The sequence below is a fragment of the Sorex araneus genome, chromosome 10, assembly GCF_027595985.1.
Source record: "Sorex araneus isolate mSorAra2 chromosome 10, mSorAra2.pri, whole genome shotgun sequence".
In the NCBI taxonomy this organism is placed as follows: Eukaryota; Metazoa; Chordata; class Mammalia; order Eulipotyphla; family Soricidae; genus Sorex; species Sorex araneus.
In genome coordinates this window covers 11,815,567-11,887,655 of record NC_073311.1, presented here as the reverse complement: position 1 = coordinate 11,887,655, position 72,089 = coordinate 11,815,567, and the positions used below count along the sequence as shown (strand labels likewise).

The 72,089-nt window shown below is 42.1% G+C and overlaps 1 protein-coding gene across 5 annotated transcripts; it reads right to left on the bottom strand.

Moving 5' to 3' along the window:
* Nucleotides 1-33,510: 33,510 nt before the first annotated feature.
* On the bottom strand, nt 33,511-66,909 carry CPSF6 (cleavage and polyadenylation specific factor 6). Of its 5 annotated transcripts, none has more exons than XR_008626941.1 (11): nt 66,663-66,907; nt 58,586-58,795; nt 55,964-56,067; nt 51,477-51,622; nt 50,028-50,201; nt 48,862-49,366; nt 45,022-45,137; nt 43,992-44,145; nt 40,605-40,797; nt 40,475-40,526; nt 33,511-33,969 (listed from the first exon to the last, which is right to left on the bottom strand). XR_008626941.1 is itself a non-coding variant. In XM_055118095.1 (11 exons), exons 1-10 carry the CDS (start codon nt 66,720-66,722, stop codon nt 40,608-40,610), a joined length of 1,767 nt encoding a protein of 588 aa, XP_054974070.1. In that variant the 5' UTR covers nt 66,723-66,909; the 3' UTR covers nt 33,511-33,935; nt 40,605-40,607. The 5 variants fall into 5 exon arrangements, 4 of the variants coding, with proteins under 4 accessions (XP_054974070.1, XP_054974066.1, XP_054974069.1 ...); XM_055118095.1 differs by lacking the exon at nt 40,475-40,526 and adding an exon at nt 49,790-49,900 and having other exon boundaries at nt 33,511-33,935; nt 40,605-40,794; nt 66,663-66,909; XM_055118091.1 differs by lacking the exon at nt 40,475-40,526 and having other exon boundaries at nt 33,511-33,935; nt 66,663-66,905.
* Between the last annotated feature and the right edge of the window lie 5,180 nt (nt 66,910-72,089).

The following is a 72,089-nucleotide window of genomic DNA, read 5'->3' as shown; positions in this document are numbered from 1 at the left end:
CAAAATAAAAACAAAACCCAAAACAAGGTGCAGCAAGTTCTAGATGATTTGAACCCACCGCCAAAACGTTTGTGATCAAGAGTATGAAAACAAAGCTGCAACAACAGGTGTGAAGGAAACATTCTTTGAAAACACAAATAAATACATAAGTTTTCTAATACTGTTGGGAGAACACATTGCTTCTTTACCACCAGGATTTACTGACTTGGATCTAGTGTTTGTCACTATTTATCTACATTCTTTTCTGGTTCACCCCATGGGCCCATGATTTTTAAAGATACACGCCAACTTAGATAATTTTGCTCGTGATAAAACTGTTCAAACTTTGCACACAATTTCAAAACAGTCAAAAGACAATAACATGTTTTCAAAGATAGAAATAGAAACCGGGGGGCTGGAGCGATAGCACAGCGAGTAGGACATTTGCCTTGCAAAAGGGAGAGCCGCCAGGGCCTTCCTGAGCCACCCCGGCGAATATATAGTCAAGTATCTGCCTTGCATGTTACTGACTCCAGTTCCAGCCCTGTTATGTGGTCCCCGAGCACAGTCAGAAATAGTCCCTGAGCACTTCTAGATTTGGCCCAAGAACCCCACACTGGCAAAAAAAAAACAAACAAACCTGTTTCCTCTAAGTGCATTAAGAATAAATTGTTGAATTTTTGTTCATCCCTTTCTATATATTCTTACAATTATGGTCACTTTTCACACATAACCTTAATCAAACTCATAAAATTACCAGTATCTTAATCTGACCCTGGACCCTAATTTTACTGGGTTTGTCCCCAGGTTCTTTTTTATTTTGCCTTTTGGGTCACACCCAGCGATGCACAGGGGTTACTCCTGGCTCTGCACTCAGGAATCACTCCTGGCAGTGCTCAGGAAACCTTATGGGATGCTGGGAATCGAACCCGGATCGGCCGCGTGAAAGGCAAACGCCCTACCCGCTGTGCTATTGCTCCAGCCCTGTCCCTAGGCTCTGAGCACAGAAGGAGTGAGCTCCACCTCTCCAGCCACGTCCCAGTACCACACCCTGGCTTACATCTGCTCTGTTTGTGGCATCTATCTTTTGGCCAAAATGGTTTCTTACTGTTTTCCTGATCTTTATGACAATTCTGCAATCAGACTTATTTGTAAAATTGCTCCTCAGAGCCAGCAGCAGCTCAGTGGGCTGCGCATCGGCTTGGAGCAGGAAGCCTGGGCTCCACCCAGCACTGCTAGGAACGACCCCTAAGCACCCAGCCAGGAGAAGCTGCTGGGCACCGCCAGGTAGGGCCCGAAACCAAAGGGAAAAGTCCCTTAACTGTGTTTTGTCTGTTTCTTACAGCTAGATTTGGGGTTTGCATGTGCAGGAATGACAGAAACACCAGGCTGAGCTCGTCCTGGCTCAGGAGTCAGGATGCTCAGGGATCCCAAGTTCCCTTCGCCGGGACACTCAGCCACGGCGAATAAGCGCTTGATGGCAGTGATATACACAGGTGTCACACACTAAATGGTGCTTCCTTTCACATAAATAGTATTTTGGAAGGAAATACGGGAACTAGGAGAATAACCTATTCCTTATTAATTCACCCACACTTTCAATGAGTTTAGATCCAGATAGGCGTGTGTGCATTTTAACTTCACAATTCAAATCTTTTACTGCTTTTTTAAAAAGTTTCTTAAAATTGGGAGGGGGCTGGAGTGATAGCACAGCAAGTAGGGCATTTGCCTTGCACGCAGTTGACCTGTGTTCGATTCCCAGCATCCCATATGGTACCCTGTGCCATATGAGTGCAGAGCCAGGAGTAATCCTTGTGCATTGCCGGGTGTGACCCAGAAAGAAAAAAAATTAACGGGAAGTGGCCAGAGATGTGGTTCGGTGGTGAGAATGACACTGCATGTATGAGGTCCTGGATTTGATCCTGGCCCTATAGAAAAGAAATACAATCAACAACTCCTAGTTCATTCCAGCACCACCTACAACAGCCAAGACCTGGAACAACCCAAGTGCACAAGAACTGATGATCTGGTAAAGAAACTATGGCACATATGCACAATGGGATGCTACTTGTCTATAAGAAAAGATGAAGGCATGCAATTTGCTATGTGGACAGGGGAGCCTATGGGATGCTGGGGAATCTATCCTGGGTTGGCCACGTGCCAGGCAAATGCCCAATCTGCTGTACCATCACTTCAGGCTCACAAATTAAAAATACTGAAACCCTATCTGTTGAAAAACAGCTCTTCTCTCCACATGACCCTGGCAGCTGTGACCCCATGACTCTCTCTGTAAATTTGACACTGTAACTTAGGGGAGAGCAATACTCTAAAAGACCCCTCTGAGCAGCATTACGCAGTACCTGTTCTTTCGCAAACTCTTGTTTTTCACTCAGCATGTCCTGACCACTCTGAAGTATGTCACAGGATTTCTTTTTTTTTGGCGCACGGGCGGTAGGGAGGGCTTTTTGGGTCACACCCGGTGATGCACAGGGGTAACTCCTGGCTTTGCACTCAGAAATTACTCCTGGTGGTGCTCAGGAGACCATATGGGATGCTGGGAATCAAACCTGGAACAACCTCGTGCAAGGCAAATGCCCTACCCGCTGTGCTATCACTCCAGCCCTGATTTCTTTTTCTAAGGTGGAGAAACGGTCTACGGTGTGACTCTATCATCTGCTGAGTGTGGCCTGTTCTGTCTTTGGGACACTGTGAGTCTGCATTCCAAGTATTTCTTCATGCTCCTACCTTACATTCTTTTGGCTTCATATGTACTCAGATATATTTGTAATTGCCACATGTGACTCTAATTCTATCTTCTTAGGAACTTCCTCGATTTTGACAGTAACCTATGGGGCCCCAATTTCTGTACATTCCAACATCCATTATTTTGAAAATGGGTATGAGGTGATAGTTCATTTCAATTTTGATTTGCATTTCTTTAGTGCTACGGAGCATTTTTTTTTAACACACTCATTTGTATACTTTCTTTGGGGAAATGCCTATGTCAGTTCCTTTGCAAATTTGAAAAAATCAAGTTAAAAGCAAGAAAATTCTGTCAATTTCAGCTTATTTTCTGAATGTGGGGAATTCCAAAGCAAGCAAAGGGAACTCCACAGAGAAAGGGGCTTTACAGTGCCAAACTGTGCTGGCAGAGGAATGATAAGCTTCTACTGAGCAAAGCACAGCAATTTCTCAAGGAACCCCAGCAAAGGGAACCAAGCAAAAAATAAGTGTGAATGATGACAAAGTTTCATGTTCCCGAAGAGCATCACAAGACAAGACAGAATTCAGAAGAGACAAATTCCCCAGTGCCATCTCCAATGCCAGCAATCTGCCTGGCTCACTGGGACACTGGGACCTAGAACTGAGCACCAGTGGCCGGGATCCGTCTCAGTGACTCTGCGTATCTGCATCTCCGAGTCACTCAGACACTCCTGACGGTGCAAGGGAGGCGAGGGTCGTGACAGGAGAGATGAACGATGGCTAGGGCAAAAGTGGGCCTGGAGAGTTCTGAAGGGACTTCAGGAGAGGCTGCTCCTGGAGAGGAGGGGGTGCCTGTCCTGGGGGGCCCTAAAACTGTGGCAGTGAGTGACCACTCCAGCCCAATGTTGGGTTTGCCTCCTGGACCAGAATCGAAGCCCAGGCTGGGAAGGCAGAAAAGGCGGCAATGCAGTCAACCCAAGAGTCCTCTGCTGCCAGGCGGCGGAGGGGCCATGGGCAACTCTCCCTGCAGACAGAGGACGGGCTCTCCTGCAGCTCCTCGCAGGACAAGCTTGGGTACCGAGAGACCAGGCCAGCGTATGCACTTGGAGTCCAGGGCACTTGCTCCCTGCCTGCAATTTCCACCCCCAAAAGTGGAGGGCAATATGCTGTGACCTAAATGTCCCTGGAAGAATTAGGTGAAACGCATACAGTGAGATGACAAGTACCAAGGGAAAGGTAGTGGCTACAGCAGGTAAGGAGAAGATGACAACTATCACAATCCCTTCGTCTTGCTGACAGTTAAACTCCAGTCTCCAAGCTTCCTGCATTCTGTATTTAATTATTTCTATGTTTAAATATCTGAAGTCAAGTGAGAGTTGTTTTTCACTATCCCCCAAAAAACATTCTATAACATATCAATATGAAAGATAGCACAGTGGGTATGGCGCTTTCCCTGAACACGGCCAACCCAGGTTAGATCCCCAGCACCCCATACGGTCCCAGGAACACTGTCAGGAGTAATTCCTGAGTGTAAAGCCAGGAATAAGCCTTGAGCATTGCTGCGTGTGGCCCCAAAGTTGCAAAAACAAACTCTGTGTGTGTGTGTGTGTGTGTGTGTGTGCACGCACGCATAGATATATATCACTGTAGCACTGTCATCCCATTGTTCATCGATTTGCTCGAGCGGGTACCACTAACGTCTCCATTGTGAGACTTGTTGTTACTGTTTTTGGCATATCGTATATGCCACAGGTAGCTTGCCAGAGGCAGGGAATCATACATTCAATCCACAAAGAGGTTTCAGGAGCAGAAAGGAGGTAAGGCACTTGCCTTGCATCTCACCGACCTCAGTTCAACTCACAGCATTGCCCTTGTGGACCCCAAAAGTCCCTGAACAGAGCCAGGACTAGCCCCTTAGCACTTCCAGGTGAGCCTCCCACCCACCTCCCCGCCCCAAAACAGGTTTCATCCTGGTTTCAACCTTTCTCTCTCCCTCCCTTCAGACAGCAAAACCCCATCTTCTTTCCTCTCTCTCCCATGCTCGCATCTCACATGTCCCTTGCTGTCCTCTCACCCAGGCTCTTCCTCCCCCATCCCCAGCCCCCCGGGCTCTGCCGTGCCACAGTGTGGTCACCCTCCCACAGGGGAACCCCTCCCACCAGCCCCAGACTGGGGGGGCCATAGCCAGCCACCTTCACCCGGCTCTGGTGAACTCCCCAGGCAAGGTCACAGAATGTCACAGGTGCCCCCTCCCTCTGCAAATGATCTCCCCCACACACACACCCTGAAGCCCTGAGTACACCCCAGGATCTCTCTTCCTCAGAGCCAAAGTGCTCCGTCCCTTCAGGCCCTGACAGTACGACTGCCCCACTGTGGGCCCTCATCACCAGGCCTGCGCTGAGCCCAGACACTGGGCCAGGCCCACGAAGGGAGTCCCCTTCCCCCTGCCCGGACGGCATCAAACCACCCTTCTCTGACCTCGAAAAACTGGTGCTGCTACTTTCTAATCTACTACTTTGACTCCCCTAACGTGTTTGAAAGAACTGGTGAGGGGTGTTTGATCAATTTCTTTGAAGAATTTCATGGGTATCCTCTAAGGGATTGCACTGAATCTGTATAGTGCTTTGGGGAGTATTGCCATTTTGACAATGTTAAGTCTTCCTATCCATGAGCAGGGAATGTGTTTCCATTTCCTCGTGTCCTCTTTTATTTCATTAGTAGTGTTTTGTAGTTTTCCTTGTAGAGATCCTTTACTTCCTTAGTTAGGCTGATTCCTAGGTACTTGATCTTCTGGGGCACAATTGTGAATGGGATTTTTTTTTTTAATGTCACTTTCCTCTGACTCGCTATTTGCGTATAGGAAGGCCATGGATTTTTGAGTATTGATTTTATAGCCTGCAACTTTACTGTACAAGTCTGTTGTTTCCAGGAGTTTCTTGATAGAGGTTTTAGGATTCTCTAGGTATAGAATCATGTCATCTGCAAATAGTGACAGCTTGATTTCTTCCTTTCCTATCTGTATACCCTAATGTCTTTTTCTTGCTTAATTGCTATTGCAAGTACTTCCAGTACTATGTTGAACAGAAGTGGTGAGAGTGGGCATCCTTGTCTTGTCCCTGATCTTAGAGGGAAGGCCTTTAGTGTTTCTCCATTAAGGATAATGCTTGCCATGGGTTTGTGATAGATGGCTTCTACTATCACTCCTGAAATTCATATGGAACAATAAACGCCCACGAATAGACAAAGCAATTCTTGGGAAAAAGACAATGGGAAGCATCACCCTCCCCAACTTCAAACTTTACTACAAAGCAGTAACAATTAAAACAGCATGGTACTGGAACAAAGGCAGAACCGCTGATCAATGGAACAGGGTGGAATATCCCCACATGCAACCCAAAATATATGATCATCTTATCCTTGATAAGGGGGCAAGAAATGTGAAATGGAACAAGGAAAGCCTCTTCAACAAATGGTGCTGGCATAACTGGACAGCCACATGCAAAAAAATGGGCTTAGACATTGACCTTACACCATGCACAAAAGTCAGATCAAAATGGATTAAAGACCTCAACATCAGACCGCAATCCATAAGGTACATCGAAGACAAGGTCGGCAAAACCCTTCACGATATTGAAGCTAAAGGTATCTTCAAAGATGACATGGAACTAAGTAAGCAAGTAGAAACAGAGATAAACAAATGGGACTATATTAAACTAAAAAGCTTCTGCACCGCAAAAGACACAGTGACCAGAATTCAAAGGGAATCTACAGAATGGGAAAGGATATTCACTGAGTACCCATCCGATAAAGGATTAATAACAAGGGTATACAAAGTACTGGTTGACCTCTACAAAAAGAAAACACCCAACCCCATCAAAAAATGGGGCGAAGAAATGAACAGAAACTTTCTCAAGGAAGAAATACGAATGGCTAAAAGGCACATGAAAAAATGCTCTTCATCACTAATCATCAGGGAAATGCAGATCAAAACAACTATGAGATACCATCTCAAACCACAGAGACTGGCTCACATCCCAAAGAACAAAAACAACCGCTGTTGGCGTGGATGTGGGGAGAAAGGAACCCTCCTACACTGCTGGTGGGAATGTCGACTGGTTCAGCCCTTCTGGAAAACAATATGGTCGATTCTCAAAAAATTAGAAATTGAGCTTCCATTTGACCCAGCAATACCACTCCTGGGAATATACCCTGGAGAAGCAAAAAAATATAGTCAAAATGACATCTGCACCTGTATATTTATCGCAGCACAGTTTACAATAGTCAGAATCTAGAAAAAAAACGAATGCCCGAGAACAGATGACTGGCTAAAAAAACTTTGGTACATCTACACAATGGAATACTATGCAGCGGTTAGAAAGCATGAAGTCATGAAATTTGCATGTAAGTGGATCAACATGGAAAGTATCATGTTGAGTGAAATGAGTCAGAAAGAAAGAGACAGATACAGAAAGATTGCACTCATATGTGGAATATAAAGTAGCAGAGAGGTACGATCTAGCAAAGATGCAACCTCTGGCAGAAATCCGTCTGGACTTAGTCACTAAAATACTAAAATACAGAAATCTAGAACCTCAGAGCCGCTACTGTGGCCACATGACCTCATATCTCCTCAATCACAGCAGTGGAAAACAAATTATCAAATGTTTCCTTTCCAGCAGGTCCGACTCTGGGGGGGAAACTCCAAACAATAACAGTGAGGTTTTTGTTGTTGTTGTTGTATGTAATCAAGGTAAAAAGAAAGTAAAGTGTAACTTACCAACTACACAGATGGGGTGGGGGACTGGGGGGCAGGGCGGGGTGGGGTGGGAGGTTTACTATGGTTCTTGGTGGTGGAATACAAGCACTGGTAGAGGGATGGGTGTTCGAGCATTATGTAACTGAGACTTAAGCCTTAAAGCTTTGTAACTTTCAACATGGTGATTCAATAAAAAAATAAATTAAAAAAAAAAAGAACTGGTGAGGGCGGGTGGAGGGGTGGGTTGGTTCTTCTTTATTGGGTGGGTGGGAACTCAAGTCGTCCTACTCCATCTCAGGTTAAGCTTCGTTTGGGTTTGGTCCCCTGCCTTTCCACTGCGATGTGCAAAGGTGGCACCCACTTGGCTGGGGGCATCCCAGGGGCTGCACACCTCAGCTGCAAAGCTCACTCGCGGGGGGGGGGGGGGGGTGCGGGGTGCTGGGATACTTCTTGCTGAGGAGCCAGGGATTGCACTCAGGCTCTCAAGGCAGCAAGGGGGAGCCCTTGAGCTCTGCCCTGTGAATTTGCCTATTGCACTTTTCCTATTGGAATTTTCAAGTTTCATAATTTTTAAATTTTTTTTTGTTGCTTTTTTGGGTCACACCCAGCGATGCTCAGGGGTCACTCCTGGCTCTGCACTCAGGAATTACCCCTGGCGGTGCTCAGGGGACCATATGGGATGCTGGGAATCGAACCCGGGTCAGCCGCGTGCAAGGCAAACGCCCTACCCGCTGTGCTATCACTCCAGCTCCCTAAACTTTTTTGAGGGGGAAGTCGGGAGCACATCCGGCAGGGCTCAGGAGTCTTCTCTCAGGGGCCCCTCCTATTGGGGGACCATAGGGTGCCAGGACAATCACCTGCAGACAAATGTCCTACCCCACTGAACTATTGCTCCATCCCCTTAAGTCCTCTTCTAAAATATGAAATCCCTTGTATTGTCTCATTTCTGATAAGGTTAGTTTTACCTTCTCCTCTCAAGACTGAGAGCCTCATCAGCCTCATGAGACATTTATCTACTTGCACTTTTGCAGGAGGAGGGGGATTCTAGGGGCCACACCCAGCCGCGCTCAGGGCTTACTCCTGGCTTGCACTTCTGGAGGTGTTCAGGGGACTGTATGTTGCACTGAAAATCAAACTCATGTTGGCTGTCTGCAAGGCTTTACCTCCTGTACTCTCAGGTTCCTACCTTACCTTTCTTGTTTATCTTCTACAAGGTCCTATTGTTGGCAACGTTGATCTTGTTTCCAATTTTGCTACTTTTTTTGCATTTATTTCATAATTTGCTTCCCTCTGTTTAAACTTGTTTTGGGAGAGACACACAAATCTCAGAACCAAGAAGGTCTTGGCAGAAATGACTCCAGACTTTGCATTAGGCCACCTTTGCCGGGCCACCCCAGAGGGGAAAAGGTGTCATCCCTCCACCTATTCCCCAGGAAGCCCGGCGGCCACCATCTTCCAGAGTTCATTGGAAAATCCAGGTATGGGCCAGCAGTGACGACACACGCCAGGTCTCATGGGATAGGGGAGGAGCCGGTCCTTCTCCTTTCCCGCCCCAACGCGACCCTGATATGCTGCCCACGAATGGCCCTCCAGCTACTTATCAAAGTCTGTAATGGTCATGATAGGGTAGGACGTTTGCCCTGCACATGGCCAACCTGGGTTCGATTCCTCCGTCCCTCTCAGAGATCCTGGCAAGCTACAGAGAGTACCCTGCTCACATGACAGAGCCTGGCAAGCTACTATGGCATATTTGAGATGCCAAAAACATTAACAAGTCTCACAATGGAGACATTATTTGTGCCCGCTCGAGCAAATCAATAAATAACTGGATGACAGTGACAGTGACAGTGATGGTCATGATCCCAGAAACACACAAACAAATCTTGGAAAAGAGCAACTCTTGACAGGAATCTCTTCAAACCTAATTATTAAAATTTTGGGGCCGGAGCGATAGCACAGTGGGTAGGGCGTTTGCCTTGCACGAGGCCGACCTGGGTTCGATCCCCGGCATCCCATATGGTCCCCCAAGCACTGCCAGGAGTAATTCCTGAGTGCAAAGCCAGGAGTAACCCCTGAGCATCGCTGGGTGTGACCCAAGAAGAAAAATAAATAAAATTTTAGAATTCCAAGACAACATGGCCACAAGAGCAGCCACACAACATCACATGTTATTCATAACCAGCAATGGAAAACAAATTGTCTAATATTGCCTTTTCAGCAGGTCTGAGTGTTAGGGGAAAATTCCAATAATAATGGTGGGACTGGTGTTGAAATACTGAATGTAATCAAAGTAGAGAGTAATGTGGAAATTATCTGCCATACAGGTAGGGGTAGGAGTGGGATGGGAGGGGGGGCATACTGGGGTTTTGGGTGGTGGAAAATGTGCACTGGTGAAGGGATGGGTGTTTGATTATTGTATGATCAAGACTCAAACATGAAATCTTTGTAACTGTTCTCACGGTGATTCAATAAATAAACTAAAAATAAATAAACTTGTTTTGGACTTTCAGTCACACCAAATGGTACTTGGGGTTTACTCCTGGCTCTATGCTCAGGGATTATGCCTGAAAAGCCTATGGGGTCAATATGAGATGCTAGGAACTGATGTGAAGACCAGAGATGCTGGTCTGCTGTGTACATGGCAAATGCTCTACCTGCTGGACTATCACTGTGACCCCTCCTAAACCTTCTGAACCAAAGCCCCCAGCTCTGTGAAGCAATCAAAGGACCAGAACAACCCACAGCTGTTCTGTTTTGAAGACCCTGGGCTAACGATTTAGAGAAGTATTTCTCTGGGGCCTGAATGGTGATATTCCTAGGAACAGAAGCTCCTCATTGCAGGGTGTGTGCACGGGGCCTCAGAACCAAGGCGGCAGAGCTGCAGGCATGATCCCTAACACCTGTGTGCGGGGCCTCTCGAAAGCGTAGGGCCTAGAATCAGATTCTTGGTGGTGGAATATGTGCACTAGTGAAGGAAAGGGTGTTTGAGTATTGTATAACTGAGACTTAAACCTGAAAGCTTTGTAACTTTCCACATGGTGATTCAATAAAAATAAAGAAAAAAAAAGGAAAAATTGTTTTAATTTAAAAATTAAAAAAATGAAAGCAAGCAAGCGTAGGGCCTGGGCAGTGTTCTCTTTTGTCTTGGACTAGCACCTGGCTAGCCCACGTTCTCTCTAGAATGCCCATCTGATAACAACCCCACCCTCCGCCCCGACTCCCAGAAGCACCTGGGAATACTGCCTGCCTCTCTTTTGAACCAAGTATCTTTCGTTTGTGACATAGAAATACATCCAGCGTGAAAGAGAACACAATACCCTTTGACTTCAGTAATAAAACAAACATCAGAGAGTTTATCTCCCAAAGCAACTGTGGGGAGAGAAGTGGAAGAGATCCATACACATAAACATACAGATCTGACACCAATGAAAATAATCTGAAAGAGGGTGCAACTGTGTATAAAAAAAAATCTTAAAACTGGGGCTGGAGCGATAGCACAGCGGGTAGAGCATTTGCCTTGCATGCGGCCGACCCGGGTTCGATTCCCAGCACCCCATATGGATCCCAAGCACCACCAGGAGTAATTCCTGAGCACAGAGCCAGGGAAAACCCCTGAGCATTGTTGGGTGTGACCCAAAAGAAAAAAAAAATCTTAAAATTAGTTTCCGTGCTCCCCAACAAGAAAGCCAGCTGCAGAAGGGGGCAGGGGGAGAGGAGGGTGGGACAAAGGGCAGGGACTCTCAGCGGCAGGAGCTGCCTTCGGGGAGCTGGGCGGCCAGAGCCTGACACCCCAGGGAACAGGTGGGTGCCAGCTGTCTGGAAGAAACCCACATGGAACTCATTGTGTGTGGAGCTTTCATTGCAGGGGGTGCTTTTCGGTCCCCTCAAGTGCAGGGATCAATCCTGGGTTTGCACTTGCCTGGCATCTTAGCTCTGCTGGCCCTGATCAGTATTATTTTGAAGGTGCTAGGCCACACCTGGCAGTGCTCAGGGATCACTCCAGGCTTCGCACTCAGGAATTAGTCCTGACAGTGTTTGGGGGACCAAATGGGAGGGTGGGGATCAAACCCAGCTTGGCTGTGTGCAAGGTTCTATCCACTGCTATCACTCTGAACCAATTATTACTTTTTTTTTTAATGTCACATTTCACTGCTCTAACATTCCCCCTTTTACTATCCTGTCACATTAAAAATTTCTCTGCTGGAAGCTCCTTGGAGGAGCAACCATCTCGTCCCCTGCGTCGCAGTCCTCAGACTACCTACATCTGTACTCAGTATTTAGTCACTTCTTTATTTTGAAAAGTCGTGCTGAACACACGGCTTACGGGGATGGAGTCGAGCTGTGCCCGTCTCCCCTCCCACTGTCCCCACCACCCCACTGTCCTAACTGCAAGTGTCTCGGGATATAGGAACAGGATAACAGCACGAGTCTAGTCAGGACTAAACCGTGGCAGTGGGCTCCAACGCCAAGAGGCTGCCCTTCGAAACCTGTGACGTGGCCATGATGTGAGACTCACACCAGTTTACTGTAGTCTGACAGACTCAGAGGATGGAGTCATGTGGCTGGACGCCAGACCACCAGCAAACCACCCGAAGCCGGAAGCCGAGGCCTGCTGCCTCCTGAAGGAGCACAGTCCTGCTGGCCCCCAGATTTCAAATCTCTAGTGCCCACAACTGTGTCAATAGATGTGTTTTGCGGTACAGTTACAGCTGCATTAAGAAGCCAATACATCGGGGGTTCCCCTCGCCCGCCTTGTCCCAACACACCCCACCACACTCACTCTGATTAGTTTCTAGAAGGTGGGCGTGGGATCTAAGTGACCCCCAGTTCACTGCTCACCGCTTCCCACTTCTGTCGTTAGGTGTCGCTAGAACTGCCTGCATGACTATCCCCACTGGAAGGATTCCTACCTTGGACACTGACCCACAAAGGGTCCTGAAAGTGTTTCACACACAAAGGCACTTTCAGTCTGTCACTGAAAGGTTTCTGTCTTAAATTTGTGTCCTTAAGTACTTGCATTGTTAAAAGACAGATTTTCTACAAGGACAGACACTAGGTTCTGGTAAAAGTCCATTTTGGCCCCCATACCTGGTAAGGACGTTTTTTTGTTGTTGGGAAAAACGGGAAGGCTCCCCCTTGTCTACGACTCTAGAGTGTCACATGCTCCCGCATTCCCTCACCAGCAGCTCCCTGGACCTGAGTAGTCTACAAACATCAAGCTTGTGCATTTGGGCAGGGGGAGGGGGGAGATGGGGTGGGGGAATGGGAACGAGCTTTAACTTTCTACTAGGGCAGCAAGCGGAAAGTGATTTTTCAAATGCTTTTGCTTCCCTGAACATGTGGTGATAATCTGTGTGCGCAACCAAGACATTAGCAATATCCTCTTTCAGGGCCTGGAGTGTGTCCAATGGCTAAGGAGCTGGCCTTGCATGCAGCTAACCCTGACTTTTTTCTTAATTTTTGGGCCACACCCAACGATGTTCAGAGGTTACTTCTAGCTCGGCTCTCAGGAACTACTCCTGGTGGTGCTTTAGGGACGGACCATATGGGATGTCGGAGACTGAACCAGGGTCAGCCGCGTGCAAAGCAAACACCCTACCTGCTGTACTGTCGCTCTGGCCCCCTCATGCAGCCAACCCTGATTGGATCCCTGGCACCCCAGTGTCTCAGCACTGTCCATGAGTGACCCCTGAACACTGCTGGGTGTGGCCTCAAGCAAACTGTTCTTTCACACATTCCCATTTGAGCTTTCTTTATTCCTATTTATTTGAGCTTTATTTGAGCAGAGTCTCTTGCCCACATGCCTGGCTGTCTTCCCCGGGGCCCCCTCGGAGGGGATGGGCTCCAGCTTCCCTCCCCACCCCGAGCAGAAAGACCACCGGAACCTAGCCACAGCCATGCTCGAGGCCCCTCCCCACACGTTTGAACAAAACTCACACATGAAGTAACTGGCAGAGGAACCCAGGTGTGTCTAATTTCATCAATGGCCACCATCCAGAGACTTAAAAGCAAGCTCCCAAAAGCAAGGCCCCGATACCTTGTAGCCTACTTCTCTCTCTGGGAGAAACTGACAAGCTTCTGAGAGTTTCCTGCCCACATGGGACAGCCTTGCAAGCTTCCCATGGTATATTCATATGCTAAAGCCAGTAACAAGCTGGATCTCATTCCCCTGACCCTGAAAGAGCCTACAGTGCGACATCTTTGGGAGGGCCAAGTCGAGAGAGACTTCTAAGATCTCAGGGAAAGGATGAATGGAGAGGTTACTGAGCCCGCTCAAGAAATTGTAATGGGATTTCGTGATTCTTCATTTGAAGGCTCCCTTCTGTTTCACTGTACTCCAGCCATCCTTTATATTAGTGAATCACTGTGAAGTACAGTTAGACTTACAAACTTTCATGCTTGCATTTCAGTCATACAATGGTCTCGTGCTCATCCCTCCACCAGTGTCCATTTTCCACCATAAATGGTCCCAGCATCCCTCCCACCACCCGCACCCCAACCCCTCCACCTCACCCCCGCCTCTGTGGCAGGTCATTCCCTTTTGCTCTCTCTCCTTTGGGTTATTGTGGTTTGAAGTGGCCATCATGTTCGGTCCATAGTCTACTTTCAGCCCGCATCTCCCATCCCGAACGGGCCCTCCTAGCACCCTTTACTTGGTGGTCCTTTCTCTATCTGAGCTGCCTTTTCCCCCAGCATGCGAGGTGGTCCAGCCATCCTTTTATCCTTACCATTTCACTGAAACAATACTCAGTCGTCAACCTGAGACAAAATAAATGGTCAATACTGCCTTCAATTTATCAAAGCCCTCAGTAGCTCTTTCTCACAGGAATCTTGGCTTCTGAGAAAGCCTTTTTTTTGGGGGGGGGGTGCTTTTACCTCTTAGACTGCCACCTCGATTTTTGTTGTATTAATCTTTTTTTCCTATTTTTAGGCAGAGGAATACCCTTTGGTTCAGTCTCCCCCTGCCCCTTCTTTATCCTCATTCTCTGATCTCATCTGGCCCCAGTGCTTTCAGTACTATAAATGACCTACAATCCATCTTTAGCTGTGAGCTTGTTTAGTTCCAGATAAATGACTATTTGGTATCTCCATTTGGTAATTTTGGTTCCTTGAATTCATCTTATCCAAAGAGAAAAAAGCGAGGCAGGGGAGAAGAGAGCGAGAGTGAGAGAGTTGTATCCCAGATGAAGCTCAGGGCCTCCCTCAGCAAAGGCAGGCACATTACCAAGTCACACTCTCAATCAACACACAATTTTTGTTTCCTGTTCCCACAAAAACTAGCCCACCACCCCACACTCCATCAGCTTTGTGTCAGAAGATAGCTTCATTGGTTTATTTCAGATCTCTCCAAAGCCCCTCAGAAGGGTGCTAAAACATCCTGCTTTACTTCACTGGACAAGTTTAATGCCAGCTGGCATAACTGACCAGTCCCTTCCACACTGACAGTAAGCTCCGAGAGAGGCATGTTGTTTATTGTGGTCGGGTCTGCATTTTTAGGACCCTGATGATAAATGCAGTAGGCAAGTTGATGAATCTGAAGAATTACATGCTGTGTGAAGTCGGCCAGGAGGAAGGACACGCAGAGAAATAATAGCTCATATGTGGGATATAAAGAAACAGAGGGAAAAAAAAAAGAAACAGGAAAAAAAAAAAAGAAACAGAGGGACTGGAACAATGCACAGCATGTCGGTCATTTGCCTGGCACACACACGGCACAGGCTCACCCCGACACCCCATACGGCCTCCAGAAGCTGTCAGGAGTGATCCTCAAGCACTGCGGGGTGTGACCCAAACACCCCACCACTCTCCCACCCCCTCAAAAGGAAAGTTACATTTCTTTTTCCAACTTACTTATCCACACAATTGTCGGTGTAGGAGTCCATCTGACTGATGAAAATGCAACCTCGTGGAAAATTTAATTTCTCATTCCTTCACTAAGTTTGAGGTAGACACATTTTGTTTAGCACTAGAACCTAGTAACCTGGTGCCTGGGGGCAACCCAGTCACTCCTGTCAGAATGAGGGCCCAAGAGAGCGCAAAGGCTGGCTGCATGCCCCTGGGCGCTGCAGGCTGGGAGTCCCAGCTGAGAACGAGGAATGAGCACAGCTCACTGATCATGAAAGCTATGGGCTCTACCCACTGCTACCCCAATGGTTCCCTGCAGTGTGGCCTGCCACCTAGTGGCAACTGCCCCCACCCCACGCTTGGGGCCCTTCCACCCCAGAAGACTGCCTCTGTCCTTTCTTTAGGAAGCAGATTCCAACTGAACTCATCACTCCAAGATTTGAGAGCTATCAGCAAGAATGCTTTAACACAAATTGCTTCTTTTGACAAGTTCTTGAAAAAGAAGGAACTGCACAATAACAAAAAAGTTTGGCCAGTCACAAACTAAATCTGGGAGGAATGAATTCCAGTACTGTCTGCTCCAGAGAAGGAAGGTATTCAGCACACAAGGCATGTAACCCGGGGGGCTGGAGTGAGAGTACAGCAGGCAGGGCATCTTGCACGATGCTGACTCACATCCCATATGGTCCACCAAGTACCACCAGAAGTAACCCCTGAGCACGGCTGGGTGTGCCCAAACACAAAATGAAACACTACTGGAACAACAAAGTAGGTACTTTGGATCTCACTGTGGTGCACAGCAACATTCATTCTAGCATAACTCTAGGCTTTGCATATCTCTCTTCTGTCATTTACTGTTCCCCCAAGTCATCATTTACCAGCACTACCCCAGGTCTGTATCATCTTACATAACTTAGCATCAGGAATCTTCCCTCCATCTCCTTTTTCTGATGTTGCCTGTGATTGCCACAAAAAATTTTAAACTTGTCAACTTTAATAAAATAAAATATCCTTTTGGAATTTGGTGTGTGTGTGTAGGAGGGGGGGGAGCATATGCAGTAGTGTCAGGGCTTCCTCCTGGCTCTGCGTTCAGGGATCACTCAATGTGGACTCAGGGGACCATACTGGGTACAGGAAATTGAATCGTATTGGCTACAAGGCAAACACCCTGTTTGATATACTATCAATCCAGCCCCTTCTCCTGGAATTTCAAATGTATTTGCATCAATAGTTGATTTCATGAACATGATATATTTTTAATTTTCATAATTCTATCAGTCTCTTGTGCCTGCAACTGGCTATCTTCACCGGGGATCCTTGGAGGAGGTGGGTTGAGCTTCCCTCCCCGCCCTGAACAGAGCCCAGGCAGCCAGACCTTTGGAACCCAGCCACAGCCATGCTCAAGGCCCCCTATACATGCTTGGACGAGCCTCATGCATGAAGGAACCAGCAGAAGAACCCAGGTGTGCGGGGCCCAGGGCTGAGATCTCCAAGTCTGCTTAGATTGGGACTGGGCCTCTTCCACCCAGATCCCCCATTTTCAAGTAGCTAGGCAGTCACACCCAGAACTGCCCCTGGCGCCATGTAATCCCATCAACAGTCAACATCCAGAGTATCAAACCAAGCGCATGGCCGAGAAGTGGCCAAGTGGCCGCGCAACATGACATCTTAAACCCTAGTTCTCCCTCTCGGAGAACCTGGCAAGCTACCCAGAGTTTCCTGTCCGCATGGGAGAGCCTGGCAAGGTCCCTGTGGCATATTCATATGCCAAAACCAGTAACAATGATGTGTCTTGTTCCGCTGACCCTGAAAGACCCTCCAATACGGCACCATTGGGAAGGATGAGTAAAGAGAGGCTGCTAAAGTCCCAAGACTCGGACGAATGGAAACGTTACTGAGACCACTCGAGAAAATCGATGATCAATGGGATGATGATCAGTGAATCCCAATAGCCAACACTTTCTCTGAAGAGGACTTGCACATCTTTAAATTAAATATATACTTGCTATTTTATACTTGGTTGCTATGTCGAGTTCACAGAACTTGCTAAGCTTTTTTTGGGTTTTTTTTTTTGGGGGGGAGGGTCATACCTGGCGATGCACAGGGGTCACTCATGGCTCTGCACTCAGGAATTATCCCTGGCGGTGCTCAGAGGACCATATGGAATGCTGGGAATCGAACCCAGGTCAGCCGCCTGCAAGGCAAGTGCCCTACCCGCTGTGCTATTGCTCCAGCCTCCAGAACTTGCTAAGCTTTTACATCTAATCTGTAGTCCTTCATAAAGTCTCACATACCATGTCATTTTCAACATCCACTAAGTGAAATTTGTTCCCTGGCTCCCCAAGCGTAAAAAGAACATTCTGTGGTTATGTCCTTCATGAATTTTATTACTTAACTGAGCAGACACTCAAATGCATGTATGGTTTAACCCCCCGCCCCCGTATACCATATCGCTAAGCCAAATTAAGCCCATTCTAACACCTACAATGAGCACTTTCTTCAGAATGACATTACGGTAACAGTGGAATCAGGATTGTTCCTAGCAGGTAAAGCATTTGCTTTGCCTTGTATGTGGCTAACCGGGGTTGGATTTCCAGCGTCCTGAATGGTCCCCCGAGCACTGCTAGGAACAATCCTGAGTGCAGAGCCAGTAGTAACCCTAAGCACCACAGGGTGTACACCCCCGAATCAGAAAAGATTTCAGTACCTGATTTCACAAGAGTCATGAGGGCAGTATCACTACCACTACTGTAGATTCCTTCTAGTTTGTAAAGCTCAGAGGGGATTGGATTAGAAAAGAACTGCAAACTTCTTGCTTGGCATTCTTGGGCGCATTAACTGGGGCCGGAATGGACACACTAGTTTCCTTAATCATGTCTCAATCTTACTTTTTTACCTAATGCTACCACTAGGTGGCAGAACAGGGATTATTTATTATTATTATTATTATCATTATTATTATTTTGCTTTTTGAGTCACACCCAGCGATGCTCAGGGGTTACTCCTGGCTTTGCACTCAGGAACCACTCCTGGCGGTGCTTGGGGGACCATATGGGATGCCGGGGATGAAACCCAGGTCGGCCGCGTGCAAGGCAAATGCCCTACCTGCTGTGCTATCGCTCCGGCCCCAGTACAGGGATATTTTAAATAATTTTAAAACCTTTACAATACAGGTAAAATTATCTAAGCCACTTTATTTCCATCTACAAAGCAGGTTTAAGGAAAAAAATCACTAAAAAACATAGAGACATATGTACATCAAGCACTTGTAGAAACGTTTTTAAGACCAAGCTAAGCATTCAGATTTTTCTTGTAGGCTTTTCATTGCAGCATCTTTATTAGGAAGAAATCTAATGAACAACCTAAACACCCAATAACAAAAGCTGATAAAAATCATAGTAAAATCTTAAGTATCGGGCAGTTCTTAAAAGCAGCATTTGACATGGCCTCTCAGTACTTATACTGCAAGCCATAATGCCCCACAGCAGAGACAAAACAAAGTGCCTGTCCCAGTGAAGGGCTTGGGACTGGGGCGGGGCAGGAGTGATACAGGAGGTATTTGTGGTGGGAAGTGCACACTAGTGGAGGGATGGCTGTTGGAACACTGTATGACTGAAATCCCAGCAGGAAAGTTTTGTAACTGTATCTCACGGTGATTCAATTAAAAAAACAAAAAAGCATTTGCTTTTTGGCTTGACTCAGACCAACTTGCGGAAGTAGGATGCAAGGCAACACCTAAACTCCTGTACTCTCTCTCAGGCAAGTGACCTTTAGAATAAGAGACAGTACAGGATTATTAAAGCACATGCCTTGCATGCAGTCAGCTTTGGCCTGTCTCCCTGCACCGCAAGCTCCTGAGCACTGCTGTGTGGTTCCAGAGACCCTCAGCATGGATAGGATGGCCCCAGGGACCCTCAGAATTTTTAAGGCCGGTGTCCTCAGGATCCTGCTTGAAAACCCAACCCCATGTGTCCCCTGGGCCCCACCAGGAGCGAGCCCTGAACACCATTTGTGCAGCCCCAAAAACCAAAAATTTTAAAAATTCTTCAATATACCAAGTGCAAAAAACTTTCTAAGGGTCAGTACTTAAACTATGCCAACAGCACTTTATTCGAATTTACTAACTAGTATTACACCATAACATGTAAGAACTTAACTGGCTTGATACAAGTCAAGGTTAAGTATCTTTAAAAGATCCAGTAATGCAGAGCCTTTAAAAGCTGAACACCTGGAGCTGGAGAGCCTTACACGCGGCCGACCCAGGTTCTATTCCGAGCATCTCATATGGTCCCCTGAGCACCGCACACCGCCAGGAGTAATTCCTGAATGCAGATCCAGGAGTAACTCCTGTGCATTGCTGGGTGTGACCCAAAAAGAAAAAAAAAGTGCTGAACACCTTTTAACAGTTGCTGAAGGGCCTAAGAACTTGGCTGCAGGGCTGGAGCGCATGGCTGGATGGCACCCCAGTCTCAAAGCCCTGGATTCTTCCTCTTGCCTTCGAAACAGTTACAGTTACTAATGACTACCCCCTAACACCCTTAAAGGGGGCTGTTTTCAGAAAGAGAAACAAAATCTCAGGCATTGCTGGTGGGAATGGTGCTGTTGTAGAAGTCTGAGATCCCCCAAAAAGCCAACCACAGAAATGGCACCTGTTCCCAGCAAGCCCTGATTAACAGCCCCAGAGAACTGCAAGCAGAGTCGCAGGCACCAGTACTCATAGCAGTACTTTCTATCTCTGCCAAAAGGTGGCAACAATTCAAATAACCACGGAGAGATGAACAACGTGGCCTAAACATAGAGAGGACTAGCTAACATCATGGATAAACCTTAACACACCAAGTCACATAAGACCACACATCATTGTGGCACCTAGGATAGATGAAACTTATAGCAAGACACTTCGGGCTGGGGGAGGACTCTGGAAGCCAGTTGTTACTAGTAATTTCTCTGCAATAAGGACTACTGGTGATGGCTAAATACTGGGAAAGGAACTTACCGAAGGCACTTACTGGCAACACTTGCATTAAATTTATTTTACAAGTTGAAAAATAAAACCATTTGGCCTACTTTTGCTTAAAGACCATTAGAACATTTTTAACTATGTATCTGCCATATTGGTATTATTGTATCCCTGTCATCCCGTTGCCATGTTGGTATGGACATAAAATAAAACTCCTTGCTTTCCCTCTACTAAGAAACTCTTAGAAACAATAGACTTATACAGTAAAGTTGCAGGCTACAAAATCAATACCCAAAAATCCATGGCCTTCCTATATACAATGAGGCAGAGGAAAGGGACATGAAAAAAACAATCCCATTCACAATTGTGCCCCAGAAAATCAAGTACCTCAGAATCAGCTTAACCAAGGAAGTAAAAGACCTCTACAAAGAAAACTATAAAACGCTACTCCATGAAATAAAAGAGGACATGAGGAAATGGAAACATATACCCTGTTCATGGATAGGGAGAATCAATAGTCAAAATGGCAATACTTCCCAAAGCATTATACAGATTCAACGCGATCCCTATAAGGATACCCATGACATTCTTCAAAGAAATGATCAAGCAATCCTAAAATTCATATATGGAACAACAAATGGCCATGGATAGCTAAAACAATTCTTGGGGAAAAGACAATGGGAGGCATCACCCTCCCCAACCTCAAACTTTACTACAAAGTGGTAACAATTAAAACAGCATGGTACTGGAATAAAGGCAGAGCCGCAAACCAATGGAACAGGGTGGAATATCCCTACACACAACCCCAAATGTATGATCATCTAATCTTTGATAAGGGAGCAAGAGATGTGAAGTGGAGCAAGAAAAGCCTCTTTAACAAATGGTGCTGGCACAACTGGACAACCACATGCAAAAGAATGGGTTTAGACCTCGACCTGACACCATGCACAAAAGTTCCGATTAAAATGGATTAAAGACCTCAACATCAGACCACAAACCATAAGGTAAATTGAAGACAAGGTCGGCAAAACCCTCCAGATATTGAAGATAAAGGTATCTTCCAAGATGACATGGAACTAAGCAATCTAGTAAAAACAGAGATCAACAAATGGGACTACATTAAGCTAAAAAGCTTCTGCACCACAAAAGATACAGTGACCAGAATACAAAGACAATCTACAGAATGGGAAAGAGATATGAATGGCCAAAAGACACATGAAAAAGTGCTCTACATCACTAATCATCAGGGAGATATAGATCAAAACAACCATGAGATACCACCTCACACCACAGAGACTGGCACACATCCAAAAGAACAAAAGCATCCGCTGTTGGAGAGGATGTGGGGAGAAAGGTACCCTTCTACACTGCTGGTGGGAATGCCAACTGGTTCAGCCCTTCTGGAAAACAATATGGACGCTTCTCAAAAAATTAGAAATTGAGCTCCCATTTAACCCAGCAGTACCACTACTGGGAATATACCCCAAAGTAGCAGCAAAGTATAGTCGAAATGACATCTGCACTTATATGTTCATCGCAGCACTGTTTACAATAGCCAGAATCTGGAAAAAAAACCCGAGTGCCCAAGAACAGGTGGCTGGTTAAAGAAACCTGGTACATCTATACAATGGAATACTATGCAGCCGTCAGAAAAAAATGAGGTCATGAACTTTGCATATAAGTGATCAGCATGGAAAGTATCATGCTAAGTGAAATAAGTCAGAAAGAGAGAGACATAGAAAGATTGCACTCATCTGTGGAATATAGAATAACAGAGGAGACTAACACCCAAGATTAGTAGAAATAAGTACCAGGAGGTTGACTCCATGGCTTGGAAGCTGGCCTCACATTCTGGGGAGCAGGCAGCTCAGATAGAGAAGGGAACACCCAGTAAAATGTGGTTGGAGGCCATGCAGGGGAAGGGTGATGCGTGCTGGATGTAGACTAAAGACTGAACACAATGGCCACTCAACACCTTTATTGCAAACCACAACACCAAATTAGAGAGAGAGAACAAAAAGGAATACCCTGCCACAGTGGCAGGGTAGGGTGGGGGGAGATGGGATTGGGGGGGTGGGGAGAGATGCTGGGTTTATTTGTGGTGGAGAATGAGCACTGGTGAAGGGATGGGTTCTCGAACTTTGTATGAGGGAAACATGAGCACAAAAATGTATAAATCTGTAACTGTACCCTCATGGTGACTAATTAAAAAATAAATAAATCTAAAAAATAAAAAATAAAACTCCTTGCATTCATGGGCTATTAACGGACAACAAACATTTATTGTAGTAAAGGCTTGATAAAAAAGAAAAGTGACAAGTTTGATTCCTCAGTGGAAAGGTGGGAAAAATAAAAACTCAACTATGTCAAACATTTGAGGAAGGGGAAATATTTAGTCCAAAAGTTGAGAGAACCAGGGGCCGGAGCAATAGTGCAGCAAGTAGAGGTTTGCCTTGCATGCGACTGACCAGGTGTGATCCCCAGCATCCCCCAAGAACCACCAGAAATCCTCAGCACAGCGAGACATGGCCCTAGAAAACAAAACATTTCGAGATGAAAAGTATGGCCAATAACACACAGCCAACCAGGTTCAATCCCTAGCACTGCATATGATTTCCTGTGCCCTGCCAGGAGTGATCCGTAAGTACAGCTGGGTGCAGCCCTAAATCAAAGTAGCTGTTTGAGCAGAGAAGAAACTGCAAAGTCCAATTGGGATAGAAGCCCAGGCTCACTACACTAGCTCACTGGGGAAGAAGAGAGGGAAGGAGGGAGGGAGGGAAAGGTGAGTGAAGGGGAAGAGGAGAAAGAAGGGCCAAGAGGGAGTTCAATGGGCTGAGCACAAGCAAGGTCACAGTGCCTGAAAACAGAGGCTAATTCATGGGAAATACTTTAAAATGTCTGATAAAAACAGAAAGTACAGCATTTTGATGACACATGACAGAAGATGACTACTGTATTGAGAATAAGCCGTAGGGAGGCAGGAAGACTCATCATAAGCATTGCTGTGGTAAATAAAATGACAAGAGCGGCAGCCAGAAGTCTGGTATTTTCTGATGGCAGACAGTTAAAAACAATTACGGGTGTATTCAGTGCTGATTGTGAAGTATCAGGCATTACTTCAAAGTTCTGGGCCTACACAGCTGGACATGGTGACAGGGGACGGTCTGCATAGTGCACCGGCATGTTAAACCAGAGATGTCAACTACACATTCAAGAAATGTCCAGCAGGCAGTTCAAGTAGTCTCCAGGGTGGAAAAGAATTACAACATACATATAGAACACATAAAGCACTGGCTGGGCATGTGACTTATTGGGACAAGTGCATCCTTCACAGTGTGAGAGGCCCTAGGTATTACATTTCAAAATTAATCTTAGAAGAGTTCCAGATTAAGCCTTGTAATAGCATCCCAAAGTAACACCATCGGCTTCCCTCAAATCACTGTCTTCACAAAATTCACCTAGGATTACTAATAAATGCTATGTACTATGCTGAAGGGGGGATAAAAAAAAAACTAGCAAGAGACTGACTTAAAAATAATTTAAAGCAATAGTATAGCACGAATAGGGTGTGTCCTTGCATACCACTGACTTAAATCCCGGACTCCCACAAATGGTTCCCAGGTATAAACTCTGAGAACCACTGGGTGTGGCCTCGGCGGCCCCCCTCCAATCTAATAATTAAAAACCTTCATTTCTAACTTCCTGCTTTCATCTGCCAGTTCATGCTAACTAATGAGGGTGTGTCTCAAGCATGAAGGGGTAAGAGCAGGTAGGAACTTTCTGGGAGGTGTGAGGAGGCGAGCCAGTCTCCCTTTTTCCTTCAGTGCCTATTCATATACCAAAGTCTTTAGGGTCAGTGTTAAATAGCCGCTTATGGGCTGGCAGGCAGTCTCCCAGTGTGCCACCCCAAAGCCTGTTTCAGAGGAACAGGAATTAAAACAAAGAACCCATTCTCACTTCATGGAATGGTTGCCAGCAATCCTGGAATTGTACAAAAGGATTTCTGCAGTCTAGTATTCATACAACTGATGTACTATGAGCTGAACCAATACCAAATTCACTGAATAGTTGCTGCATTCTGAAACCACGATCCAAGTCGCACATTAAATGCTTGCATTTTGTTTTTCATTAAGTTGATTCTCCTTACCTGTCCCCACAAACTGGAAAAGCTTAAGAGGTAACAGTAGGACTGACCCGTGGGGAGGAAACTAAAATGGTACTCAGGATTCTGCAGTGGAGGTCAGTTACTAAATCAATGCCCAAATTCAAAACGTTAACACACCTAAGTACATCATTTCAATTGTATCTGAGCTATGTTGTTTCTGTGAAAGTGTCTGTGACAACACATTTATGGTTCCACTCTGCCACTGCCTTTTTGCCTCAAAGTTCTCAATCCTAGATACACGAAATAGCATATGTACTGAGTAAATTAATGAAATTTACTTTACAACAAAAATATAAGGCTAGGGGCTGGAGCAATAGTACAGCAGGTAGGGCGTTTGCCTTGCACGCGGCCGACCCGGGTTCAATGCACAATGATCAGGATTTGGGAAATTAACATTTGTGGTTATTTGGGGGCTGTACCTGGCGATGCTCGGGTTACTCTGGCTCTGTGCTTAGTAATTATATCCTGACTATGGATCCCATTGGGGGACCATATGAGATGCTGGGAATCAAAACCTGGTCAGCCACGTGCAACATCAATCACCCTACCTGTGTTTCAGCTCCCTGACTTTTTAAAGTAAGGTACTATCTAACCTTGAACTGCCTTTGAAGTATAGACTTTTTTTGCCACACCAGGCAGTGTTCTCAGGGATTACTCCTGAGAACTGTGATGTGGTGATAATGGGCAATTTGGGCTGACAGAGTACAAGGCAAGCACCTTGCCTGCTGTAAGCTCTCTAGCCCCACCAAGTACTTTTATGGGGGCTCACACCTGGCAATGCTCAGGAGTTACTGCTGGCTCTAGACCCCTGGAAGTGCTCGGGACACTATATGGGATGCCAGGGGATTGAACCCAGGTCAGCCACATGCCAAGGCAAGCGTTCTACCCGATTCTCTCTGGCCCCAAATACTGACTTTTTATAGCCTGCACTTAAGACAATGAAACCTCACTCTGATAACATTCAGCAAATGTCTGGAAAAACCCACTTGAACTTCAATCCTACATTTTGCTAGACAAAGCCTGTTCAGAGTCCACAGGCCTCTTGTAAAATAATACTTACTTGGATGTGTTATCTCTAAAGTGTATTAAATATTTGAATCCTTGTAAACCAATGTCACCTCATTAACAGGTTAAAAAGCAACCTAGTGAGATAACAGGCACAGAGGACAACCCTTCCCTGCCCTGAGGTACTGGTATGAGTGAGTTTTCCCTGTACAGCATCTTCAGCTAGATCTAACGGTGGGGGCTTTGGGGCCGGACAGTGCTCAGGAAGAACCCTGGCTGCTTGAACGCTGTTCTGCAGCGCTGGCGATCCAAGTGGAGCTGGCTGCAAGTAGGGCAAGTGCTGTACTCGGCCTGTCTCTACAATCCTGCACCATTCTCCTAAACTGAGGCCAGAAAACCCTGCACCACACCTACACTTCTATTTCAGAAAAGTAACAAGAATGTTTTAAAGTTTTCACACCTAGCAAATGTTCAGTCACTTCAAAATGATGGCTTTAATCAGTCTTCTAAACTCCAAACCATACAGTCACGGAACTGTTTCTTGGATCTGAAGCCACCAATTCAATTTGCAAAACATTTCCCAATGTTTTCCATCTCAGACAGATGACAATACAGAATTAAAGTCATCCACCTCATTCCCAAACTTCAATTATTACCAACTTTGTCTCCTAGGTCTTTTACTACACCGTTTTTTCTTTATTATCCATTATTTTCCTGTAGCTGAAGAAAAAAGCTCCTTTGTCTTGTAGAGGATGGGGGGTGAAGGGGGCCCACACTTGGGAATATTTAGGGGACCATACAGTGGCTGAACTCAGGTCAGCTGAATACAAGGCAAGTCCCAACAGTCCTACCCACCGAACTACTTGCTCAGGCCCCTAAAGTTTCTTAATAATTATCATCATTGGCTTTGTTTTCCAGTCTTAATATGCATGCCTTTTCAGAATTGCTAATTCTACAACACAATTCAATTTTGAATTGAAAAAAAAATTTTGCGTGTGGGGGTGACACTGCTGGTGGTGCTCTGAGCGGACACTCCTACAGACTGGCGATTTCTTCAGCACCAGACACAGGGAACATTTCTCACACTGCCTTCAGCCTAACTGGTATCACTGTCATCAATTTGCTCGAGCGGGCACCAGTGAGGTCTCCATTGTGAGACTTGTTACCGTTTTGGGCATATCAAATAGGCCACGGGTAGCTTGCCAGGCTGTCGTGCGGGCGAGATACTCTCGGTAGCTTGCCAGGCTCTCCGGAGTTCGATTCTTCTGTCATCTCGGGGAGCCCATATTATTTTTTAAATATATTATTTTTGTCAGAGCCTGGCAAGATACCCGTGCTCACTGGATATGCCAAAAACAGTAACAGCAAGTCTCTCAATGAAAGACATTACTGATGCCCACTTGAACAAATTGATGAGCAAAGGGATGACAGTGACAGTTTATGCCACACCTAGCGATGCCCAGGGGTTGCTCCTAGCTGTGTACTCGGGAATTACTCCTGGAGATGCTCAGGGTACCGTATGGGATGCTGGGGATCGAGCCCAGGTTGGCTGCAAGACAAGAGCCCTACCTCCTGTAATAGTGCTCCAATTCCTAGCTACACTCTGAATATTTTTTGGGCTGGAGCAATTGCACAGCGGGTAGGGCATTTGCCTTGCACACCGCCGTCCTGGGTTTGATTCCCAGCATCCCATATGGTCCCCCAGCACCGCCAGGAGCAATTCCTAACTGCAGAGCCAGGAGTAACCCCTGTGCACTGCTGGGTGTGACCCAAAAAGCAAAATATATATATGTATATATATATGTATGTTTTTTAAATATATTTTTGGTTGGGGGCTGGAGTGATAGCACAGCAGGTAAGGCGTTTGCCTTGCATGCAGCAGACCCGGGTTTGATTCCCAGCATCCCATATGGTCTCCCGAGCACTGCCAGGAGTAATTCCTGAGTGCAGAGCCAGGAGTAACCCCTGTGCATAGCCAGGTATGACCCCAAAAAAACCCACTAAATATATTTTTGGGTTTCGGGCCATTACAGTCGATGCTCAGGGGGTTAGGTCTGGTTCTACACTCAAGAAGTATTCCTGACGGTGCTCAGGAACCATATGAGATGCCAGGGATCGAAACCCGGGTCAGCCATGTGCAAGGCAAGTACCCTACATGCTGTACTATCTCTCTGTCCCCTAGGAAACTTAGAAAAACCCATCCATTTACTCTGCGAAGATCCTCTAAACTGTTGAAAGTGATTTGCATCCCAAACCCAGGAGAATCAAATGGTATTTTACTAGCACTAAATGTTATCTACTTTAAAATAAAACTACTGCATAAATTATATATGATTTCCAAACACTAGACTAGTTCTGTATTTTTTTCCTTAAAGGATTCTCATCTGCTCTTTTGCCCTAACTCTTTATATTGTACTAAATATGCCTTTCAATCCAGGTACCCTTAGTATCCTTGCAATTCATATTCCTCCGCTCCCTTCTGCCCAAAATCTCTTGTGCAAACTCCTTGGTCTAGATCGTATGTGCTTTCCCTCTTCATCAAATGAAGTTTTATTTCTTCCTCAGGTCTCCACAGGCTTTATAATAAACAATACTACTGTGAGTTATTAAACGTGGTTTTTGAATCCAAATCTGACAGACTACAGCAGTTGGCCAACACTGATCGAACATGAAAATCTAAAGCTTGTTAGTGAAAGATAAGAACACCAAGAGGGAGGACCCCACAGCCTTGAAAGGCACTTCTACTTGTTTCATGTAATCGTTAGGAAACAAAACTAAGAATGTCTGTGTATAATTCCTTAATCAGAAAGCCCCACTTCCACTACATCAGGCTGACTATGGAGCAGAGTATGGCGCCAGGTTTAAAGATGCTCTTAGTAATCTTTCAGTCAAATGTCCTCTGCAGTCTTTATTTGTTCCAAGAGAGGATTAATGAATCCTCAACTGTAAACCCATCAGAATACTAGGGCACCTAACAAAACCTGATGCTCGGCTTGAGACAAACGTGCAGCTGCGGCCCTTGCCTTGCGTGCACGCAGCTGATTCAGGCTTGATCACTGGCACCCTGTATGGTGTCTGCAAGGAGGATCCCTGAGGCAGAGCCAGGAAAAAGCCCTGAGCACCACTGGGTGTGATCCAAACAAAAACAAAGGGGGGGGGGGAACCAATGAACCCAAAACCCTGATTCACAATTTTAATAGAGACACTGAAGGGAAATCCAGCAATGTTGAAGCCAACCATTTGAAGCTGGTACTCTAATATACTAAAATATTCACGTGAAAATGTGAGTCTGACGAGTACACAAATTCTTACTGTCTTCAAAAGTACCCAAGTCTCCGTCTAAGCTAGCAGGTGGAAATTTTTGCTTGTCTAGAGACAATCTGGCAGACAACCGTTCAATTTGTAAAACTGTATATACACTATCAATATACATGATAATTCAAAACTACCCATGATAGTTACCAACAAATTGCCAAAGATGACAAACTGCAAAATATTATCAAAACTGCTTTATTTTCAATACAAGATAAATAACCATGCTTGTTACTAGTGCAGTTTAAGGCCAACAATGGTCTTATAGCAAACTGCTGAACAGTCACCTAAATGCTAAAGAAAAAAACAAAATAAACATTAAACACAAAATTGCAATTACAAGCATTTTAATAAAAATGGAATGAATTTAATCGAAACTAATATGGAAGTCTAGTTCTCATGGACACCAAAAAAATGTCTATTTGATCAAATATTACCTTACCTTTTGCACAGAAATCTTATTGTGAAGTCACCTTAGAGTCAAAGCTAAAATTTTAAGACTTTCTTTGGCCTTCTGTATTAGACAATTATTTACAAACCGGAATTCAGTGATTCATGGATACTGGTAATATGATACAATTTTTTGTTAAGGGCTTTCCATTAAAAATTATAAAACAACTTGTAAGGCTGTACAAGGCTGTAAACTACTTTGCTAATACACCATGGGATGAAGAGGCAGAAGGAATAATAGACCTTTTTTTAAGGCTGAAGTCATTAATGTTATAGACGCATTCCTTAGAACACATTATGTTTTTTACCCCCGAAAGGATCCTTTCCCATTAAATACCACCTGAGTACTACAATTTTCAAAGTAAAAAAATAAAACAGGAATTCACCATTTAAAAATAATTATAACTTACAAAATGCTGAGGTGTTATGCAGTAATAGCATGGGAAAAAAGAACACATCTTCAAAATGAATTTTTTTTTAAGTAAATGCAAGATCTGTCCAATTATAAAATGAATGTAAAACATTTACACTTGTGGAGTTTAGGGCTGCTCCCACACAAAAAACTGTAGGTAGTATTTCCTATCTGCAGATACCATTTCAAAATTTGTGTGACTTCAATTAAATTCCAGCTAATATTTTAAAAGACTTTCATTATAATATGCATTATAATTAGCACAGAAAGTAGTCTTTAAAATATCAGTTTATAACCTAACCAGGTGTTTGTTTCATACAAATAACTAGAGTAGCTGCATATTCAGAGTGAATGCCGACAACCTGAAATCTTAAAGAAACATTGGTTAAGACAAACCTAAATCAATCCAGACAGGAAACAATGGCCTGTTTTGAATTTTCATAACAATTCATGTTGCTTCTTTCTAATAATGCCAAGAAAGAAGTGTAAGAACTCCCTCCCAGAAGCCTAGACATTTTAACATGTTTCTATTTCAACTTAAACTTTAATCCTGAATGTTTTGGTTCCTCTAAATTAAAAATCGCACATTACAAACACAAGGAATGCTGTATGTAAGGCCACATCTTAATAAATTTGTAATTTTTGGTTAAATAGTCACTTAAAAATTAGTCTAAGGCTTCTAAGAGTTAAGTTGCTAAAAAATAAATACACCAGTGTTTAAACTGAATATTAATGTTGAAAACACACACACACACACACACACACACACACACACACACGAAGAACAGAAAAATAGAATGCTTTGCTACAAAAATCCCACTCAATATATTTTAGCACAAAAATGTCTAATATATACAATGAGTAAGCGTGCATTTAAGTACATACAACTACGGTAACATTTACATTGACTATGAGATGATGAGCTAAGGGAATAAAATTCGAAAAGTTATCTGCAAAACAAGAATCTCTGTAACGATTCTCAGAAAAAAATTAAACACAAACTACTCTCAAAACAACAAGATAAAGCTTAAAACACAAAGTTGGAGTTGTTCTGTAAGATACATAAAATGCAATGACCATTCAGGTATAAAAGAACAAAACGTTGAGGGCACTCGAACAGAAATTCCTATAGTAGTATCTCAAGTGTATAAAACAGCATGTATTTATGTTATTGGCACATTAAAATACATAAAGGAAAATAAGTCTTTACCCTTTCAACATATTTCCCCCTTTTACTATAAAATGTTATAATACAACATTCATTAAACTTCCATGTTTAAGAACTGACCTTAAACTAATAAAAACAAAAAAGCAATATTCTCCATAGGAGAATTAAATAAAAATGTCTTAAACTTAATCCCCTAAATTATTTGTAAAGTTGAAATTGTAGTTAAACTGTTTAAAAACATTCTCAGTAAAGAAACCATTTAATGGGCTAAAAGCCACTGCAACTTATTCCAAATTTACTTATGAGAACTGTGAAACACTTCCAAATTCACACTGAAATATAATTCTCATTATATGTTAATCAAAAGCAGCAAATTCAATTCAAAGTGTTGTTTCAGAAGTAGTACCTCTGAGGTGCTGTATCACTCATTCATAACTGGCTGAAGGGAATGTGACTGATAGCACTAATGCCATGGTAAACAATTTTCGTATCCACTACAGTAACTATTACAGGGCCAGGGATGTGGCTCAGTGGTAGATCATAGCCTGCATGGGTGAGGCCCTAGGTTCCACCCTGGCACCATAACAAAAAGAAAAAAAGAACAGAAAGTAAAGGTCTCTGAGATACCGGTGCTTTTTTGTTTGTTTTTGGCATCTGTCAAGATTTCTCTCTTTGGATTGTTTTACACATAATTTTTTTTTCCCCAAATAACATAAGCCCATTAAAAACAAATGGGATATAAAGAGTAAACACAGCTTTCAGATTTTCACTTTTACTGCTATACATTCATCACGTGTTATCAGACAGGGAAAGACTTTGCAAAAATTGGTCAAAACAAAGTTACTTCCTCTGACAACACTTAAAATAATGGATCAGCAGCAAACAATTCTAGTACACTCACGTTGTTTGCAACAAGTCACATGAGATCAGCCAAGTAGGGAGAAGAGTGATATAAAAATGATCACGTACAGGGTTTCACTGATAAAAATTAAATAAGTACTTAATTTGTACAAAATTTCCAGTTTTGAGTTCAAGCACAGTCAAGATTTTTTATGAATTGATTTCAAAATTGTTCAGAGAAAAATTTTACTCTCGTGGACATTTACTTACCTTTTAAAGTTTACTATTAACTAATTTCCCCTGGAATTTGTTCTTCGCATTATAATCTATCTACTTTTTTTAAAAAGCCAAGTAATGATAAACCTATTATCTATACACAAAACCAAACCGACTTTGATACAGCTCTCCCATGTTTGAAAAAGGCAACTGCATTTTCAACAAGATGAAACAATTAAAATAAACATTTCTGAGAGCAAACAATTGATACACACCATTGATCCCATGCACAAATACTCTAATTGAAAACTGAAAATAATAGGAGTAATCTGAAGTGACTAGTTGTGTAAGAAGTAGTGTGATACTGGACAAGATGAAAGTGAAGAACTGCAGTGCAAATCTCTGGAGGGTTCCTACAGCTGCACATGGCCTTAAAATTTGGCTAAATAGCTTTTGTTTTTTAAAGTAATACCAACGTGTGTCATGACGTCTCCTGAACAGGGGCCAGAGGATCGTACAGTGGGTAGGGAGCATTCCTAACTTGTGCCTGACGCAGGTTTGACTCCTCGCATTACACGGCCCCCTTTTCCTCCAACCCTAAGCACCACTGGGGTGGCTGGGTGTCTTGGCACTGCAAGGCCAGAGCGGCATCACAGTCTGAGGCCCTCAAGCTGAACTGACATGAACTGAGAGTCGAACCCAATCCGCTTCGGTGTGGCCCCTCCATTTCATTATAAAACAAATTAATTTGCTGACGAATTTAAAGTCAAATTTAAGCAGTGATTCAGAATGACCTTCCAATTAAAAAAAACCCATCTAATCATGCTGATACTGCCTAGACTAATTTTACAATTATGAAAACATGCTAGCCAGTTGTTTTTAATGAGGGCCTGAAGGCAAGGCAGGTGTGAAATGTTTCTGATTAAGCAACACTAGTATGAAACAAGATTGCATGAGTATACATAGAATTCCTTAAACTGTGAAGATAGGGTACAACTATACTCTCCCATTTACAAAGACAGGAGAATACAACTGATATTAAACATCATATTCCAGCATCTACAATAACTGGAAAATAAAACTAAGGCTACCTTTCTTTACTCACATTTGTCTGCTGCACATCTGACTGTATTTACATTGCCAATGGTTCACAAATAAACCATTAGCACTATCGGTAAAAAACAGAAAATAACTGCTGCATCAAATCAGAACTGCAAAAATATTTTTTCAATGCTAGCAGTTTACAATTAAACAACTCAGTATATCTGTGTTGCAACACTAGTAAATAACGTAGGGTTTTACTAAAATGCTGAAAACCACAATTTTTTGACCCCCTAACACATTGACTGAATTCTTGTCTGTGAAATTTCAGTTTTTACAGGTTCACATACCATTCAGCAAAGTCACAAACTAACTAGGTAGAAATAGCTTTAAAAAAAAAAAAAGCAGAATATAGAAATATTTAATATCCAGGTAATCACCTACTCTATTAGCAAAATCAAGGGCAAGAGACACTTAATTAGTATGTTTAATTCACTGAACGCAAGATTAGGTTGATGCATATTCAAAAAACCGCTATTGCAATGCTTTTTTAAAGGACAGTATAAATGTCATAGTAACATTATCTTCAGGTATTGCTGAACACAAGACTTTCCCTGAGGTGTAAACATCAAATAACTTGAACAGCTTTACACATCAGCCCCATTAAACAGTTTATTACAACACTACATCTATTGTAATCAAAGTGGTGCTGTTTACAGACATTATCATATGAACATTTTTAACAAGAACAAACTACTATAAAAACAAGCATTTACTTGACGTTTTTCCAATTGCTTGCACATTATAATGGCCAAATGTATATAACCAGTAATAAAGTTGCAAAAGCTATAACGTTTTAAATCACACAGGTTTCCTTCAAATAAAAACAGTTAAGCAACATAAAAAATAAAAGTAGAGCTACTGGTTACCATTTACGCAGATTTGCTTTATTCAGACATATTCCTGTTCACTTTATCCATGAGTCCTTACAGGGTCAGTCAATCGCAAGAAGCAAACTGCTGGACAAGCGCCAATTTCCCTCACGAAGATGTTTTGTCTTGGAAGGTGTTCCTCTTCCTTCAGCTGTAATGTGTTAAAATTTGTGATGTAGATTTTGCTATTCCCCATTATAGACCAAAAAAAAAAAAAATGCTGGCTTAACTATACATACACAGGTCGTGCATCTATTTCACTGTCACGTATTCAAACACAAAATAAGAAATTAACTGAAACTGTAGCTGCCTTTGTAGAGAAATGCTTCCAATTTATGTGATGATTAAAACAATCTGATTTATTCTTCTTAGATATTGACAAATTCAATGATAAAAACCAAAAATATAGCAGCTACTGTTTCTATGATGATGGAAACATTTAATTCTCTAAAGTATGCATACTACAAAATTAAATGGTAAATGTCCAGATGACTTAAATGTATGTACTTTTCATCCACCCACACAAGTCTATATAACGTATTAACAAATGTGAACTGAAAATGCAATATATTTTACAAATTAGTTGCATTTATTTGACAGCATACAGGAACTACTGCAAATATTATAAATCAAATTGTGCTCCATGTTACAAAATTTAGAAATAAAGATAAAGCCCAGTATGCACATTCAAATGACATCCACATACAAATCATTAGACGAAATACAAATTTAAAATGTACTCTATTGCACCTATATTGATATAGCTAAGGTAGTATATAAACCAAAATCAAAACCAAAAAAGCTAAATGGGAAATCTACAATAGCTCCATTTGAAACTCACATTTTAAAAAACAATAAATTTGATAAAAATAAAACCAAGAATACACAATATGCAAACTTCAGGCAATTTCACAAAAGCATTAATTCAGTTAAACTTGGATATGTGATCACTGAGACGTAACATGTTTAAAACAAATCCCAAGATGGAATTTCAAAAAGATGAGGGGAAAAAAGGCAAAGAGGAACAATACTAGTGATTTTGCCATAAAATTGCAAGAATACTCTTTTGCCCTATAATAAAATATTCTGTCCAGCTATAAATTTATCATTTTGTTTCTGTATGCCCCAACTAGTTTGTATTTTGAGAGTGTCTATATATATATATATGTTTAAATATCATAACTGTAAAAGGAAAAACAAGTGATTAAGTTTGTACTCCCTCCCCCCACCCAACTTTTATTAGCCCATGTTTTCCAGAGACATTTAGGTCACTTCCAGTGTTAGTTTTTATTTTGTACCTTTTCAGATCATTGAAGCTTTTTGATGGAATTAATCAAAAAAGGCAGCTTTCTTTTTTTTTTTTTTTTTTGCTTTTTGGGTCACACCCAGCGATGCTCAGGGGTTACTCCTGGCTCTGCACTCAGGAATTACTCCTGGCGGTGCTTGGGGGACCATATGGGATGTCGGGGATCGAACCCGGGTCGGCCGCGTGCAAGGCAAACGCCCTACCTGCTGTGCTATCGCTCCGGCCCCAAGGCAGCTTTCTTTTTATAAAAAAAGTGACTTGCAAGACATTTAAGAAACTGGTATTAAAGAATGTGATATAAGGAATATATCCTTTTAAAAATATATATATACTGAAAAATTAAATCTTACTGCTGACGACTTGTTGGCTGTGAGTCAAGACTGGGTCATTAAAAGGAAAAAAGATTAAAACCATATTAACAGTGTCTAACACTTTCTCCAAAAACCTGAAGCAAATATGACAACTTTCATTTATCACTCCAATGGAGAAGTTTTATTGGTTTGGGGTAGAAAAATTGATGATGAGGGGCTGGAGATACTACAGTGGCAAGTGCACCTACCTGCCTTGCACACGGTTGACCCATATTTGGTCCCTGGAACCCTCTACGGTCTCCCAAGTCCGCCACAAGTAATCCCTAAGCACAGAGCCAGGAGAAACCCCTGAGCACTGCCAGGTGTGGCCCAAAAATTAAGGAAAAAGGGGAAAAAATTTGTTGATAAAATTACAACTGTTGCCCACCTTTATCTGGACAAATGCACTCATCTTTCACTTGATTACACTTTATAGTTAGAACTGTACTACTAATAAATCTAATTTTCACCATATATAAATAAAATCTAGGGGACAGTCTGACAGTATTTCTATTCCTAAACACTTTACATTAATCCATTTGAAAATACAAGTTTTACAATCTCAAACGAAAGCAAATTTGAAGGCAATACAACCCATTTCCAATAACCCAATTCCAAACTATATTCTCAGATTTCTAAGTAGACAAGAATATCAAAAAAAGATTTTGAAAGCAACAAATACATTCAATGATATGTTTTCAAAACACAATTTAGTCAAAGTCACGCAATTACTTGCTTTAACTATCAACAACATAGGATGTCAAGAATAGCTGTTGAAGACAAACAGAATCTACAGATCTTTTAATGTCCTCTATAGAGTAATAAATAAAATTTCAAATATGGAACACTTGCATTTTAAAATGTTACACTAACAACTCAAATTATGAGGATTCCCATTAGAAACTTAGCTAATCAAATTTGACAGACCAATTATATTAAACTCATGGCAAATTAATCTGTCAGAAGAGTTATATATCTATTTAATATGGCTCTTTTAAAGATAGGTCTCCATATCAATATGTGGGATTAAAACTATTCTAATGTCATTTAAGATGTACCTCTATTAGCTCAGTGAAATAAAATTCACTTTTCTATAAAAATTTCTCCTTAGTGAGATAACTGGAAACGAGGTAGGCAAAATAAATAGAAACCCCTAAATACAACTCAATTTTTAAAAATAATTTTTTGCGTTGACCAGAATATACTCCATAAAATTTTGTTGTATTTACAAAAGGGTTTCTAAGTACTGTAACATTTTTTATTTTCATTTTTCTATGCCTCACAGTACTTACCTCATTTAAACTAAAACATTTTATTTATTCCATATATAAAACATATACATGAACCAGGCAGTTCACCAAAATAGCAGAAATAAACCACTACAAAGTAAACTCAAGGTTTACTCCCAAAATTTCACAGAACGGATATTTCAAAATAAGCTAAGAGTATATAACTCTGAACTCAAGTTAAAACATGCTATCACAGAAGGCACATCAGTAAATATGGATAGCATACATAGCACCTTTACCCCACTCCCTTTTAAAGTTAGGCTCTCTTCAAAATATTCACCCAAAACATTGTTCAAAACAATCTAATTTACAAACCAAAACAATGGTAGTAAATTTCACACTGAGATGAAAGTGAGAGCAAAGTGACTCACACTTGCATTGAATTGTTTCTTAACAGGGAACATTAATCATTTATAAACAAAACCATATTCTTAAACCACAGTGAGCAAAAACATTTTAAATCCACATGGGATCACTCCCTATCACCTTGCTATTTAAATTAAGATTCCTGTGTCAGATTGTATTAATAGTACTAAAACCAAGGAAATTTTAGATCAAAAGCAGCAAGAAACAACATATTCAGGAGAAGCAGAACAATTAGGATACATGGGAAAACACAGTAAAAATCTGGGCTGGACAATATTAGACAAATCTCAGAGACATGAGAATTGATATAATTAAACATTTTTATTACCATTGTCACTTATCAAATTATTGGAAGAACCAATAACTAAACAAGATTACATTAAAATTATTCTACTGTTTTTCTGTTTCTCCGAGATTGATAAAAAGCTATACACTAAGAATGCAAAGCATATAAAACTTGCTCAATAACAAAACCCAATAAATACTAGGTTTAAGAAAAAAGTAACATCACTGTTAAAAGAAAACGAACCATACAGTGTAACTACTTAATCCAGACTCATACATCTTTAAAATTTATCAAAAAAAAATCATCTTCTGGTAATATGTAGACCTATCAGAGAGAAAAAGCATGAATGCATTACAGTAAAAAAAAATTGGTTTCATTACTCTTCGATGCACAAAAAAACAATATGAATTTGTTGGATAGGGTTGTTTCAAACAACTGAATTATGAAACTAAAAGTTTTCAGTGTGTGTACAATCTTAAAACACTGAACTATGTTTTGCTCAGAGTGGTCTGAGAATAGAGGCGGAAATTACAGAATATGAAGGCACAATGTTTTTACATACTGAAATTTACAATACCAATATTCCCATTAAATATCTATTTCAACTTAGATACTAAATGTTTTCAGAAAAATTTGTACATTTTAAAAATGAGAGAATGCAATTAACATCACCAACAGTTCAAACACAAAAAAAATTAAGATGGGACAGACATTAACAGCTTGCCAACATAATTATTTTTCCAGTTAAATTAAGAAGTAGCCCTTTTAGCAATTGATCATCACTTTTTTAAGTTACCCATTAGTGGCTTATTTATATACAACTTATTGCTAATTCATGTTAGCTTCCAAACTATTTGTCCATTTCATTCATTTACGATACACAAGCTCAAAAGGACTCATATTTAAAAAATAAAAGTGGTCAACAGACCTTAAATTTTGTTTGTTCAAAGTTTTTACTTAAGTATTTTTAATTCCAGTCCCCATCCCTTTAAGGTCTACATCCACAATAAATACTATGTGACTGGTATAGCAAAGGAACAATATTCCAAGTTAACAATTTTTCACCTAGAAAATGCTTATGTAAAATTTTGCTTGGGTGAAGGCACATAACAGTATCACAAGTCAGTTCTAATTACAAACAAAACATGGAAATTTTCGGGTGGTACATCAGTGATTAAGAAAAAAGTCAACAACTGTTTGCAAGTTGGGAATTCATAATTTAATATCTGGCTACTGAAAACACAGTCATGATATAGTTGGGTATACCATTAGAATATAATTAAATTTTCCGAAGTTGTCTTATGCTAAGTTAATGACAATCAGCAAGAAAACTTTTAAATATAAACTGATTTAGAAGTCCCCTTTATGAGCACATCCAATATAGAAGATGCCAAAAATTTATTCAAGAATTTACTATCATTCTTTCTTCAGTAACTGGAAATTTGTTGATAACTGACAAGAGCCTAAATAAAAATAACTGCAGGGGGCTGCACCTTATGGAACAGCTGCTATAATTAAACACTTCAAGTAGAATCTTGGCCACAATTCACCTTAGGCAATTGAGGGTGCTGAGAATTAATTTTTGTTTGTTTTGGGGCCACATGTGGCAGTGTTCAGGGCTCACTCCTGGATCTGCACTCAGGAATTACTCCTGCAGTGCTCAGGAGGAACCATATGGGATGCCAAGAATCAAACCCAGGTGGGCCACATGCAAGGCAAAAATGCCCTAAGTGCTGTACTATCGCCCTGACCCCAGAATTTTTTTTTTCTAAGATGAACTCAAATCTATTCAGGGGGAAGAGCTGTATCTTAAATTTTAGGGCTTATATTTTCAAGATAAAGCTTTTCTTCTTTTATTCACATTACAAAACAGAACCGATATAAGTTTAGTTTTGAAAGTGAAAGATGTTTTGTTCACAATAAGGAAGTATTTGAGAATTACTTATATTGAGTTCTACAATACATGAAAAAAGGTTAAAAATTGATGAGATTATTCAAAAGTGCAGATTTAAAATGTAAGAAAAAGCATTGAAACTGGCCTTTTCACTTCAAAAAGCACTCAGTAATGAAATAATTTATTTGTATACCATAAAGTAAGACCTGAAAAGACTTGAAAAATAAGAATCATGCTTGTTAAAATACCTATTATAATTAAAGAAACTACTCCTCTATGACAGATTTACATATACCCAACATAGGATTTTGCCCACACAACGTAAATACTAACAATTTCCATTATGGAAAATAATTGGGTGAAGTATAGTTTACCACAAGAAATCTGCTTTATCCTAATTTAACCTGAATTTAACCATAATATAAAGAAAGTGTGAGGGGGAACGACTTGTATACAGAATAACCCTTATGTTACATGAACAAGGCATATAGTGCCCACCTCCCCTTTTTCACATGAATAAATGCTGTTTACAAATATAAAAATAAAATTACACATGAAAATGAAGTATAAACAGACAACTCTTCCTCTGCTTTATGAGAAATGTACACAAGAAATAGCTTTAAAGTACAGAAAAAACAAGACACAATGATTATGGTTCATGAATGAAACATCAAAGAAAATTGCTTCTATGTAATTTTAACTTAAGATATATGACTTGGTACAATTTTTAATTGTATAAGGAATACCTGGGCCCATTTTTAATTGAGCATTTTCTTTTTGTATTTTCTTTACAAATTAAAGATACTTTTATTTTTTAAAAAGACAAAACTTTTCTTAGAATTTTTTAAGGACAAAACATCTTTCAGGGCTGAAAAACCATCTCCTGTGTTATCAATAATGTACCAGATGTTCTTTAAATGTTTTTAGCTACAGATGAAATCATTAGTTCGAGGAGAAAAAAAATTTATTTTAAGTTCAAACACATTACACATATAGTTATGAGTTCCTGTTTTAAATAATTAAAATATGTAAATGTTTGTGATTAAGAAATTCCAATTTTTAGATTTTAGAAGCGAGCATGAGTCCTCTTGATTTATTTTCCTGCTTTCTTAAAACAAACCATTAACAGTAAGAACCTGAAACCTACATGTTGTAATATAAAACAGTAAGAGGTCAAAATTTTACCTTTCATTACTTACCTTCATTTGGCTTTCTCTGGAAGATTAAATGGTCCAACTTAAAATGTTTATACTGTATAAACAATAGCGTCAGTTATAATTACTGTTAGTAATAAATGCACTAATACAACACGAACAAGGGACTACCCACCTTCTAACGATGACGATATTCCCGCTCGCGGTCACGCTCCCGATCTCGGTCCCTATCTCGATCCCGATGTCTCTCGCGTTCTCTACTTCTCTCCCTATAATAATCATCATGGCGATCTCTACTTCGAGATTTATGACGCCGACTCTTTTCTCGTGATCTACTATGGTCCCTCTCTCTTGATCGTTCACGTCTTCTAAAAGAAATTACTGGATTAATGCTTTCCATAAATGAATAGCTTAAGGAAATATTAAATACTTGGTGATTAAAAATAGGCAAAATAGTTATTATATCCCAAAATACCAAGTATATACCAACTTACCTATAAGAATGAACTACAAATACCCTTTAAAAAAATATTCACAGCCCCGGGAGAGGAAGGGTTTTTATCCCTGGCCTTTTCCCCTTTGCGGCACATGGCGACCGCCACCTTTCAGAGCCAGTTGGGCAGAGAGGTAGGAGACTGCAGTGATGGGGCTCTCAGGAAATCTCCTGATGGGGGGGGGGGAGGAGTATTGCCCAACCGGCTCTGCTTTCTGCCCAAAAGGGATCCTGAGCGGCCGTCCAGGAACAGCTCCTCTGCTCCTTAACGGCCATGATCCCAGAGGCACAAAAAACAATCTGCTGGCAGAAATCCCTCTGTACTTAATTACTAAAATACCAGAATTCCAAAAGTGTGCCGCCGCTATCGCAGGCCACATATAACAAAGAACATCATATGCTCTTCATTATCAGCAATAGAAAACAAATGATCTAATGATGTCTTTTTGGCAGATCTGATTGTTGGGGGGAAATTCCAAATAATAATAGTGGGTTTTCTTTCAAAAGTTGAACGTAATCAAAGTAGAGAGAGAGTAAAGTGAAAAATCATCTGCCACATAGGCAGGGTGGGGGGTTGGAGGGTGGTATACTGGGGTTCTTGGTGGTAGAACATGTGCACTGGTGAAGGTATGGGTGTTCCATCATTATATGACTGGGATTTAAACCTGAAAGCTTTGTAACTGTTCTCACGGTGAATCAATTAAAAAAAAAAAATTCACCCTTGCCCGGGGGCTGGAACTGTAGTACAGCAGGTAGGGAGCTTGCCTTTCATGCTGCTATCCAGGGTTCAATCCGCAGCATTCCATATGGCTCCTGAGCACCAGCAGGTGTAATTCCCAAGTGCAAAGCCAGAAGTAAGGCCTGAGCACCACCAGGTGTGGCCCCAAAACCAAAATAAATATAACTTAAAAAGATAAATTTACGGGGGCTGGAGCAATAGCACAGCGAGTAGGGCGTTTGCCTTGCACGCGGCCGACCCGGGTTCAAATCCCAGCATCCCATATGGTCCCCTGAGCACCGCCGGGGGTGATTCCTGAGTACAGAGCCAGGAGTAACCCCTGTGCATCACCAGGTGTGACCCAAAAACCAAAATAAATAAATAAATAAATAAATTTACCCCTGAATTGGAAACCAGACACAACAGAGATACACCTATCTATTTTAACAATGTAACCCTAAGACAGACGTGTATTGACTGAAAACCAGAATCTGAGGGAAAATTTCAAAGAACCTATATTTTAAGTTTAAATAACACACGAAAGTTTAAGATTCGTAAAGCCATTCAATATACAATGGGACTAAAATACACAAAATATGATCAACCATTAACTGCCTAGAAATACACACACATTGATTTTACATTTACAACAAAATATGGTTTGGTGAAAGTACTACGCTATTAAGAAACTTTCTTGGGCTGGAGAGATAGTATGGTAGGTAAGGCACTTAAGTAAGGCACTTGAATGATTTAAATCTAAAACCCTAAGCTGGTCCCTTAAGTTCTAATAGGACTTAGAATTTAAAGCATGGAGCCAGGAGTAATCCCTAAGTACTGTTGGGTATGGTCCCAAAACCAAATAAATTATTATGGAGCTAGAGTGATAGTACAGTGGGAAGGGTGCTTGTCTTGCATGCAGCCAAGCCAGGTTCAATGTCCAACATACCATACTGTCTGTTAAGTAAGCCCACCGAAAGATACCTGAGTGCAGAGCCAGGAATCAGCCTTGAAAGGGCCATGTGTGATCCAAAAATTTAAAAAAAAAAAAAAAAAAAAAAAGTGAGGGTGCGATGGGAAGATGACAAAGGTGGAAGAGAGCAAAGTGAAAAACTTAGTAATTAAGACAATCAGGAAAGGCCAGGATACTGCTTGCACAGCTAATTAAGAAACAAATACCTTTGGTATAGCAGGTAAGGTGTTTGCCTTGCATATGGTATCCCCAGCATCCCATATGGCCGCCCAGCACCACTAGGAGTAATGTCTAAGTGCAGAGCCAGGAGTAACCCCTAGGCATTGCTGGATGTGACCTCCCCCGGCCCCCATAAAAAGAAAAAAAAGCCCCATGAGTTGCCTTACTTTAAAGAGCAGGTAATTTAGCCCAACTATTTCCCTGAGCCCCCCCCCCCCCACCAGAGTACAGGTGTGGTAATTGGCTTGCATGCAGCCAGCCCAGGTTCAATCCCCAGCACCACCTACAGTCACAAGCACTGCCAGGAGTGATTCCTGAATGCAGAGCCAGGGCTAACCCTAAACAATCCTGGGTGTGGCACCAAAACAAAACAAACAATAACCAAAAAACCTACAAAGTATTTACATGAAACACTTTCTAGAAGTCCTGCTCATCTAAATCCTGAAATGCACAGTTTCTATCAGCTTAAATATCTTTGTACTTCTGCACCAGAGAGCTAGATTTTAACTGGAATGTTTAAATTAAATTAGCTCCTTGATCAGATATATCTTTGGTAAAATTGTAAAACTTTAATACCACTTTACAGTAGTGCTGGGAGAAAAATAGGGCAAGGGTAGAGAGTGGGAACTTCCTTATAAAAATTTGAGGAACTGGCTGGGGATACAGCTCAGAGTAGAGCTGACCCTGCCCCAATACCACCTTAACAACAAAAAAATAATCCCCCATCCTCGATGAGAAATAAACTAATTTTCTTGTTCAAAATATAGTTAATTAGCACCCTTTTGCACCAAGTACTGTTTATGTGAAGAGATCAGGAACAATGGTTTCAGGGAAAGGATTAAGCACAAAAACAATAAAATAGTCAATGGCCCAGTGTATCAAAAGAAAGAGAAGGGAGACCAACAAGTGAGCAAGGTATAGGGGTACATGGTGCTAACACACAGACAGGCACTACTTATCGTGTTAATAAATTCCAAGAATAACTGGAAGTCTTTTTAAGCAAAGAGCTGAAACTTGATTTAGATTTTCAGAGCTTGAAAATTATTCATTACAGCTACTGAGTGAAAAGAAATGTCAGATATGATTTTATAGGACCAAAGTACAATCTATTCCCTATTTGTAAATTAACACTTTTAGGAGACATGAAACTGGAAAGTTTTACCTTGACCCAGAACCATAAGATTTGGATTCAATTCCATGAAGGCAATCTTGCAAAGAGCTAATAAGAACTTTGCAGCGATCATCAGCAGATACTTTGGATTGTTTAATTAAAGAAATTGCAGTCACCAATGTCTCAATAGCACTCCCATAATCGCCTGAGAAAAAAAATTGAAGTAAAATTTTATTTTCATTATCACCAAATCACTTACCAAAGGATAAATGTGAACATACTACAGTAGTAATGCACTTTAAAATGACTATAGAATCATCACTATCATAAATATCATAGTTATTACATAGCTGTGTAAAATATTATCATCTGCCAATATGAGAATAAAACTGACATAAGATTCCCCCACCCAAAGCAATGGCCTGCAAACGTATTAGCTCTACACATCTCCAACTTCTGTTTCATTTGGAGCACAAGGGCAAGAACTGAATCCCCTTTCCTTCCTGGCATGAAGCAAAAGCAGAAACACACACATGGCCCTGACCCCCTGATGAGTGGAGAGCTTAATTACTGCTTGGCACAGCCTGCCCCCTCGCCCCCCCCCCCCAACCAGTGCTATAAGCAAAGACTGGCTTTTCTTTTGTTTTTAGGTCACACACAGATATGCTCAGGGCTTGCTCCTTGTTCTGTACGGAAATCACTCCTGGCTGGGTTCAGGGTTAGACAAATGCAAGGGAAGTGCCCCACCCACTGTACTATATTGCTCTGCCCCTGAAGATTGCCTATTAAGTGTTTTTGCGCAGGTGGTAATAAAAAGAAATTGAGGTCACATATGGTGAACACACACAACCAGTGTGCTTCACAAAAACATAAGTACACAGGGGAACATGTGTATGTGATGCTAATGTCATTAAATGTCAGGGCTAAGATCTAAATCTACACATAAAACTTTCAAACTAAGGTTCTTTCTACTACTATAAGACATTCCATTTCCTCTAATGCTACAAATATAAGTAACTTTGAAAGTTGGTGGCCACAAGTAATTAAAATAAGACATTAATATGGGAAGGAATATACAAACCAGCACTGGCATCAGACACAGCTCTTGAAATAGCACTGCTTGAGATTGCCCTATTTCTATTCATGATTTCTTCAAACTCAGCTTCGCTCAATGGCGTTCTTGCAGTATCCATTTCCCTAAAAAAAATTTTTTTTTAAGAAAGCCTTAATGCATACAACATTTCATCTGAAGTTATTCCTAACAGTGTAAGATGATTGTTACAAATCCCAAGAACTAATAATTACCAACTCAGAGTAGACAGTGTTAATTTTCCAACACAGGAAACAAATCGAAGTCAAATTTTCTTATACCACTATCTTTCAGTTGAAAGTAGCAACAAAAATAAACCTCATCTTTCTGCCAGGTAGGAATTTACTTATCTCATTTTTCCGTCATAGAAAACATAAATAAATCCTGACAAACTTTGCTCTCCCCCCACCCCACTTCAAACACACACAATATAAACAAAGCCCTATAAAATTAAGGGCAGGTATTAGACACTTAAACTTGATTTGGTTAAGACTGATGCTTACATGGTACTGATGCTATTCCCAAATCTTATTCTAACCAATTACCAATTGTTCAATATTCAAGTATGATGTCAAATAAATGTTCGTGGCCAGAGAGATAGTACAAGAGGTTAAGGAGCTTGTTCTGCATGCTTCTTATTTTCACTTAATGCCAAGCACTGCACACAGTCCCTTGAGCACCATCAGGGATCACTCCTGAGCACAGAGTCAGTAATAAGTCCTTGAACACCCCAAAACTAAAAAATGTCCTGATTAGTGCTAATTCTATTCCACCGAATCCCTTAAAATAATCACTGCTGGGGCCGGAGCGATAGCACAGCGGGTAGGGCATTTGCCTTGCACGCGGCCGACCCAGGTTCGATCCCCGGCATCCCATATGGTCCCCCAAGCACCACCAGGAGTAATTCCTGAGTGCAAAGCCAGGAGTAACCCCTGAGCAGTGCTGGGTGTGACCCAAAAAGCAAAAAAAAAAAAAAAAAATCACTGCTTTTACTTTTCAATAATAAAACTGGCTAATAAGATCCCCCACTCCCCCCCAAGCCGTGGAAGTAGAAATCCTATTAGGATGATCTAGAGAGAGCACTCAACAGGCAGGACTGCATGACTAGACAGTCCTGGTTTCATCTCCCAAACTGTGCAGTCCCCTGATGACCACCAGGAGAAATCCCTGAGCAAAGCCAGGTGTGATCCAAAAAAAAAAAAAAAAAGAAAAAAATGTTTGAATAAACGTTTATCAAGTTAAAAGATCCACAGTAGCAACTATTAACTGTCGAACCTAGTCACTTAACCCACTCTTTACTCCAAGGGTGAACTACTTATGTGCAGTTGCTTCACTAAAACAAAAATTCTATTACCTTAGCAGTTATCATTCTATAGGAAAGCATTTTTGACAATCATAAAAAATACCATCTTTAAACAGATGCCAGTTGCCTTGCACATGGCCAACCCAGGTTCGATCCCCAGCATCCCATATGGTCCATCCCATATAAGCACTGCGAGGAGCAATTCTTGAGTACAAAACCAGGAGTCACCCCTGAGCATCGCTGGGTGTGACCCAAAAAAAGCAAAAATAAATAAATAAACAGATGCCAGTAAACTGTTAGTATCAATTTAGTACTGTGGGCCTGTGTGATTGAATAAAATCAAGCAGATGCTCAAATTCATTCCTACAGGACATTATCAGATAAAATGCAAAGTAGTTCAACAGTGATAAAGAATTCAAAATCAAATAATGAAAGAAAACTGAAGGGAACATAAAACAAATTTTCAATATGGAGCATAGCTCCATAACTTATGATTTGAATGTAGGTGGTTTTAAAATGTCTTTGGAGGGGCTGGAGAGATAGCACAGCGGGTAGGGCGTTTGCCTTGCACGCGGCCGACCCGGGTTCAAATCCCAGCATCCCATATGGTACCCTGAGCATGGCCAGGGGTAATTCCTGAGTGCAGAGCCAGGAGTAACCCCTGTGCATTGCCAGGTGTGACCCAAAAAAAGCAAAAAAAAAAAAAAAAAAAAAAAAAAATGTCTTTGGAAATGGCTCAGAGATTACCTAGTTCAACAATGGTTTCCACCTACCTTTTCTCGAAAGATCATCAATTATTTTACTTTCCATAAAACCTAAGTTAGTAATGTGCTACCCAAGATTCCAAATCAACATAATAATAATACCTTAAAAAATAAATCTACTGGGGCTGGAGTGATAGCACAGCGGGGAGGGCGTTTGCCTTGCACGCGGCCGACCGGGGTTCAAATCCCAGCATTCCATATGGTCCCCTGAGCACCGCCAGGGGTGATTCCTGAGTGCATGAGCCAGGAGTGACTCCTATGCATTGCTGGGTGTGACCCAAAAAAAGCAAAAAAGAAAAAAAATAATAAATCTACTTCCTGAAACAATCAAAGAACTCCTCTACTGTTTACAAAACATTAATGGTAAACAAAGATTCAAACTTTAAAAGCAACATGAAGGTCTAATTTGTTCCATTATCCTTTATATCCTTTCCTCTCACAGCAGAGCCTGGCAAGCTGCCGTGGTGTATACGCTATGCCAAATACAGTAACAACAACCAAATATAGTAACAACAACGGGTCTCAGTCCCATAACCCTGAAAGAGCCTCCAATAAGGCACCGTTTGGTTTTTTTTTTTCTTTGCATTTTTTGGGGTCACACCCAGCATTGCACAGGGCTTACTCCTGGCATGCACTTAGGAATTACTCCTGGCAATGCTTGGGGACCATATGGGAAGATGAGAATCTAAATCTGAGTCGGCTGCATGCAAGGCAAATGCCCTACCCGCTGTGCTATCACTCTAGCCCCAATATGGCACTGTTTGGAAGGATGAGTAAGGAAAGGCTGCTAAAATCTCAGGGCTGGGACAAATGGAGACATTATTGGTGCCCACTCAAGGAAATAGATGAACAACTAGATGGCAGTGATACAGTGATCCTTTCCTTTAAAAATAAATATGAATTTAAAAGTAGACTATAGACCGAACATGAAGGCCACTCAGTACAGTACCTCTATTGCAAACTACAACACTCAAAAGGAGAGAGAACAAAAGGGAATGCCCTGTCGCAGAGGCAGGGTGGGTGGTGGGGGATGGGGTGGGGATGGTGAGAGGGATACTGGAATCATTGGTGAAGGTGAATGGGTACTGGTGGAGGGATGGGTAAACAATCACTGTATGAGTGAAATGCAAACCCAAAAGTTCATTTGTTTGTAACTGTACATCAGTGATTCTCTAATAAAAAATTATAAATAAATAAAATAAAAATATGAACTTAGGGGTCAGGAAGGTTAGAAAGCTGAAGACTTGTTTTTAACTCGTTGTTCCACTCTGAGCATATGGTCCCCTGAGCTCAGAGCTAGAACTAAGCCATTAGGACATTTTGGAAGGGAGCAAAGGATCAATCCTCAATATTTAGTAATTTGCTCCAAATCAGTTATGTAAGTGGCAACACTGAATTTACTCTTAACTTTACAATATGCTTTTCATATTTATTTTATTTTATTTTTGCTTTTTGGGTCACACCCGGTGATGCACAGGGGTTACTCCTGGCTTTGCACTCAGGAATCACTCCTGGCAGTGCTCAGGGGACCATATGGGATGCTGGGAATCGACCCCGGGTCAGCCACGTGCAAGGCAAACGCCCTACCCGCTGCATTTCATATTCTGTAGATCTTACTACTCTTCTAAGAGAATACAGAAAATCTGAAATCTAGGGGAAAGTAGTGAAAGAAAAAAAGGTCAAAAACACCCCACCACCACAATGATGGTGCTTAGAGAACCATTTATCATTAAATACACCACGCCTATTTCCTTAATAGCTTACCTTCCTGGAGGCCCATAGTCACCCCTATCATATGGTGGAGGCCGACCGTATGGATCAGTGGGTGGTGGACCCCGACTATCTGATGTAGGCATGCCGCTGTTAGTTGGTGGAGGGAAGAAAGCCGGGTTCACATGTGGAGCTGGTGGTGGAGCACCTGGAGGTGGTCCAGGAAGATGCGGAGGAGGAGCAAGTGTGAGGGGTGGCCCAAGAGGGCCAGGTGGACGAGGCGGAAAGGGGCCTGGAGGTGGAGGTGGTCCCTGTTGTGGAGGTGGTGGGCCAGGAGGGGGGCCATAGCCTGGAACTGGAGGTGGAGGGCCAGGAGGAAGCGGACCCAATGGAGGCTGCCCAAAAGGTTGTCCAGGAAAAAGAACTGGTGGTGGAGGGCGATCTCCTCGATTAGGAGGCCCAGCTAAAGGAGGTGGCAGAACCTGACCAGGAGGTGGAGGACCAGGTGGACCTGGTGGGCCTGGTGGACCCAAAGGTGGACGTGGTGGAGTCTGTCCAGCTATGGAATAAAGGAGAAAAAAAGAAAGACTTCAATAAAATATTTTAACCTTTATAGCAAGATTATACTTTAAAAGCATAACTCATAGTCCAAGATTCTTTGTTAAATGAAACCCATATAGTAAGTGCTACACTAACCACTACAAAGATGAAATATATCCTTACAAATTTAACTAGCTCATTTTATGCTTAAGAAAAGCTACTTGAAACTTTAAAGATAACAACACTTAGAGATAGTTTCCATCTTTCAGTGTGCACAACACTTCTTACAGTGAAATCACCCACCTTATATTCTACTCTGATGCCAAGCTAGAAAGTGAAACAAGGAAAAATGGTCTTCAAAGGATTTTCTAAAAGGTAAGAAAATAAGACGGATGTATATATTCTATATATAAGTCAAGCAAGTTTGGAGAAAAATAAAGACCTTTTAGGCCAAAAATGGGTATTTCCTCTATGCTGTGCCCCATATGCCATGGAATCCTAGTTTCCAGGAACAAAGGCCGAGTTCCTTTAACAAGATGCTTGATCAAATTTCCTGGATTCCAAAAATAGCATAACAAGGAGAGTAAGTCACATTAATAATGCATTGCTTGAAAAGAGAGAAAAGGAAAAGAGTAATAGGTAGATAAATTTTATCCATGGTAATTTAAGGAAAATTTTACCTGGAAATGGTGGGGGTGGCCCTCCTGGTCCTGCAGGCCCAGGAAATCTGTCCCCACCGGGAACAGCCCCTGGAAAACGGCCCCGTCCTCTACCACCTTGTGGAAATGCTGCACGTGAACTGCCTCCTGGAGGACCAGCTTTACCTTCCCCAGACATTTGTCCTGATTGTGTAGCTGCAAATATCCAAACACTCATAAATAGCACTGCTTACAACAGTTCTCTGAAATGCAACCACTGTTAATAGCAACAACTCTATTTCAAAGTTCATTCATAGTTTGTATATTAATTTTGTATTAACTTCTATAAATATCCAAACTATGTAGAAGTATTGGTTACAAAATACACATCTATAAAATTTCTTCTTAAATCTTAAAACATTCAGGAGTTGGGGCTGGAGTGATAGCACAGCGGGTAGGGCGTTTGCCTTGCACGCGGCCAACCCAGGTTCGAATCCCAGCATCCCATATGGTCCCCTGAGCACCGCCAGGGGTAATTCCTGAGTGCAGAGCCAGGAGTAACCCCTGTGCATCGCCAGGTGTGACCCAAAAAGCAAAAAAAAAAAAAAAAAAAAAAACATTCAGGAGTAAGTCTATTTCAAGTGAGTAAAGATGAGCTATTTCTTTTTCTTTTTTTTTTTTTTTTTTGCTTTTTGGGTCATACCTGGTGATGCACAAGGGTTACTCCTGGCTCTGCACTCAGGAATTAACCCTGGCGGTGCTCAGGGGACCGTATGGGATGCCGGGAATTTAAACCCAGGTTGGCCGCGTGCAAGGCAAACGCCCTACCCACTGTACTATCGCTCCAGCCCCAAGATGAGCTATTTCTAAAATATCAATACTCTATAGCAGCCATGATCAAATTACTCCAATATGAATCTGCTTTTCAGTATGCATAATCAATGAAATCTTCAAACATTCTTGGGTTAAGCCTTATATGCTAAAACAGCAAAGAAAACCCACTTGAATTTCTATTGCACTGCCATCCATTTTACTAGACTAACAGTGTTCATGAATCTGCAATAGAAGGGCATCTATATTCACTTTACTAAGTAGCAAAAGGTCTTGAGTGCCAAGCAAAAAGTGAGCATCAGTCTGGTTACCACTGGCTTCTCTTCCGCTAAGTATCATATGTACATAACTTTTTATCTAATGATTAGAATTTGCTTCTTCCTTTCCTGGGATGACAATGATAGAAGAAAGTAGAACTAGAGAATTCATATATCACTATATGTTACTGGGTCTACAACATGTAGAGAAAAATGGGAGTAGGATTCTAGTATATGAAACATTCAGTAATAATCAGGAATCGAATCAAATTGAGAGTATTAACCTTCTAAAATAAATTTACCAAAGAATATAAGGATAAATTCTCTCATGATTTTTAACAAATACTCATTATCATTGCTCCAAATACCCATCTTTAATAAAAGCCCCTGAGGGATTACTTACTTTTCCTGGACTGCATTTCAAATTGACTCAGGAACTGTTTATTGCATGGAGTTACAACAGGATTCTGACCATGCAGTTCTCTTTTAGGCAACAGATCCATTAACTTTTTTGAGGATGCTTCAGATCCAACGCCAACAAGGGCAAACCTAAAAGATGTTTAAAAGAATAAAGGCAGAATGTGACAAAAAGATGAGTAACATTCTTGCTTTTTAAAAACGAAATGGCCTAAATTTACTTTAAATGTTTGTCTAGCAGATTCAGAGCTTTACAACCCTCGCTGCAATTTAAGAATATTTTAATCATCACCACCCCCCAAATCTATCCATTCACCATCACTCAATTCTCACCCGTCCCCAACCTCAAGGAGCTTTCTAATTGTATCTCTATTCTGGACCTTCTGCATAAATGGAATCCTAAATTCTACTATTTGCGACTGGTTTCTTTCAGTTGGATCACACCTGACCAATGCTCAGGAGTAGTTACTTCTGCCTCTGCACTCAGGAATAACACCCAGAGTTTCTCAGGGGCCCAAACAGGGTGCCGGGCATAGAGCCAGGTAGGCCGTGTCCCAGGCAAACGCCTGAGCTGAGGCATACTATCACTCCAGCCCTTCTTTCAGCACACTTTTAAGATTCACTCCTGTTGTAGTATGTAATGTACATCTTTTCAAGGTTGAGTAATACTCCATTATAAATCCAAACCATTATTTTAAGAAAATCCATTCAATGGGAACCAGAGTAATAAGACAGCATAATGGCAAAGCACTTGCCTTGCATATAACAGACTGAGGTTCAATCCCCAGGACCCCATGTGGTCCCACTAGCACCACCAAGAGTAAGCCCTGAACATGTGGAATGTGCTCCTCCCCCAAAAAATAAACCAAAAAGTAAATAAACCCCAACACTCATCAGTTAGTTGATGGACATTTGAGTTGTGTCCACTTTACAATGAATGCTATTATGACAAGATGTTCAACATTAACCAGCAAAAAAGTCTAAACAAAAAATAATTATACCATTTCATACACAAGAGTATGGCAATAATCAAAAGGTGAATATGCAAAAAACTTGTAAACCTAATACACTGTTGGGCTTCACTGACAAATCTGGCAATTTTTCAAAAGGTTAAATACACTCAACATGGAATTCTACTCCTAGGTATATAGTCTTCCTTGGCATACAATGGAATTAAAATCATAAGTTAAAAATTAAAATCAAGCCAATTAAAATCCTAAGTTAAAAATGTTAACAGCATGGGGCTGGAATGATAGCAGAGAGAGTAAGCATCTGCCTTGCATGTTAGTAGACCCGGGTTCAATCCCCAGCATCCCATATGGTCCCCTCAGCCTGCCAGAAGTGATCCCTGATCCCTGAGCGCAGAGACAGAATCAAGTCCTGAGCACAGCCAGGTGTTCTACCTCCACCCACCACTGCAAAAAATAAAATTAAATTAAAAAACCACCTAAACACCCTCGAATACTTACATAACACTACAGTATCATAGACAGCACAAAGCCTACTTCACTGTATCACTATAAAGTGCTGAATATCTCACATAATGTACTGAACACTGCTGAAAATGAAAATCAGAATGCCTTAATGCAAAACTCAATATGCGGTTTTCAGCAATGTGTAAATCGAAGTTCAAAGAAAAATGCTTAAAATTGAATCATATCATAATTCAGGAATTGTTTGTAGACACTGAACAGAAAATGTATGTTCATAAAAAAACAGTACAAAAATATTCACCGGAGGATTTCTAATAATAATGGAATCCACTCAAGTGTCTATCAAATGATGAGTAGTGAGTAGTGATCTGAATAGTGGCACCCCAATACCATGGACCATTTGGTTGTACCTCAAGTGCTGGGACTAGAGAGAGCACAACAGCGGCACGTGCACTCTGCATTCAGGAGGCCCAGGTCGATTCCTGGCACCCCATAGCCACCCCGATGTCAAAATGACCCTTACAGCATAGAACTAGGCACAGGCAGGCCCCACACACAGATGTAGCCCTGAAACACCTGGAATTTCTAATGCATGCAACAGCATGCATGAGCCTTGACACTGTTACATGAAAGAAACCAATTACGTGGGACATGTGATATGGTTACAGGTATACGCAATACATAGATTGCTAATGGGTATTGAATTTCTTTTGGGGCTGATGATACATGTCTTGGAGTTAACGCAGCAATGTTTGCACAACTTGGAAAATACACTAAAACACCACTGATTATACACTTCAAAAGGGTTAATTTTATGACAAGAATTATACCAGGGGTTGGAGTGATAGTACACCGGGCAGGGCGTTTGCCTCGCACGAAGCCAAATGGGGTTCGATCCCCGGCATCCCACATGGTCCCCTGAGCACCACCAGGAGTGATTCCTGAGTGCAAAGCCAGGAGTAACCCCTGTGCATTGCCAGGTGTGACCCCAAAAGAAATAAAAATATAAAATTTTTGACTATTTTTAACAAAACTTTTTTTTTTTGCTTTTTGGGTCACACCTGGTGATGCACAGGGGTTAACTCCTGGCTCTGCACTCAGGAATCACTCCTGGCAGTGCTCAAGGGACCATGTGGAATGCTGGGAATCAAATCTGGGTCGGCCACGTGCAAGGCAAACGCCCTACCCACTGTGCTATGGCTCCAGCCCCAAAAAACAGAATTTTGGGGGGAGATGGGGAAGCACACCTGGTGATGCTCAGGGGATCATATGGGATGCCAGGGATCAAACCCAGGTCAGCTGTGCGCAAGGCAAGTGCCCTATCCGCTATACTACCCTTCTGGCCCCAAGAATCCTTTTCACCCTAATGGTAACATGGTCCTTTAAAAATTGAATTTCTAATCTAACCAACAAATGCTTCTATTAATTCAAGGTTATCTTAAGTCATAATATTTAGAAACTTAGTGATTTCACTAATAATATAAAAAATTACACAAATTCCTCTTATATGCTAGTATCCTTTTCAGGCCAAAGGACACAACACAAAAGAACAAAACAGTATCTCTGCTTTTGTGGGCTTACAAGCTGGTGGGAAATGAGGCAATGAGTAAGAGAAATAAACTGTAATAATAAAGAAAATCTAGGAAAACTGATGGAAACAGAAAGTGCCATTTTGCAGAGACTGTCAATAAAGGAACACTTTAAATAGCATTCTGAATAAAGTAACAGTGTTCCACATGGATATCACATGGAAAGGTAAACCAAGAGGAAGAAACATGTAACAACAAAGAAACTACTACAGGGGGCAAAAGCAGGAGTGGTGGGAGAGAAGAATGGCCAGAGGTGGAGGTGAAGAGCAAAGGTACTGGATTTTACTCGAAGCAAAATGAGAAATTGTAAGATTCTGAGCAAATCCTGATGTGGCTTTAAAAACCAACAGAAATTTGCACTGCTTGTTTAGAAGATTGTGGGGTTAGGATAAGAGCAGAAACAAAAGGTAAGAAAAAGTTGGAAGAGGTAATAGTGGTTCGTATCAGGTAGCATAAATAGTCTTGAGAAGTGGTCAGATTCTGCATTATGTATTCTTCTGCTCGCTTGTTTGTTGCTCTGGCACCATGTAATATAGCTGTTCCCAGGGCTCAAGGGACCATTAAGTTGCAGGTGATCAAATCTCTTTGTCATTCTGATTTGGCAATTTATCTTAAAAAACAAAAAAATACAAAATCTGCACCTGTTTTTATTTTGGGGGGGCTACACGCAGTGAAGATTTCCTGGCATGGTGCTCAGAAATCACCCAGACAGTAATGGGGGGCCATATAGTGCCAGGGATTAAACCTATGGTTGCCACACATAAAGGATGCATTCTAGCCCTCTGAGTCATAGCCCACAATCCCAATTCTTTGTTTATGATACATGACTGTTGAAACATAACAAAAAGAAATACAAATTACAAATTGGCCAAATAATTATAGCATACAAAATGATGAAAATAATCACATACTCAATATTTAGATCAATTTGATAGATGTAAATGTTTTATTCCTATCAGATATATGAATCATAACCGTGTTTTTTGTGAAAATATAAACTTGGAAAAATAGTATAGTGTAGCCAATAAAATAGCCAATAAAATGTATTAACACTTTGTACGTAATCACCTATTAGCAATGAGATTATAGCTTAATTTTCTTATTATTGGAAACCTGTATTTTATAACTGTTTCTACAATAAGTGTACCTTCCTTATATATGTCATCTTAAGATTTCAAATAATAAAAAAAACAGCTTCTTGGCTGAACAAATTGTATGCATAAGGCTACTGATTCAGATGGATCCTCAAAGCCAAAAAGTAAAGCAAATATCCCTAATACTCATACAACCTTGTAAGTGTTCACCTTCCCACATTCTTTAATTATAGGAATACTGACACTTATTCAAACTGTCATTTCAACAATCAGTGAAACATTAGATGGAATGTTAGTGCAACATTAGATGAAAAACCCAGAAATGTCATAAACCTCAGGAAGAAAGGAAATTCTTACCCCTTTGATTGGCCATTTGCTCGATTTTCAAAAAATTTTATCTCCAAAATATCATTTACTCCCAAAGAATGAACTGCTTCAGTTAAGTCTTCATCCGTTGTCCACTGAAAAGACATTCAACCCCATCATTAATCAGAAAGTTGTAAGACTTTGGGCCGGAGCGATAGCACAGCGGGTAGGGCGTTTGCCTTGCACGCGGCCGACCCGGGTTCGATCCCTGGCATCCTATATGGTCCCCCGAGCACTGCCAGGAGTGCATCGCTGGGTGTGACACAAAAAGCAAAAAAAAAAAAAAGAAAGTTGTAAGACTTTAACTATTTCAGGTTTTTTGGGGGTAGTGCTCAGAAGACCATCTGGGTCCCCAAGTGAGTGTGTGCAAGGCAAGTACCCTTTTGCTGTACAATCACTGCAACACCCCCGAATTTAAATTTTAAGGGTAAATTTGAGATAAAGAGAAAATGAACGCTCTTTGCAAATAGGTATATTTGCACATAGGCAATCTCTAATTTTTAAACAGCACAAAAACATCTGAGCACCAAGCTTTACTCCTTGATACAGTTTCAGAAATTAGAAGGTACATATTCCTTAAGGTTTTTAAAAAACTCATATAAAAGTTTCTGGTTTCTTCCAGTTTTAAACTATGATTTAAATTTTTCCATTCTCACTTGTTAGTTTCTTTTCTTAAAGGAAATGGAGGGGCAGGGAGAGTCTACTGTATGTTTGCAAACAAGATGGAAGGAAAAAAGATATTGATCACCCATATTCTACTATATAGCAGATATTCTAACTCTTGAAATAATCCCTTTAAGTATTATTCCCAGTTTACATATGATGCAATACAGAAGTTAAAGAGCTTATCCAAGGGGCTGGAGAGATAGTACAGTGAGCAAGACACTTGCCTTGAACACAAATGACCCGGGTTCAATCCCCAGTACCCCATATGGTCCCCTGAGCACGCCAGGATGAATCCTGAGTGCAAAGGCAGAAGTCACCCCTGAGCATCGCCAGGTATGGCCACAACAACAACAAAAGGCTTTTCCAAGGTCATAAACCTGCTATATCAAACTTTTCTGAAAGCAGTCTAGAACTACACCACTACCACCACCTTCAATATTACAAAGATAACTCAGATTAAGTGGTGGCAGAGCAATAAAGTTTCAAAAAATCAAGTTGCTTGACTGCTGTATAATCTAGAGTATTATTTGTATATCTCAGAAGCGGAATATAAAGGCAGGAGGAAAGAGATTTGCATTATGTCATCTCTCCATCTGCAAATAATGGAGACGCCCCAGAAGCTGTATATGGCTAACCCAGATTCAATCCCGGGCATACGGTCCTGAGCCTACCAGGAAAGATCCCTGAGCAGAACCAGGATTAAGTAAACCCTGAGCACAACTGGGTGCAGCCCCCCCCCACCCCCAAAAGAACCTAAAACAAACCACTGAAAACAAAATGCTACTAAAAAGTGATAGGGGGCCAGGGAGATAGTACAGAGGGTGTCCGTCCATCCTTAACATCCTGGTACCACTTGGTGTCTCAAGCATTGCTGGGTCTTTAGTCCTGGAAGACTCCCAAGCCATCACCAAGTATGGATCAGAATCTGAGCAGCCACACATCCTTGGCCACAGCACTTGGGCTTCAAGCCTGGCTGAGTATTATGGGGCACTCCAGCACTGCTTGGGAGTCTCCTCCCCACCAAATGAAAAATGAAAGATGGTTAAGTTTTGATTCTGAGACAACTTCTAGACTCCCTAGTGCGTGCTTATGTATATTTTATATATGTGTGTAAGACCATAAAAGTGAGTATTTAAAATCTGATACCAGATATACATCAAATACTCATTAATAAAACACAAAAACAATTCTGAGTACAAATCAAAACATGATCTAAGTGATTTCACTTGTCAAACTTCAAAATAAGAGCAGAAATAGAACAAGTCTGTAATATGAACTAAAAAAAAAAATTTCAGGAATTGTATTCTCTGTTCTAAAATTTTACATGATTATTTTTCTTCGTGAAATTGGCATAGCTTAAATACAGAAGCAGTAGTAAGGTGAAAAGAATAATTTGAAGACCAAATCAATTATTTTAACTAGCATTCAAAATTAGGAAGTTGGGGCTGGAGCGATATAGCACAGTGGGTAGGGCATTTGCCTTGCACTCGGCCGACTCGGGTTCTAATCCCAGCGTCCCATATGGTCCCCTGAGCACCGCCAGGGGTGATTCCTGAGTGAAGAGCCAGGAGTAACCCCTGTGCATCGCCGGGTGTGACCCAAAAAACAAAAAAATAAAATAAAAAACAAAATTAGGAAGTAATTTACACATTTTAAAGGTACACTTCCCTCCTCAAAGGTAACATAAACAAGCATTTTTATCTAGGAACTTCAAATTTAAAAAAATGGAGATAAGGGTCTGGAGAGAGAGTGCTGTTAGCAGGCAGGTGCGTGGCCTGGAAGCAGCTGATCTGGGTCTGATCCCCAGCAATCCACATGGTCCCCACAGTACTGCCATGAGTTGCCCAAACACAAAACCAAAACTGAAAACAAAACAAAAAAAAAATCAATCAAAACATTTAGAACAGTTCAAGATCAATTACAGTAATTCATCCATTATTTACTTACCCATGTTAGATTTCCAATATACAATGCGATTCTCTTTCCAGTATACGTATAGACAACATTGGGCGCTGCTCCCTTCCCCACATCATCTCCAACAGCTGGTGGAAGAGTATCCATGTAGTCCCGGTCTTCTGGGGCATCTCCATTATTAGCAGACGGAGAGATGACATCATCATACAAATCTATTTGATCATGCCCACCATATTCAGCTTCCTGAGATACAGAAATAATGCTCTAGATTATACAGCAGCCAAGCTATTACTAAAAAGATTTGACTACACAGAATTTTTGAATGAATGGATCATGTAGCTTAATGATTAACTATTTCATTTTTAAAAATCTGGTAGAAAATATAAGTCCCAAAAATCCCAGCACAAATCTCACTTTATTTCAGATAGTCTTAAATGGTGCCTACAGAGCAAATTTCTATATAATACACACTATTTTCATACCGATTGTTGTAAAATAGGAAGTAATACTCTGGGAAAATGACAGAAAAAATAAAGGTATGATACAAAATTTTCTTTAGACGTAAACACTAGTTAACACAGCAAATATAAATGCAAACAAATGAGCTTTAAGACACTGATAAAAATCAGAATTTCATATTATAAGCCTTTAACATTTAACTGCAGAAAATGACACATGCTCTTTTTTTTGCAGGCAATGAGTTTGTTTTCACCCTTGTAAAAGTTATACCCTTTTGTTTTTTAAAGAAAAAAGCAGAATGAACTTAGATGAAGAAATCGAGTATGTAGATGATTCAAACTGCCATGAAACATGAAGGGGAGAAAAATAAAAACTGTAGGCAAACTATCCAAATTAATATCTAGCAAGACACTGATAAACACAGAATTCATGCTTACCTGACTATGCACACAATTAGCAAGAGAAAAGTGAATATCAAGGATCAAGTAAGGAAAGCCTTGCCATATAGTGACACTAGGAGGAAAAAAACCCATTAACTACTGGATGAGACTTGCATGCCTAAAATGATAAGCAAAGGAAGAGGAACAGATATGGGAGGAGGATAAAAATGAAAAAGGGAGTCAATTTGTAAATAAGCATAGTAAAAATGACTAGTGGATACTGGTGATCACAACGCTTCTTCCTTTAGTAATCATTCCTGGGCCACAGACCTGATGGACAGATATCAGAAGAAAAGGTCTATTTGTATCTTCCTCTCTCTCTACCACTAAGTATCTAAGTTGATGTGAGCTACTTTCTTCTTATGAGGCACAATATCTGAAGTAAGGTAACGAGATGTAATTACCATTACCATATAACACACTTGAGTTCAGAGAAATGCTGTCCCATGATTACAATTTATTAAGGATGAATTGTTACAAACAGGAAGAACCAATAACTTTAGAGACTATTACATAAACATAATGACAGAGAAAGTGTATATAAAACTGTAAATAGAGAGCATGGCTATTACCTTATTACTATTGTGTTTTTTTCTTTAAGGTGGTGGGGGGGTGAAACACACCTGGATGTGCTCAGAGCATATTCCACACTATGTGACCAGGGTGCTGGGGACTGAACCCCAGACAGCTAGGTGCAAAACAAACACACTACCTGTTGTACTACCTCACCGGTGCCCTATTGCTTTATTATTAAGCCAGAACAGGGGCTGGAGCGAAAGCACAGCGGGTAGGGCATTTGCCTTGCAGCGGCCCAACCTGGGTTTGATTCCCAGCATCCCATATGGTCCCCTGAGCACCACCAGGGGTAATTCCTGAGTGCAGATCCAGGAGTAACCCCTGAGCATCGCCGGGTGTGACCCAAAAAGAAAAAAAAAAAAAAAAAAGCCAGAACAAATTTTTTTGAAAGAGAAATGGAAAAAAAACAAACTAAACAAATATTATTTATGTACATAGTCAAAGAAACATGAAATCTGAAAAAAAAAACCCACTGTAACTGAGTTTGTTATTCAATTCACTTAATTACAAAACAGAATCTTTCCATAGCAATTTTTTAATGAGGCAGGATGTCTTTAAGACATTTAATAAGCGACCCAAGATCTCATTAAGTCAGAAAACAGGGCCATCTTTAGCACTGGTAGAAACTAAGTCACTGAATAATGCCATAATCCTATTTCGTTTGCACAGTAAAACCAAAATAAAATAATCTTTCAGAATTGCATTTCTGTTAAACAAAGTAACATGCTCATACTGCAGTGACAGTGAGAATTAGAAGAGGAGGGTGAGTTTTGTTATGAAGTTTCAGTGTAGCTGAAGGTGGGTGGTTGCAGCTGTGGTTCCAGATACTTAAGAAACAAAAAACCACCCCACAAAGGGCAATGGGTACTTTAAACTCTTGCAATCCTGTTCTAAACATGAAATAGAATTATTACTATTATTCAAAGGGAGCTGTGTTTTTAATCCATCTCAGCAAACTATAAGCACAATATATGGTCTGAGGAAGGGTGAAAAAGAATGCAAGTGTTATTAGAACTGAAAGTACTTCGACTTAAACTTTCACAGAGTAAGTTTTCACAACAGAAATTAACACATAATTGCTTTTTCATTAGTTGTAAATCTACAAAAATGTTTTACTTAAGTAGACAGTAATTTACAAGCAAAATTACAGCTACACTAACCTGGTGAATCACAAACACTTACTATTTTTGTCCGTCCATGAAATCATATGTTGACACCAACCAATTTTCCATATTGATATGATTCTACCAGTATTTAGGATCAGCCACATTGTCTGGTAGTTGGACTGCTTCCAATTGGTTGAAGTATGATGCTAATTGAAACCATATCCTGGGGTCTGAGCTCCATGTGGACTAGTTAGCGTCACTCTGTTCCAAAGCCACAGCCTGTACTTCTAGCCCCAACGGTATGCATTTGAACTTGGTGAAAAAATATTGATGAATCTGAACACACTTGCCGCCATTGCTAAAAAAGGCAACTCAAAGCACGTGCTCTTTTTAGTACCTGTAATCTTCCCTTTCAGCTTCAGAATACCACACCTACCCTCCACGTTAAAAAAAAAAAAAAAAAACAGAACACATCCTAATTTGTTCCCACTTCAAAAGGGGACAAAACATATGTATTCTGAAATTAGGCAAAAATATATACAACAGGTCATTTTAAGAGAACTCTAAAAGTCTCCTGAACAAGAACAAAAGACTTCTACTTTGTAAAGAGGAATTGCCAATCAACATGTTAAATTCAACCATGAGTCTTTCCAATTATTACCCTTTGAAGTGTTAGTAATGTATATTTTGAAAGAAAATATCAATATTATCCCTCTATTTGAAATGTTATCCAATCTGAATTACATACTTTTCAGTGTATCACTAATCACCAAACAGAGCTTGCACTTCCAGAGGGCAACAGCTCTTAGAATCTGTTTAAAAAAAAGAAAGTGTACCCCTAATTTTTCCCCCATTCCCCACCATTCAGTCACAATGGTCGTTCTAAAGGTAAGAAACATCTTCTCAAGACTCACACAAGCTGATATTCCAGATCAGTGTTTCTCAACCATTTTCAGACTGTGCCCCCCTCCCAAGATGATTCTCTTCTTTGTCCTGATCCTACAGTTGACCCCCTCATGCACGGGCCATTTATATAATTTTCACCACATGGCTCCAGTTGAGAAACACTGTTCTAACATGGTCTACCAACAGCTGTTGCCAAATCAGAGAGAATACTAAAAAATATGGCCAGTAAAGTAACAAAAATTTACTGGTTCCTGTAACAGTAGCTGTTCTCGGGGCTGGAGTGATAGCACAGAGGGTAGGGCATTTGCCTTGCACTGGGCCGACCCGGGTTCGATTCCCAGTATCCCATATGGTCCCCTGAGCACCACCAGGAGTAATTCCTGAGTGCAAAGCCAGGAGTAACTCTGTGCATCGCCAGGTGTGACCCAAAAAGCAAAAAAAAAAAAAAACAAAACACCAAAACCAAAAAAAACAGTAGGCTTATCTCATTCTCCCCACCACCATCCCGATTATAACTACCCTTCTCCCCTCCAGGATTATTTTAAGACATCTCCTCCATTTATCTTCTATAAATTGCTAATATACAAATATAATGTATACCATTATTGGGATATCAGGTTAACTCTAGTAGACTCTTTATTTTCCCAAAAGGATCTAACACTTCTCTGATGGTCCTAAATTGTAATAGTACCATTTCTGCGCTGTTATACTACCAATAGTAGCACAGCAAACAACACTCTTCAAAATCCTTAAAAATATAAGCCATTTCAACTTGGAGAAATATAAGGGGAAATTTTACATTTACAAAATACTGGTACATAAAATTCAATCTAATTATGATTTGAGGAAATATTAAAATGTTTGCAGTTCCTGTAAAAAGCCCAACTAATGGTAATGAACTCTGTAAAAATACACATAAAGGACAAAGTGGATAATCCATAGGCAACTGAATGAACCACTTTTCCTAAATGAGAAGAGTTCAGGATCCCTTAAATATCGCTACTCAAGTCCTTTAAAAATCAACTTCTACTTTATTCTCGACCATATATCCCTGTTCTAAAAAGTTTTTTCAATTAATAACCTTATAGGAAATAAGGCTTTAATGATAATCATCTAACAATTTTCTAAAACTGGCTAGTGAACTGGCAAAACTATGTTTAATAGCTATAAACATAATAGCTAAGTACACTGATTTATCACGATCTGTAATTTCTAAAAACTATACCATTTATCTATATTTTTATTTTTAAGCTGCACCTGATTACTATCAGCAATGCTATCAATAACCTACCATCAGTAACTTCTTCACTAAGAGTTTTAAATCCCCAAATAGTTTTGATGCAGTTTTCCTAAAATTCATAGATTTTTAATTCCTTTTTCCCTACCAACAAAAACTGACAAAAAGGAGTGCTATCTACAGTAAGTCCATGAGCTCACAATATCATAAAGAATATGTAGATGTCTTTCACTCCCACTACCATGTATTCCTCCTTGTTGGCATAATAACAGATATTCAAAAACATACTAAACAACAAAAAAAAATTTATTCACTTTTGGTCAAAATCAAGTCCACAATTCTATCAGTGGTGTATTCGATATGCCAAAAACAGTAACAAGAAGTCTCACAATGGAGACATTACTGGTGCCCGCTAGAGCAAATCGACGAAAATCGGGATGACAGTGATAGTGATACTTATACACATAAAAAACTTATCTGGAATATACAGACTACACAGAATTTCAAAGTATATAAATACAATTAAAACTGAGAATAAAGATTTATTTTAGGGGCTGGATCAATAGTACAGCGGGTAAGGCATTTGCCTTGCATGTGACCGACCTGGGTTCGACTTCCAGCATCCCATATGGTCCCCTGAGCACTACCAGGAGCAATTCCTAAGTGCAAAGCCAGGCCGGGTGTGACCCAAAAATAAATAAATAAATAAATAAATAAATAAATAAATAAATAAATAAATAAATAAATAAGCAAGCAAGCAAGCAATATTTATTTTAGCTGTTTAGAGCAGTTTAGATGCCAAGATAATTCAAGACTGACTATACACACACAGAAAAACATTTTACTTAAACATAGCAGCCCGAAATAAGGGTCACCAGCTAATTAAATGTAAATTAAATCAAACAGCAATACGTTTTGCTTTCTTTAATCCTGAAAAAAATACTAAAAAACACAGTTCAGCAATAGCAGTTTTTTGCTTTTAAATAACAAGTCTCACAATGGAGACATTACTGGTGCCCGCTTAAGCAAATCAATGAGCACGGAATGACAATGACAGTGACAGTTTTTAAATAAGATGACCTCTGAAAGCAAGCAATTACCCTCCTGTGGCCACATTTTGTTCAGGAATTACCATAGCAAACAGGTTCCATGAAACAAGGATGCGAGGAATCATAACAAAGTCTAATTCTCTCCTTAATTCTATTCAAAATTACCAATGTTACCGGTAAATAGACAACTAAGATACAATGCTACAGGCACAAGTCAATAAAAAAAAGTTATTTTTTAAAGAACCCCAAAGCAATACCTCACCAAAACACAGAATTTTAATCTCTTCTTACCTCCTGCTCAGTGTGCACTACTACTGCACAGGGATAAGCAAGTATCACTTCATCCAGCTAGCTCTATGAATGAAAAAATGCCCGCCCCAAATTAAACAGGCAAAGGTCTAAAAATATTTTACGGAAAATAGTGAATCAAGCGCAATTTCTGAAACTATATCCCAAATCTTCCTTTATTGTGAGCAGAAAGGCATTGTAAATGTACTTTCTTGTAAAGAAAATAAATGAAGACAGTATTGGAACTCTTTAAATATTCCTTCACTGGAATGACTGACCTTTCTTTTGGAAGGAATGTTGCACCTATCTGATAAAAATTTTTTTTAAAAGACAAGAAATTTCCTAGAGGTTTTGTTTTGCTGACCTTAGAAGCATTAGAATCTGACTGTACTGTAGCACTCAAGATCAATTTCCCCAACTGTCACTGACCCAACTCAGGTATCCAATGCCCCAACACTAGCACACAAGGGGGGGAGGAAAAGGAACAAAGTTAAAACTTCATGTCTGATCACACCGGTTACATTTAAACACAACCAAGACTTTAATGAAGGAGGAGTCAATTAAAAGCTAAAAGATTTTTTGTCCCTCATTTCTAATACTTAAACGAGGGGTACAAAGAACTTGTGTATAAGGCTTTCTCATTTCTCCCCAGTTTAAAAAAAAAAAGTTCGTCACAAATAAGATCCTTCCTAGAGGAAAAAACATTTTTAAAAACCACTTTTAAAAAAAAAAAAGGTGTATAAAAACCAGTGGCAATGCATCAAGCTTCTCACAAGGACGGGGGTTTGGTAGGGGCAATCACCCCCTCCCCCAAAAAAATTGGTAGGTTGCTTTGCATTTGTGCAACGAAACACACAACGGGCTAAAAGGATCTTTGGGCACTACGGTCCCGGAGAAGCGTGGCGCGCACCGAGCGTGGAACCCACACGCCTGTGCTCGGAACCGACCAGATATGGGGAGGGATGCCGGCAGCATCCTCGCCCCCTCCCGCCCAGCGGCTCCGTGGAGTGGGGCGGCGACCGTGGCGTTACGGGCGCACCGGGTCCCGGCTGCCACCCCTCCGCGGGCCACTACCACCGTCCGCAATGCGGCTGCGCGTTCTTTAGTGAAAGACTCCTCTGATGGCTCGGAGGGCTACAGCATCTTCTCGGTTCCGTCCACACCGCGTGCGGCCGGCCCTGCTCCAAGCCCGGGCTACCTATCTTTCTTCACGGGCATTTCCATCACCGCCAGCACCGGGTCTCCCGGGCACGGCCAGCCCTGGACCACCGCGCCAGGGAGAGCGCGCCGACTCGGGCGAGTAGTTTCTGTTTTTTTGGTGGAGTGGTGGCAGAGGTGGTTCCCCCTCCCCCCCCAGCACCACGGCCTACGGGTCCGAAAGCCAAAGGACTTGTTGCGAACGTGCCCACCGCGAAGCCGCCTTCCGAAGGCGGGAGGAGCGGGAGGTGGAGAAGAATGAGGAGGAGGAGAAAGAGGAGGAAGGCGCCATGCCGAAAGCCGCGGCCAGGGCGGGCAGGAGCGCCAGGGCAAGTGGGCGCGCGGGATACAAAGGGCCGGGAACGCGGCCTTCCACGAGGCCGCCGTGCGCGGCCGGGAGACAAAATGGAGCGGCGGGAGGAATCGGAGCCCGAGCGGCAGGGCCGCGGGGCGCGACGGCGGCGGCGGCGCGCGCCCGGCCGGGCTTCCTCGTCGACCCCGCGCCCGCGGCCCGGCCCGGCCCGCCCGGCCGCGCACATGCCGGGCCCGGCCTAGCTCGGCGGGAAGCGCCGGCGGCGCCGCCAACAATGGGAGCGGGCGGCGGCGCGGGAGGGAGGGGCGGCCGGCCGGCTGCACGGGGGGCCGCGGCCGCGCTCCCAGGCCCCGCGGGCCGCGAAACGACGCGGTAGAACGAAGGGGGCGAGGGGGGCGCCGCGGCGCGGCCCACGGGCGGCCCGAGGGGCGCACGGTCTGCAGCCCCCGCCGGCTCGCGGCCCGCGAGGGGCCCCGGGCCGGCGTCCGGGCCGCGCCGCCGCCCGCTCTCGGCCGCGCGGGGCCCGGGCCCTCACCTACCTGGTTGAACTCCTCGCCCACGTCCGCGTAAATGTCTATGTGGTCCACACCGTCCGCCATCTTCCCTCGGCCTCGGCCGCCGCCGCCGCCGCCTCCTGCAGGTCCGCCCGCCGCGGCAGCAGCAGCGGATCTGGCGGCGGGGGCGGGGCGCGCTGCGTCACTTCCGAGGCCCGAGGGACGCGGCGGGGGCGGTCGGGGGCGGCGGGAGTCTCTGCAGCGCGGCCGCTCGGCGCCCGGAGAAGAAAAGCTGCGTCCCGGCGGGCGGAGGCGGGCTCTGGCGCCGGGGGGGCGGGGCGTCCCCGAGGGTGGGCCGAGCCCCTCCTCGCGCGGCCGCGGGCGCACGCCAACGTTCGCAGGACGGGCCCGGCTCGCTGCCGCGGGCGGGTCTCCGGGGCTGCCCCGGGAGACCCGAGTCCGCAATTCCCCGGCGGCGTGTAACGGCATTCTCGGAGGGCCCTTCGCGCGAGAGCAGGGTCTCGATCCCCGCATCCTCGGACCCGCAGCACCGCGGACGCCGAGATGCTCGGCGCCGGCTCGCTCTGGAGATATTTGCACGCGGCTGTTTATTTGCATGCTGGTGCGCGATCTGAGGCGCCCCCCTCCCCCTACTCCGCCCCGGTGCCCTGCACGTTTTGCTTTTTTCCGATTTGCAGTGTCTTGGGAACGGAGACCCTTCGCACACCCGTTCCCTTGCCTGCCTTTGTCAGAGATCACTTCCCAAAGGTGGAGGCATCCTGCAAGGGACTTCTCTCTTGGAACCCTAGAATGCCCGAATGGAAAGGTCACTGGGAAAGATGTCCTTTGAGCCAAATGGCATTTTGCAGACAAGGGAACTGAGGCCTAATAAACGAGAAGCCCAGATCACGTGGTTAGTCAGAAAGAGCTTCTGCCAGCAATGCTGGATCCAAAGGTGCCTCTTCAGTTTTAAACCCGCGTCCCCCCCCCACACCCCCGTTCTTTTCCTCCCCCTTAAAGCCCACATATCCTTGTTACAAAAATAAACAAAACCCCACCTCTTCCGACTTTGTTTCTCAAGGTACAAAGTAGCCAGAAATCATACAATGAGTGATGAGCCCAGACTGCATCTGTTTTGGATTTGGTGGAGAGTTTCGCCAGTCACAGAGCTGATGATCTGTCTACAAGCTTACGGTCTGGAGCCAGACCCGTAGAGTGACCCACCTCTGTCCTGGTCAATTTTTGAATCTTTGAAACCGAGGTAATATAGACCTCACCCTGAGGGAATAGGGGAGAATGACCTCTGCTTCTGCTGCAAGTTTGGAAATGCTGCTTCCCTTTCTGCCCCAGGGCTTGGGGGACGGGGAGGAAGGGAGGGAAGACCTCTGGAGAAAAGGGTGCGAGCTTGGCAAACAAGGCTCGCCTCGGGTCCCCGTGCTAATCCCCAGGAATGGGTTACCTTATTAGGCGAAGGGGGCTGCGCAGGTATGGTTAAATTGGTGATTTTTTTGAGATTAGGGAGATTACACTTCAATTCCTGGTGGGCCCAAAGTAATGACGAGGGTCCTTGGAGGTAAAAAGGCAAGAAGATCGAGAAGGCAACACGACTGTAGAAGCAGTTTATGTTCCTTAGCCCACTTGAGTCCTTCCAGGGCTCTGATTTCCGAGTGTGAGATCTCAGATGTCATTGTAGGTACTATTTCTTAGAAGGTGGTTTCTGCTTCCCAACTCTGCTTTTACCGTTCTTTTAAAATTCTCTCTAAGAAATTGACTTTTCTGCCTTTTTACTGTGTGTTTTTGGTTTTTGCTTTAGTTATGATGCTTGGGACTTTCTGGACCTGTTGAATATGTGGATCGATGCCTTTCATGAGAATTCTAGACAATTTTCATCCATTACTTTCCCTTTAAATACGTGTTGTACCCCTCTTCTCTCTTTCTATAACTTCTACTAAATATATCTTATATCTTAACAGTTTCTCTTCTCTGTGTGAATTGTGCATCCTTTTGTCTTCACCAATGCTTTATGTTTTGAAGAGCTCCCCCTAACACAAAGTGAAAGATTACTAACTCTCTTATGATGTTATTAACTAAACTCGTTACTGAGCTATTAGTTGTTGTTTTTTAAAATAATTTTAGGGGCCACAGAGATAGTACAGAAAAGATTTGCTATTTATGCAGCCAACCCAGTTCAATGCCCAGTACCACATGTGATCCCTCAAGCTTTGCCAGGAGTAATCCCTGAGCACAGAGCCAACAGCAAACTATGAACAGAGGCGGGTATGGCCCTTAAACTAAAAATAAATAAGTGAAATTTTAAAATAATTTTAGAGGTTAGGGATGTGGCTCAGCAGTAGAGCATATGCCTTAGCTCATGAGCCCTGAGTTTAATCCCCTGAATAGTAAAATCACTGTCACTGTCATCATGTTGCTCCTCCATTTGCTCGAGCGGGCACCAGTAGCGTCTCCATTGTGAAACTTGTTACTGTTTTTGGCATACCGAATATGCCATGGGTAGCTTGCCAGGCTCTAACAAAGTTATTTTAAAATAATCTTTTAAATTCTAGAATTTCTGTACTATTCTTCTGAAAATCTATTAGATACTTCTTTTTTGGGTTTTGGTTTTTGAGTCACACGGTGGTGTCCAGCTATTACTTCCAGCTTTGCACTCAAGGGTCACCCCGGCAGTGTTTGGGGGGCCATGCAGTGCTGGGATAAATCCCCTGCCTTCTGTCTGCAAAGCCTGTGATTAGCCCATTAAGCTATGTCTCCCAGCCTTAGGCTTACTTTTTTTTTAATGTAGCATCTAATTCTTTACAAAACGATCAGTCTTAGCTTTTATCTCTTTGAACATGCTAGACATCACTGGTATACTATCTGGGTCACGGATAATTCTAAGATCTGGAATCCTATTAGGTCTGACGGTTCTCTATTCTAGTTATTTATCAAATATTGCTTGTGTTGGTCCTCACATTATCTTTGTCACCAAGCTTTCTTTTCTGTGCTTAAAAATCGTATTTTAAATACTTGAGGAAATTATGTAAGACCCATGTTGATTTTTTTCCCCAGAGAGGATTTTCAATTTTCTTTTGTCGGCACCTCAGGGCGCCAACAAACAATATCACCCTATCCAATGCTTGGGAACCTTGAAGAGAATGATTTAGTTGGTTCTCCCCAGGGCATTGTTCTTCTCAGGGCTAGCCATGAGCTAAGTTTCTCAGACTCATCACTCATGAGTGGTCCTGGACTCCATATTTTGCTAATGTACAGCTCAACCTTTCTTTTTTTTTTTTTAATTTTTTTTTTCTTTTTGGGTCACACCCGGCGATGCACAGAGGTTACTCCTGGCTCATGCACTCAGGAATTACTCCTGGTGGTGCTCAGGGGACCATATGGGATGCTGGGAATCGAACCCAGGTCGGCCGCATGCAAGGGAAACGCCCTACCCGCTGTGCTATTGTTCCAGCCCCTCAGCTCAACCTTTCAAGCATCTCTTTTGGGTCTAAAAATCTCTACCCTACCTCACTCCCCAGGCAAAAATACTGAACCTGCCCCCTTCTGTTTCCTAACCATGTAGTTACTCTAATTAGCCTTTAAATGTTGCATTATTTTTTAAAACTCAAAATCTTTGTCTATAAAGTAAAATGAGTAAGGGGCTGGAGCGATAGCACAGTGGGTAGGGCGTTTGCCTTGCATGCGGCCGACCTGGTTTCGATTCCCAGCATCCCATATGGTCCCCTGAGCAGTGCCATGGGTAATTCCTGAGTGCAGAGCCAGGAGTAACCCCTGTGCACTGCCGGATGTAACCTAAAAAGCAAAAAAAAAAAGTAAAATGAGTAATAACAAGTCCTGCCCCCTTCTAAGTCACGTAAACATAAGCATACTCTAATGTATTAGGAGATGTCTTATTGTTAGACATCTCACTGTCGTTCATATACATACAAGAGAAATTGGAAACTTCCCTGGTTCCTGCCCTGGCTTTACAATTAATTAACCATGTAACCTTAGACAAGCTCCTTTACCACAAGTCTTTGATGAAGTTTCCTCTGAGTTCTGAAATCTATTATTTAAGTCGACATAGAGGTAAAAAGTCCAGGGTGCTTTGTGAGAAATTTGACGATACTGTGTCAGTGTTGCAGAAGAACATCCTTCTAACCCACCTACTTTCTATGCTCCCCTAACAAATGACCATAAACTTAGTGACTTGAAACAATATAAATTAATTTTCTTTGAGTTTTAGAGATCAAAAGTTTAAAATGCATCTCGCCTTCCATGTGACTGCAGCAGCCAAGACCCTGGTTCACATTCTGGCATCACATATGATCTCCTGAGCACTTTCAAGGGTCACTTGTGAACACAGAGCCACAAATAACTCTTGAGCACTGCTGCACGTGGGCCCAACTCTACCCCCCCCCAAAAAATAATTTGGGATTACTAAATCTACTACACTTGGAATTAATAATCTGGAATTACCAAAGATTACAAGTAAAGAAACAATCCTGAGTAGAACAAAATCAGAGGTATTTAAAATATGCTCTAGGGGGCTGTAGTGATAGCACAGCGGGTAGGGCGTTTGCCTTGCATGCGGTTGACCTGGGTTCGATTCCCAGCATCCCATATGGTCCCCGGAGCACTGCCAGGAGTAATTCCTGAGTGCAGAGCCAGGACTAAAGTAACCCCTGTGCATCGCCGGGTGTGACCCAAAAAGAAAAATAAAATAAAATAAAATATGCTCTAATGTGATAGCAGTTGGGGCTGGAGTGATAGCACAGCGGGTAGGGCATTTGCCTTGCACACGGCCGACCCGGGTTCAATTCTCAGCATCCCATTAGGTTCCCTGAGCACCGCCAGGAGTAATTCCTGAGTGCAGAGCCAGGAGTAACACCTGCGCATGGCCGGGTGTGACCCAAAAAGCAAAATAAATTAAAAATAAAAATAGTTCCTAAAAAAAAATAATAATAATTCCTGAGTGCAAAGCCAGGAGTAACCCTGAGCATCACTGGGTGTGACCCCTTCCTCCAAAAAAAGTGATAACAATCAAAACATCAAACTACTAAAATAAAGACAGACACATACATATACAGATTCATAGAACAGAACTGAGTACCCAGAAATAAACCAACACAAATATAGTCAAATAATTTTTTTTTTTTTTTGCTTTTTGGGTCACACCCGGCGATGCACAGGGGTTACTCCTGGCTCATGCACTCAGGAATTACTCCTGGAGGTGCTCAGGGGACCATATGGGATGCTGGGAATCGAACCCGGGTCAGCCGCATGCAAGGCAAACACCCTACCCGCTGTGCTATTGCTCCAGCCCCAAATAATTTATGATCAAGGAACTAAGAGCATAACATGAAGTTTGGAATATCCCTTTAACAAATGATTCGAGTAAAACTGCCACATGCAAAAAATGAATAAATAAGTAAATAAAACAAGACCACTATCTCACATTAGACACAAAAGTTAACAACA

Coding starts and splice junctions, on each gene's coding strand:
- CPSF6 (XM_055118095.1), bottom strand. CDS start 66,722: ATGGCGGACGGTGTGGACCACATAGACATTTACGCGGACGTGGGCGAG. Junction 58,796..66,662: donor TGGGCGAGGAGTTCAACCAG/GTAGGTGAGGGC, acceptor TCTGTATCTCAG/GAAGCTGAATATGGTGGGCA. Junction 49,901..50,027: donor GCCACCCCCACCATTTCCAG/GTAAAATTTTCC, acceptor TTTGGAATCCAG/GAAATTTGATCAAGCATCTT.